Source organism: Drosophila obscura, unplaced genomic scaffold (genome assembly GCF_018151105.1).
Source record: "Drosophila obscura isolate BZ-5 IFL unplaced genomic scaffold, ASM1815110v1 contig_199, whole genome shotgun sequence".
Classification (NCBI taxonomy): Eukaryota; Metazoa; Arthropoda; class Insecta; order Diptera; family Drosophilidae; genus Drosophila; species Drosophila obscura.
Genome location: NW_024542788.1, coordinates 247,166 through 319,254, shown reverse-complemented (window position 1 = coordinate 319,254; position 72,089 = coordinate 247,166). Strand labels below are relative to the sequence as shown.

Here is a 72,089-nt window from a genome sequence, read left to right as displayed (position 1 = left end):
CTTTGCGTAATTCTGAAATGGCGGAGATTGCCTGCGACTGAGTGTGAGCACCAGCCAGCACGTCGTCCACGTACATGTAGCTCTCTAGGATTTCGCTTGCCATTGGCAACTGGGGACGCACCTCATGTGCGAGTTGCTTAATGACGCGAAGGGCAAGGTACGGTGCGCAATTGATTCCGAAGGTGACAGTGGCAAGCTCATAGTCACACACGTCCCCGTTACGGTCGCGAAAGAGTATTCGCTTATAGGGCGTGTGTTGGGAGGACACTTGGATCTGGCGGTACATCTTGCTGATGTCGGCATTGAAGACATAGCGGAAGACTCGCCACCTCAGGATTTGCATGGTCAAGTCAGACTGAAGGACTGGCCCAGAATGCAATGTGTCGTTGAGGCTTTTCCCGTTGGAAGACGGGCTGGAGGCGTTGAAGACCACGCGCAGTTTGGTTGTGGTGCTGCCGGGTTTAAACACGGCGTGATGTGGAAGGTAGTAATGGCCGGAGTCATGACTGGGTGTAACCGCTGTCATGTGGTCTAGCACTAAATATTCCTGGATAACGGTGTCGTACTGCTCTTTGAGCTGCAGATTCCGCTGCAGACGCTGCTCATTTCTAAGGAACTGGGCCTGTGCCGCGCATCTGGGATGGCCTAGATCGTCATTTTCTGGACATTTGAAAGGGAGAGTAACAATGTATCTCCCATCGGGGGCTCGTTTAGTGGTCTGGAGGAAGTTTTCCTCGCACACAGAATCTGACTCACTCGTCGGTCTCCCCGGAAGGTCCTCCACCTCCCAGAATTTGGTGAGAAGCTTCTCGAGTCGGACGTCCGAATCTAACGAGAGCTTCGTGGTGAAGGCGGAAACCGTCCGAGTCGAGTCAGCTGATACCGGACCGGATAGGACCCATCCGAAGATGGTCTCTTGTCCTAGCAGCAAGCCGCAAATGTCAGACCGGAAAAAGCACATCAATCTGCGAGATTCGGTGGAAGGAGGGGTCTGCCAGCGGGACGTTTGGAAGCTTGTCCAAGAAGTGCTGCGGTATCGGGTATGAGGGAAGGTTACCTGCTAATTGAGGCAGAACATATGCAATGGTCTCGATTTTGAGGCCAGGCCTGCAGGCGGCCCCGATCATGAAGTGACAGCGCCTTTGCGCCTTAGCCGCTACGGTTTGGTTTAAACCTGCGACTTGAGCCTGTATGGCTTCGAACGGTGGCTTAATAATGTTAAAGAGACGTTCAGTGATGAACGTCGCCTCGGAGCCTGAGTCAATCAGTGCGCGGGCACGGAAATTGGTCCCCAGGTGACAAATATTAATGAGTGCCGTGCCCAGAAGAACGGTACTTGTGCTGGAGGCGAAATAGCTCTGTACGTTGGGCTGAGGTTCGGATGAGCTGGGGGCTTGGGCGGATGTCGAAGCCGCCACGCTGGATGAAGGAGCGGCACGATGCAGAAGCGTGTGATGCCTGGCCCCACAAGTGGAACAATTGTGGCTGCTGGAGCAGTCGCGAAGCAGATGACCTCTTGCGAAGCAATTTAGGCACAGCTGCTTTTTCTTAATGCAGTTGGAACGTGCATCAGCGGACATGTTGAGGAGAGCCAACCATGCGGACTTGAAACCGTCATTAGTGAGGGGGGATTTCTCAACGATGGCCTTCGGATCGCCCCGGGTCTTCTCAGTGAGGTAGTACAGCCTCTCTACCGGAGACAATAGGATTGTTGATCACGACCGCAGTGAACAGATCCCGGAATGTGGGCCAGCGGACGTAGTCCCCTGAGAATACCTCAATGTTGACGGGAGGCAGTCGACAGCCGCTCTGTTGGACTGGCTGTGAAGAAGGAAGAACTTTGGATGTGGCCAGTTGAGCATTGAGGTCACTGAGGCACTGCTCAAATACCCCATAGCATTCGCCGTATGTTTCACGGATGTCCGCTTGGACTTCTGGATCCTCGTCAGTCATCACCGCGGAGCAGGCCTTGTACTCGGCCTCGATGTCCGTCCACATGCTTAGGATTTGGCCTCGACGGACCTCGGACAGAGAGGCAGATGGGGCAGCGGTGATGCGCTCTGCCAGGTGCGACAGTCGGCCAATAGCGGCGATCAATTTGGTCCGAGCGACTGAGGTGGCGGATTGAGCCATTGTGATGCAGTGGTGAGAGCTGACGGGGCTACTGATGAAGGAGCCTTTCGGATCTTGTTTGGTCACAGCTGGAACCTTAAGAGTGACAGGAGACGGAAATAGAACCGATTTGGTCCTTGCCGCAGGGCTGTTACTAGCTCCTCTCGGAGTGAGGGGTGCCTTGATTATCTGTGTCGGTGTAGTTCCGGAGGCGGACGATGTTCGTAAACGGCTTGAAGAGGACACAGGCAAAAGCTTGCTGCTGTCCTTGTGACCTGTTGGCACATTACGAACTCACACACGCACAGAAAATCGGATTTGGAAGTCTTGGAGGGCCAGAAGACTGCTCTGAGTAGAATTCAAACAGAAAGACGCCAGGAAACAAATATAACCCACTTATGGAAGGCTGTCAGGAAAAAGGCCTCGAGCTTGTTGGAAAACAATAGTCGGGTCGACTCGGATTGTTTGAGCTCACCGTGAAGTGAAATTTCTCAAACAATGAGTGACTTATATTGCGCGGAGCCGAGGAGAGGAACGGTCACACTGATTTTGGCAATATTTTGCAAATACTGTTAGTGCGGGCTCCTCCGTTTACCTTCTTCACTCAGTCTTGAGCAGAAAAAATCCCAAAAAGATGACGAAAAGGTTTAAATTATAAATTATGGATGGTTCAATTTATTTCTTGTAGTGTCCTTGTGTTTGTTTGGAAATAGAAAACGAGAGTAAGGCTGTTTTTTTATTTATTTATTTGGATGAACGCCAGACTCGGTTACGATACCGATATTTTTAGATTGCGCCAAAACAATTGACAATTGGCTATGTAAAGGGTCAAATAAGTACGTAAAATGCGCCCTGCCTTGGCTGCGGATAATTTATTGCGTATTTGGAGATACTAATCGTTAGTGTGGCGGCCAAAACGCATGGCTGGAACGCGTAAATTGTTCGGAATCGCAGAATTTGTATATCAAAACGTGACACTATGCGCGGAGTATATTCGGTAGTATGGAGTGCCTTATTTTTATGCGGGGTGTAGTATTTTTATGTATGTGCGTTATGTTTATATGTATGTATATAGTTGGCATATAAATATATTTCCGCCAACTATGGAAATGAATTTATATGTAGATGGATGAAATTAAGACACTTTATTTATATTCTCCTTGCACTTATTGTATCAAATGCACTTGCGGAATGTGCGTATGTATGGATGCATGTAGTTGGAACTTGAATATTTGCAGATCAGCTGCGGAGTTGTTTTTGTGAGCTGGAATGCACTTGCTGAATATTTTTCTTTTTAATTATTTTCACAATTAATGCACAGACAAAAAACTACCGTAGCACTGGTAGTTGGAGTTGGAGGAACGGAGGACGGCAGGAATCGCCGATAATATGGCGGTGTCGAAAAGAAAGAAGCGACACGGACAACGGATGGCACAGAATGAAGAAATAAGTACATATATAAGAATATATATATGTACCTATATCGCGGAACTCGGACAGAGGAATTAGGAACACAAACCGCGAATGGAGGCGATTTGGGGCAAAAGAAGTCGTACTTATCTTGGGATCCTCTAGTGGTGAAGACGATGCCGTGCTCGAATGCTGGATATCTCCTGGTTGGGGAAGGTGAAGGTATCCGGCTCGAAGGACCAATGTTTGAGCGAAGAGGCGTCTCGAAGTCCCACAGATGAATTCCAAGATAAAAACAGTGCAAGTCCAAGTTCTTCAGTAAATGGTTTATTCAGTATATATATGATCGCGTGCAAATAAACCGGCCGTTTTGCTTGGGGTGAAGAAGCGAACTATTACATCTTATTTGCTGCCGAAAGCTCTCGGCAGCGAGAGCGGGAGCGTAAGCGTGGTGAGTCTGCCCGCGAGAGCGCGTCGCCGGGGGGAAAAATGCTCTTAAGTATGAGGGCGAGAGCGAGGGCGACCGCTTGTGTAGCTGGAACGCTAACAGCGATGTGTGGCTAGAATGCCCACAGAGCGGCTGCCCCGCCAGCGCCGTCCTCACTCTAAACATTCTCCCCCCCCCCCCCAGGATTGCAAAGATTTTTTTAAGTCTGCGTGCACGCACTAGACACGATGTGCTTTGAGCCACTGGAAGGCCGTCTGCGCGGGCGAGGAACCCAGGTTGGATGACCCTCGGATACAGATCCGCACCCAAGACGAGCGAGATGGTCGTCGGCTTATGGAATGCTCATTGGCCAGCTTCAGGTCGTCGAAACGAGCACGGACGGTGTCGCTCAGTGAACGTACGGCGTACGGGGCTCGATCTTGAAGAGTGCCTCCACTTGGAAGTCTACCGTTTTAGCCCGGGTCATGGCGGTACACACCTTCTCATCCCCGATGCAGGTGGTGGGCAACTTGAACGGCTCGGAGTCTCTTCTCACCGCTTAAGCGGATAAATTTCCGGCAGTTCCTTAGTGAATGGACTCCTGGGCACACTCGGCATTGGAAGGAGGTATTACCTCGTCAACTAATTGAGCAGTGAGATCTTGGAATTACTTAGGAGATACGGATAACTAAGCTGGATATAAGCATACAAAAGGACGGAGTCTTATGGATCGCAGCCTACGAGAGAGTAGGTGGAATGGACCTCCGATTTCATAGGCAGCAGAACCACCTTCGTGATCGGCCTCTTGATAAGGCCGCGTGCCGTGATTAGGTCTACCACACGGACCTTATCATCGGCTCCAGGTTACGCGTTCTGTACACGGCTGAGACGCCATTCCTGAGAGGGGCTGTTCTCCTCCTTGATCACCACGAGGTCTCCAACCTCGAGGTCTCTTGTCGGATGCTGCCATTTGTTACGCTTGTGCAACTCTCGCAGTTACTCTGTCTTCCAGCGCGAACAGAATTGCTGGTTGAGAGCCTTGAGATGTTGCCAGCAGTTTAAGATGGAGAAGGAGCTCGCTTTTATTTCTGGCTCTGCCACGGATAGTAGCGGACCATCAATCAGGAAATGGCCTGTGCTCAAAGCCAACGGATCCGTTGGATCCTCAGACATAGGAGAGATTGGTCGCGAGTTAAGACATGCCTCAATTTTTGAAAGTAAGGTCGAAAGTAACTCCTCTAATGTGTATTTGGACGTTGTGAGGTCCTATTTCAGGCTGAGGTATGCATCAGTCTGTCCAGGGTCCGCTACAAGAAAATTTGTAGTTTGTAGGTGACTTCAGGTGTCGGGCTGGCTTGAAAAATGCAGTAGGCAAGCGAGAAATGATGATGCGAGAGTTTTGTTTTTGTTGGTTCTTGGTTTTATTCAATATTTTTCCATTCACTAAATTCTTTGACGTTGCTACTCTGGCTTGTAGTTGTATGGTGCGCTGGTGGACTGCGTAGGGCAGTGTCTTGGGTGTGTGACTGAGGGACTGCACTGAATTCCAAGATAGAAACAGTGCAAGTCAAAGTTCTTCAGTATATGGTTTATTCAGTATGTATATGATCGCGTGCAAATAAACCGGCCGTTTTGCTTGGGGTGAAGAAGCGAACTATTACATCTTATTTACGCTCAAGCTGCCGAGAGCTGTCGGCAGTGAGAGCGGGAGCGTAAGCGTGGTGAGTCTGCCCGCGAGAGTATGAGGGCGAGAGCGAGGGCGACCGCTTGTGTAGCTGGAACGCTAACAGCGATGTGTGGCTGGAATGCCCACAGAGCGGCTGCCCCGCCAGCGCCGTCCTCACTCTAAACATTCTCCCCCCCCAGGATTGCAAAGATTTTTTTAAGTCTGCGTGCACGCACTAGACACGATCCATCCAAACGTGCTTTGAGCCACGGGAAGGCCGTCTGCGCGGGCGAGGAACCCAGGTTGGATGACCCTCGGATACAGATCCGCACCCAAGACGAGCGAGATGGTCGTCGGCTTATGGAATGCTCATTGGCCAGCTTCAGGTCGTCGAAACGAGCACGGACGGTGTCGCTCAGTGAACGTACGGCGTACGGACGCGCAGACGGGGCTCGATCTTGAAGAGTGCCTCCACTTGGAAGTCTACCATTTTAGGCCGGGTCATGGCGGTACACACCTTCTCATCCCCGATGCAGGTGGTGGGCAACTTGAACGGCTCGGAGTCTCTTCTCACCGCTTAAGCGGATAAATTTCCGGCAGTTCCTTAGTGAATGGACTCCTGGGCACACTCGGCATTGGAAGGAGGTATTACCTCGTCAACTAATTGAGCAGTGAGATCTTGGAATTACTTAGGAGATACGGATAACTAAGCTGGATATAAGCATACAAAAGGACGGAGTCTTATGGATCGCAGCCTACGAGAGAGTAGGTGGAATGGACCTCCGATTTCATAGGCAGCAGAACCACCTTCGTGATCGGCCTCTTGATAAGGCCGCGTGCCGTGATTAGGTCTACCACACGGACCTTATCATCGGCTCCAGGTTACGCGTTCTGTACACGGCTGAGACGCCATTCCTGAGAGGGGCTGTTCTCCTCCTTGATCACCACGAGGTCTCCAACCTCGAGGTCACTTGTCGGATGCTGCCATTTGTTACGCTTGTGCAACTCTCGCAGTTACTCTGTCTTCCAGCGCGAACAGAATTGCTGGTTGAGAGCCTTGAGATGTTGCCAGCAGTTTAAGATGGAGGAGGAGCTCGCTTTTATTTCTGGCTCTGCCACGGATAGAAGCGGACCACCAATCAGGAAATGGCCTGTGCTCAAAGCCAACGGATCCGTTGGATCCTCAGACATAGGAGAGATTGGTCGCGAGTTAAGACATGCCTCAATTTTTGAAAGTAAGGTCGAAAGTAACTCCTCTAATGTGTATTTGAACGTTGTGAGGTCCTATTTCAGGCTGAGGTATGCATCAGTCTGTCCAGGGTCCGCTACAAGAAAATTTGTAGTTTGTAGGTGACTTCAGGTGTCGGGCTGGCTTGAAAAATGCAGTAGGCAAGCGAGAAATGATGATGCGAGAGTTTTGTTTTTGTTGGTTCTTGGTTTTATTCAATATTTTTCCATTCACTAAATTCTTTGACGTTGCTACTCTGGCTTGTAGTTGTATGGTGCGCTGGTGGACTGCGTAGGGCAGTGTCTTGGGTGATGAGGGACTGCACTGAATTCCAAGATAGAAACAGTGCAAGTCAAAGTTCTTCAGTATATGGTTTATTCAGTATGTATATGATCGCGTGAAAATAAACCGGCCGTTTTGCTTGGGGTGAAGAAGCGAACTATTACATCTTATTTGCGCTCAAGCTGCCGAGAGCTGTCGGCAGTGAGAGCGGGAGCGTAAGCGTGGTGAGTCTGCCCGCGAGAGCGCGTCGCCGGGGGGAAAAATGCTCTTAAGTATGAGGGCGAGAGCGAGGGCGACCGCTTGTGTAGCTGGAACGCTAACAGCGATGTGTGGCTGGAACGCCCACAGAGCGGTTGCCCCTCCAGCGCCATCCTCACTCTGAACAAGATGTATAGTCAAATTTGTCCTGAATTTTAATGCGTCTACAGTTGTTTTTAGGCTATTTGGTAATTGGTTCCATAGACGAACAGTGTAAGTGAAAAAGTGTCTGTAAAAGCTAGCTAGTCTATGTTTAAGACATACTATATTATTTGTTCTCCGTGATGCAGTAAACCCTAGTATGTCTGATAGATATGGTGGTTCTTTCTTGGTTATACTTTTATGTAAAAATATTAATAAATATACCAAAAATTCTGCCCGCATGAGTGGTTATATGCTCCCTCCTTCTTATATTAAACACATATCTTGGTATACTATTGAATACGACGTTCGGTTTTTTGGTTACAACTAATATTACAGTTTGCAAAGAGCTCTATGCCTTAAAAAAGTGTTGGTATCAATAGTGTTTTAACAACTAAGAGACGAATATTTTCTGGAAGGTAACGTTGTGTCATGTTTAAAATTCTAAGCAAACCATATGTTCTACCTACGACCTTTATGATGTGATCATTTCATGTAAGCATGCTATTAAAAACCAGGCCCAGATTATTTGCTGTTGTTGTGTATGTAATGGTATAATGATTTATTTTTATTTGGCGTAGGTTAGTAAATTCGACTTTCTTCTTTGAGATTCCTAGGAATTTAGATTTAGTTGGGTTTATTCCTAGTCCGTTATTGTTTGCCCAACTGTTTATGTTTATTAGTTCCCTATTGGTTATTATTGCACACTCATTTATGTTATTTAAGGGACGGCATACATACATTTGGACGTCATCAGCATATAAATAGATTTCACACTCAGACAGTACATTGGGAAGGTCAATTATATAAACAGTAAACAATAATGGTCCAAGGATAGATCCTTGAGGAACTCCTCTCGTAGGGGACAGAGATGACGAGTACCCAAATTTCATGACTACAGATTGTAATCGATTTGTCAAGTATGAATGAATTAGTTCGGTTGCGGAGTCCTTCGTCCCTAATCCACAGGACTACGTCGGCTCCGCTTGAAATCAAGCGGAGTATGAGAGCAGCAGATGCTGCCTTACAGTGGTGGAGATTGATCTGCAGAAGTCTTATAGACATCGTTATCATCAATCTCCACCACTTTCGTGTCGGCGTCCGAGTCGTCGGTGACACACACGTCCTCGCGACACATTGCCTCAAAGTCCCTCATGAGGGTCGAGTCTATGAGGTAACCATCCTGTTCCGGCCCCAGCTCGTCATCGGGTGCTTTGATCTCCGAGCCAACATCCTGCTAGACTGGCTTGTCGACAGGACGGGCCTCAGCCGCTGCGTCCGACTTATACAGCTTGAAGACAAAATTCAGCTCACTCTTAGCGGCCTCAATCGGGGCCAGCGACTCTTTGTTGAGGATGACCACCACGTGGTTTGTGGGGCCCTGTGTCGTCTCGACTTTCACCACCTTCCAGTCTTCGGTGGGAAGGTGTGGGTTGCATCGCTGCAACATCTTGAGGATGCGCTCCGGCTCCTTCATTGAGACGGGCACCCAAATTTTGGCCCTCGGTCTACTGGGCACTTCGCTCCAGTCTACCGCGACGAGCTTCACCCCTGGGTAGACCTCTCCGACTTGCGCTACCGCTGCTTTATATAGCTGTACGGAGCGCTCGTCTTCGCAGGCCAGGAATTTGCTAGTTATTTAGCTTGTATGTGAAATAGTTGGCCTATCAAAAGTGTGTGTAAGCTAACACTCCCCGCCAGCTATAGAGTAACGGTGCAATTCTTAGTCGTAAGAATGCTGACCCAGCGCTGGTATGGTGGGGCAGCATCATGTAACTATGTTTCTTAAACATCCGCCCAACCAACTCCCTCGCCTCAGAGAAATAAAAATAAATCTACACAGGCTGTAGGGAATGCCCTCGCCCAAAACGTCGCGCCCCAGTCCCCTCTACACATCTGAAGGCAGCGCTCAACCGGTAAACCAAAATAAAATTTTAAATATAACAGCAATTCGTACCATAAGGAAAAAAATGTAAGTGAATTGTTAGTGGTCTTTTTTCTATGTCAGTACTAAATAAGTGCATATAAATAAATTGCTTTCATAATTTCTGGTCCTAAACAAGAAAAGTAAATCCCGAATAATTTGACACCTTTCGTCCCTCGCGATTTGTGAAAGGAAAAGCTAGGTCAGAGATTCCATGTGTCGGTATTGCTCAAACAAGTTCGTACCACATGAGTGTTCCTAAGCTCCCTTATAGATGGCCTCCATATACAGACTATGAACAGGTGGCTACCGCAGGTAGCACCACAGAACATGGACCCAGAAATGTTAGCACAGGCCCTTGACGCTGCTTTAGCAAGGCAAGCGGAGAAATTTTGAGCTGAAATTCAGTGGGTACGGTTTGCCCAAGCAGACCTGTCTACAGCACTTCAGACAGAAATACGGCAATTACGAGAGGAACTCAACCGGTCGAGCTCAGACTCATCGGTGCCAAAAGTGGAGGTGTACAAGAAAGTACAGGTCATTCCCGGGGTCGCATGCGATCAGTCATTGGACATGGTCAAGTCACTCCCAAAGTTCGACGGCAAAGAAGTAGATTATGCCGGGTGGCGCCAGGCAACCCTGTCCGCCTGTGAACTTTTCGAGCCATACGAAGGTAGTAGCAAGCACTTCCTGGCAACATGCATAATCAGGAACAAAATGAAAGAGGCCGCACACAACGTGTTGTCATCCTTCAACACAGTCCTTAATTTTAAGGCAATAATAAACAAGTTAGACAGATCTTATTCAGATAAAACGCGGGTGGGAGTAATCCAGCAAAAGCTGCTGACCATGCGGCAGGGGAACCTGTCGCTGACAGATTATTACGATGAGCTGGAAAAGCAGCTCTCCCTTATAACCAATAAGAACATAATGAGCTACTCTACAGACGCAGCGGATACGCTAAACCAAAGGGTCAGCGCAGACGCCTTGGAAGTGTTCATATCCGACAAGTCCGAAGGATCTGCCGACCGCTCTGGCCCTAGCCCAATCGGCAGAATCCAGCGAAGATCGCAGCATTTTGACTGCGAACTACGCTAGGGCCATGGAGTAGAAGTCCTTCCGAACAAACGAGCGCAAGTAGCAAGCGCCACTACAAGGTAAGGCAAAACAGGCCTCAGGTACCCAACTCGTACAATAGCCCTCACTATGCTAAGAGCCATGGCAACACCTAGCAGGGCAACTCTTATCAACAACCGAAAGCTCAAGGCCAGGCCCCTGAGCCAATGGAGGTAGACCCTTCATCCTCTAAATTTAGAAGACCCGCGGCTCCCCAAAAGCCATTTGGAGCGGGCATGCGCGACAATAGCTTTGGGAAAAAACCAAACGCGTCGGAGCGCATGTCGGGAAACTGGCGGCAGAGGGTGAACCACATTGCCACCGCGAGCAACCGGTCCTCGGCGTCTTACAACGAAGCGGCCACTGAGGCAGTCGCTGAAATAGAAGCCGACGCCGAACTTGAATACGAGAGCGATTCAATAAATTTTGTAGGGGAAATTCCCTGCTGCCATTCATTTAGCGAAGAATAGCGGAGGTTAATATTAAGTTTCTCATCGACACGGGTGCGCAAAAAATTGCATCAAGCCATTCGAGTGGCTTCCTAGTGTCACCCCCGTCGAATCACCGTTCCCCGTTCACTAAATTAACGGATCCAACAACATAACACAAAAATGTCCCCTGTCGATATTCGGCAAGATTACCCCGTTCTTTCTCTTATGGCATCATTGGTATCATTGGCTCTTGGATGCTCTCGAACTCGGTGGCCAACATTGTGAGCTGTGCTAAGCTTTGTTGTTCGTGTCACCGCACGTACATCTGGTATGCTGGCAGGGCGTTATCGTAGATCCTGTTCAGTTCCTTGGCTGCGTCGTACCTGGCGTGGTGCATTAGTAGCCGTATCTCGATGAGGTACTCCTTGAACAATTCTCCTACCGCTTGCTTGGGGCCCGGATTGGCTCCTTGTTCACGGGGGCCCGAGGCGTTAGGGGGGACCGCGGACGGCGCAGGCGGGGCCACCATGGAAGAGGCGCCCACCCACGTCCGGAGGGGGGGGGGCCAGGGCGGGGGGGGCGACTGGGGGGCGGGTAGGGGGGGGGAGGGGGGGCCCGGGGGGTTCGGGCCCGGGGGGGGCGGGGCCGCGCCGCGGCGCCGCCCCGGCCCGGTCCAGCGACTAGTGCGACGAATCTCTTTCGTCGTTCCTCGACTGTTCCGTCGTTTCCGAATCCAAATTCCTCGGCCAGGACTTCCAGCTCATCCCGCCGGAGTTTGTAGATCCAGCCGGTGGTGACTCCTGGATTGGTATGGAGTCCCTCCGTGCAAAATAATCGTCGGGTTGACCGGCTCCGTGGGCTTCCATGGTGTGTTTCTGCGGTTAGTAGCACTGACTTACGGGTTGTTTGTGGTACTTTTGTACTGTAGCACTTTTGCTTGCGACCGGATTTTGTGCTGCACGGGTATTGATCCTTGCTAGCCTAGTTTCTTTCAGTGGCCGTGGGTCTTTACTCCACAACGGTCCGTATTAAGGTGTTACTCTCCTTAAAGTCATCAAAAGATCCCTGCTCGGGCGGCACTTGTGAGGTCCTAAGGAATGTGCCGAAAAGAAACTGCACACTTTATTTTTCGTATAACTTCTTTCGTTTTTATCCGATTCCAATTTGTATTTCGTTATATATTAGAGAATAACATTAGAATTTAATTTCGTAAAAAAAAATTAAAGAAATGTTCAGCCTCTTATTTTTAATCGGATTTTGTGCTTAACTCCACTCATCAGGTTCTGCACACACTCTTTGGTAACCATGCGGGTTGCCACATCCAGTTTTTTTTCATATCTTCCATATTTTCGGAGAGACTACCATTCTTCTTTAAATTGCGCTTGACAATGGCCCAATACCGCTCAATTGGCCGAAGCTCTGGGCAATTTGGTGGGTTCTCCTCTTTTGTTACAAAATTGATATCTTTTGAGTCAAGCAACGCCAGAGTTGAACGGGCGTAGTGCGCTGACGCTAGATCTGGCCAAAATATTCTAGACACATTGTGTTTTCGATAAAAAGGTATCAGGCGTTTTTTTAAGCACTCCGTCATATAAACATCAGCGTTTATTGTCCCTTTTGTGAAAAAAGAGCTTTTTCTTAAGCCACAGGTGCAAAATTTATCAACAGCACTTTCTCGCCAAATTTATCAACTTGAATTTTCGACACCGAGTCGTCAACAGTCCCACCTTTCGCTTTTGTATAAAATTGAGGGCCGGGTAACGTTTTTGAGTCCGATGATCCTATTGGGCTTTGAGGTGGCTCAGAGGGGGCCTAGCTGAGGCCACCGGACGGGTCGCAGGTTGCGGATAGCGAACGGCCTACCCTAGTGGGTAGGTCAGCTGCGAATAAGCGGGCATCTTAAAGAGTATCAACTAAGTTGGCTCTGAGGGAGAGTACCGAAATAAGCAGTCCCGGACAGCCAGCAGTTCGCGACGCAGCAACACTGACGATGCGCTTGTGGTGCCGCCTCTCATTAAGTAGCTCACACAATCCCATCCCTACACAACACCTACCCACATCCCAGCCCCAACACTCACCTCACACCGGGCCGGACTAAGGTGTCACTCGACCCGTGCCAAGAGTCAGCCTGGCTGGGGGCCCGGTATAAAAACTAGCCCAGTCGTGAACGGAGAGCTCAGGGACTTGGCAGCCCCCTGTTCTAATTATGCCTTACCCGGGTAACGCAGAGCTCTGCCGGGGTGGAACGGGAACGGTCCCCTTCTCTGCAGCTCGTGGGAATTATATGGACAAATTCAATAATATAAACAACAACAAAAACAAAAACGAGAGAGGCACTCCCCAAATGCCTACAGGGAGCAATCCCAAGCGAGAGAAGGCAACGGCCCAAAGGCCTGGCCAAATCCGCTCAGAAGCAGGAAAGACCTGCACGCTGAAGCACGCGGGTATGAATCCGGGTGGGTCCCATCCCAAACCTGGGATGGGTGGAAAGACAACACCCAAAACTGATACCATGGTAGGGCAGCTAAGCAATATTGCGGCTGCTCAACCTTCTGGTGAAGTGGCGGGTGATGGCTTACCATCAACCAGCGTCCAAACCAAAAAATTCAGTTATGCCGAAAAGAGGAGTGCTGGGCACATACTCCGTCGGCAGAACGCAAGCCAGGAAGTCAGTCCAACAGCAGACTGGCTGAAGAAAGTGGAATGGGCCTCGGTGGTGTTGCCCAACTTCAGTGTGGAGCCACAGAAGGTGGCCGCCCAACCGAAGAGGCAGCGCTCTCAAGAGACGCCCGGACCTGTCGCGAAGCGATCCAGGGTTATACCGAATGTATCCTTCGCGCAGATTGCCAAGGAGAGGACGCTGATAGGCGTTCTCGATAAAGGCAGCGCGCAGGGGAAAATACCCAGAAGCCAGTGGAAGTGGGTGGAAGCGGCACTGGCCGACCGCTGCTTCGAGCTTCTAGAGAAGGATCCCGGGCCACCCCCAGTCTGCAAAGACATGGGATGGTTCCAGGGGAGCATCAAAGTGGTAGCCTGAGAGGATGAGCGCTCCGTAAAGCTATACAAAGCTGCGGTGGCGCAAATCGGTGAGGTCTACGCCAGGGCGAAGCTCGTCGCTGTGGACTGGAGCGAGGTGCCCAGTAGACCAAGGGCCCGTATATGGGTACCGGCCACTTTCAAGGAGACCGAGCGGATCCTCACGATGTTGCAGAGATGCAACCCCACACTGCCAACCTCAGATTGGAGGGTGGTCAAAGTGGAGGCATCAAAGGGCCCCACAAATCAGGCGGTGGTTGTGCTGAACAAGGAATCGCTAGCCCCGATAGAGGCAGCCAGGGGAGAGCTTAACTTGGGGTTCAGCTCGGTGACCATGAAGGTCTATAAGTCGGATGCAGCGACCGAGGCGCGTTCTGTCAACAACCCAGTTGAGCAGGACGTTGCCTTGGAGATCGAGGCACCCGAAGTAGACCCGGAGCCGGAGCCGGCCCTGGAGAGCTACTCCTCGGAGACGGAGCTGATGCTCGATTTTGAGGCGTTGTGTCGGGACGAGATACTTGACGACTCTGACGCCGACATAACAGTGGTGGAGAACGATTCTAATGAAGTCTCTGAGGCTTCTGCAGATAAATCTCCACCACTGTAAAGCAGCATCCGCTGCCCTGATACTCCGCTTAGTCGCAAGCGGAGGGGACATAGTCCTAATCCAAGAGCCCTGGGTGGTAGGAGGCAGGGTCTGTGGATTAGCGACGAAGGACTACAAGCTGATTGTAGCCCAAACTGAAGGTAAAATTAGAACCTGCATACTAGCAAGAAAGCACTTAAATATCTTTCTGCTCCACAATTTTAGCAATGGCGACAATACGGCGGCTAGCCTAGAGCTACAAGGTCCACGCCTGAACCTGGTGTCGTCCTACATGGCTCACGAGGAAAGCGATCCTCCCAGTGACCTCGTTCGCAAGATTGCCAGCGACAGCGAGAGGTCGGATACAAGCCTACTAATAGGCTGCGATGCCAACGCTCATCACACCCAATGGGGGAGCTCGGATACAAATGTAAGGGGTGAGTCACTTTTCAGCTTCATCCTGAACTCCAACCTAATTATCGGTAATCGGGGTAATGACCCCACTTTTATCATAAAAAACCGTCAAGAGGTTATTGACCTCACTCTATTGTCTCACAAACTGTCAGACATAATGGAAAGTTGGAGAGTCCTAGAGGACCACTCCTTCTCCGACCACAGGTACATCGAGACAATCCTATCGCTCGAAAGCACCATACCCACTAGCTATATTAATCCAAGGAAAGCCAACTGGGATATGTATAGTGCAAAAATGGAGGAATTACTCCCCCCCCCCTAGCCCCAAAATGCCCGGACACACAAGACGATCTTAATCGTCTTGTGGACAATTTCACGAAAGCTTGCAACAAGGCCTTCATGGCAGCTTGCCCCCCAACCAAACCAAGAGGGAAAAAGAAACCCCCCTGGTGGTCTAAACATATAGATACCCTCCGGAAAGACTGCAGGACTCTCTTTAACAGAGCCAAAAGCAGCAGCGAGGAAGCGCATTGGGAAAATTACAAAAGTTAGCTAACCCTATACAAAAAAGAAACAAGGACAGCAAAAAGGGCCTCTTGGCACAAATTTTGCTCCGAAATTGAGTACACGTCAGAAGCCGCAAGGCTACGCAAGATCCGCAACATTCCCATCGGTGGGATACCTCAAGAGAACGGATGGTACGTGGACTAACTCTAGTGAGGACTCCCTACACATTCTACTCGATACTCATTTTCCTGGGTGTACGATCATCGAGCCGGCAGACACCCCAAGTGAAGGCCCGGAAACCTCGATGGGGCACATCCTCACAAAACGGAATATTAGCTGGGCAGTAAACAGCTTTAAATCCTACAAATCGCCTGGCCCGGACCAAGTCATTCCGGCTCAGTTGCAAAAAGCCGGGGACATGGCCATCAACTGGCTGCAAAGTATCTTCAGGAAGATACTGACAGTGGGAAAAATCCCCCGTGCTTGGCTAAAGGCTAAAATAGTCTTTATCCCCAAAGCAGGGAAACCCTCACACACAACCCCAAAAGACTTCAGACCAATAAGTCTATCGTCCTTTCTTCTCAAAACCTTTGAGAGACTAGTCGGGCTGCAGCTGAGGACAACTATAAATCCTCAGTGGCTGTCAGGCGCTCAACATGCCTACCGAAAAGGAAAATCCACGGAAACGGCACTCCATGAAGTAATCTCGGCGGTAGAGAAATCTCTACAAGTCAACGAATACTCCTTAATCGCTTTCCTAGACATTGAGGGAGCTTTTAACAACGTCATACCAGGAGCCATCACAGAGGCCCTGACTGACCTGGGAGTGGATCGTCACTTGATGATGCTCATAGATCAATTGCTCACATGCAGGACAGTGACATCATCAATGGGATCGTCCACTCAGTCTAGGTATGTCAACAGAGGCACCCCGCAAGGTGGTGTCCTGTCTCCCCTTCTATGGAACAAAGCAGTCAATAAGATACTGTGTGACCTGGAAGGGGGGGGGGGGCTGCAAGGTGGTAGCATACGAGGACGACGTTGCCATTATTTTCTCGGGAAAATTCCCTCAAACACTCTGCGATCTAATGACCGCAAAGCTCGCGCGACTCTCAGAATGGACAGAGTCGCGTGGACTGGGAATCAATCCCTCTAAAACGGAACTTGTATTGTTTACAACCAAATACAAAATCCCGTCCCTCAACCCCCCAATACTAAACGGATGTAGGCTCTCCTTCAGCGACAGTGCCAGTTACTTAGGGTTGGTAATTGACAAAAAACTTAGCTGGAACCTGAGCATCAAAGACAGAGTGAAGAAGGCTACGATAGCCCTCTACACTTGCAAGAAAGCCATTGGGCTAAAATGGGGCATGAACCCAAGAATAGTCCAATGGATTTACCTGGCAATAGTTAGACCAATACTACTTTACGGAGTCGCAGTGTGGTGGCCTGCCCTATCGAAGGGGACCATCACTAAACAACTGGGCAAGGTGCAGCGCACTGCAGCCCTATGCATCAGTGGAGCTCTAAGCACAACACCAACGGATGCGCTAAATGCTATCCTATGCCTACAGAGCCTTGACCTTGCAGGTAAGGAGCAGGCAGAAATAGCAGCAATCCCTCTTAGAGACTCTGACCAATGGGTGTCACATCACACCGGTCATGCGTCCATCCTAAATGGAAACAAAATCGTCCCCACAAAAACGGACTACTGCGTTCCGAGGGAGTATACAGATACCCCCTTCGAAACAATCATCCCTCACAGAAACATCTGGCTTGAGGGACCACCTGGTCCAAAGGGAGCCATTCGAATCTTTACTGATGGCTCAAAGCTGGACAACAAGGTCGGAGGAGGAATCTACTCCGAACAGCTGAACATAAGACAGTCCTTCAGGCTCCCGGATCACTGCAGTGTCTTCCAAGCGGAAGTCATAGCGATCAAGGAGGCTCTGAGCTGTCTTCAGGAAATAGCCCCTGCGGCAACTCATATAAATATCTACAGTGACAGCCAAGCTGCGATCAAGTCGCTGAATGCGATAACAACAAGCTCGGCCACCGTGGCAAACTGTCGCAAATCTCTTCATGAGATGGCTTATCAGTTCGTCATCAGCCTAATATGGGTCCCGGGCCATCAGGACATTGAAGACAACTGCATAGCGGACGAGCTGGCCAGAGCTGGCACAACAATCCCCCTTCTCCATGATAAGGAGGATATTCGTATGCCAATGGCCACCTGCAAGCTCAAAATAAAAGAACATTTTAAGCGATTAATAAATGACAGATGGCAAACCGTGTCACTATGTCGCATAACTCGGCAAACATGGCCTAACATTATTAGGAAGCGCACCGATGAGCTCTGCAAACTCAGTAGGAGTAGGTGCAGCTCAGTCATACGCTCCCTCACGGGACACTGGCTAATAGGCACACATGCAAGCAGGCTGGGCGCCCCATATAACGACTTCTGTCGAAGCTGTAGAGATGAGGACGAGGAGGAGACTGTGGAACACCTGTTCTGCTCCTGTCCGGCTCTCAGTAGAAGGAGACTGCAATACTTGGGCGCTCCTTTTCTAATTAACATTTCGGACATGTCTACAATCAGTCCCAGACGGATCGCAGGCTTCATAAGGGCATCCGGATGGGATAATGGATAACATAGGGTCTCACGAGGGAGAAGGGAACGTAATATGCGGTATCACAACGGGCCGAAACCGGCCTAGGTGTGTCGGGTCTCTGACAATCCCGACAGCCGCTTCAACCTAACCTAACCTAACGTTTTTGAGTCCAATTTGACATATGTTTCGTCGTCCATAACAATGCATTCCACTGCATCAGTGAGCAAGCGATCATAAAGCTTTCGCACTCTCGTTTTGCCGACTTCTACTTGTCGCAGACTCTTTTTCGGAACTTTTTGTTTTTTGTATGTCTTTAAGTTATGCCGTTGCTTTATTCTTTGTACCATACTCATACTAGTTCGGGCTTTTTTTGCCAATTGTCGAACGGACATCGTTCTGTCTTTGTGGATTAAGGCCAATACTTTGTTATCAACATTTTTATCACTTGCACCTTTTTTCCTTCCAGTTTTTGGCAAGTCTTTTAAAGAACATGTCTCTCCAAACTTTATTATAATGTTTTTTACACTATTAGTACTGACTTTGTAGCGTTTAGCCAATTGTCTGTACGACACACCTTTTTCAATGCAGTAATTGTGCACAATTTTTTTGCGAACTTGTTCTTCAATTCGGGGCATTGTTGAAAGTGAGGGGCGAATAGTGAAAAGAGAACATGTAAGCAATGCAGAATTCATCGAGCTTTCTAACGGTGCATCGCATGGCATGATCGAAAGCTCGCACTGCGAGAAATTGACGATTGAAAGTATGCAGTTTCTTTTTGGCACATTCCTTATTTCAGGCTGAGGTATGCATCAGTCTGTCCAGGGTCCGCTACAAGAAAATTTTGTAGATCGCAGGTGACTTCAGGTGTCGGGCTGGCTTGAAATGCAGTAGGCAAGGGATAAATGATGACGCGAGAGTTTGGTTTTGGTTGTTCTTGCTTTATTCAGTACTTTTCATTCACTTAGTTATTTACGTTGCTGCTCTTGCTTTTGGCTGTGTGGTGCGCTGGTGGACTGCGGAGTGTGGTTTTTTGCGTTTGTGACTGCCTAGTGTAGTGTCTCTTTTGTTTTCGGTCTGGTGTACTGCCTAGTGCAGTGTCTTGGGTGTGTGACTGAGGGACTGCCTAGTGCAGTTTCTTGTATTCTGGCTAATGGACTGCCTAGTGCTGTGTCTTGTGTTCGGGCTGATGGACTGCCCCCTCTTTCGGCCGATCTTGGCCCTTTTATGCAGCTGGCGATCGCAACTGTGACCCGGAAATAATTGCTTATTGCTAACTTTTGATTATTGGGTAACAATAATTGTGGGGCGTGGTAAGTGGGTCGACGCTGGGTGCATCGTTGACAATTGCTTAGTGGGTCAGTGTGTTTTGATGAGAGTGTTTAGCTGAGGCTGCATCGCAGTAGGTGCGGCCTGCAGTTGGGAATTAGGTTTTAGCTACCACCGCATCGCGAAGACGATATCTGAATTTGGGTCGATGTTTCGAGGCCGAGTGGTTGCGAAATATCGCCAAGAAGTGGGTGACCGAGAATTTCGTGCTGTTTTTTTTTCGGTGATTGCGAAATAATGCCGAATGGGTAGAGTTGTTGATCGAGAGTTCTTAATTTTAGTAATTGCGTGCGTTGCTTAAGACTATTTTATTTTCCGGATGTGCTGACGCACCGCTATTTGTGGAGAAGCGTGGTTCGTTGGCTCTGTGTATATCAGTTTGATTATTGTTGCCGACTAGCGTGGATGCGCTGACACTCCGCAATTTGTGACGAGCCATGGCTAGAACCAAGGACGCACTGTCGCGACAGAACATTTGCGCGCTAGAAAGCAGAGCACCGTGGTCAGACGTGGCGACGATTCAAAGTGAAGTGTCAGTGACATACACAATAGAATCATCAGATAAGCCAATCAATTGCTTCAGAAACCAGATCATTCTGGAAGAGGCACGTTTCCCTCTGAAACAGATTTTTGTACTCTTTGTGGAAAAAAAAGCACCACGTAATACATAACCAAGACAAAAACTCTCTAGCTGAGATTGTCAAGTCCGTGGTGAACCCACTAGTCGTAAACGCAATCCATTGCGACTTACCAACCTTAGCATGCGTCCAGTATGAGATGTAAGAGCCTTTCCGTTGACAAGATTCTGGCATTGCAAGAATCTTGTCGCCGACGTGTTCGATGAGAACGAAAAAAAAGAGATCAGCACAGCAGCACAATCTGGCCCATAGGGCGGCCCAGGAAAACGTAAAACAGGTTATAACCGATTCTTATTTTCCCACGATGTCTTTTTTAGAGGAGGATACCAAATGTATCACCTGTATCCAGACTCTGCTAAGGGCAGGCGGACCGAATTGCCCGTGCCCTAATGCAAGCGAGAGAAAGATAGCTCAAGAGAGCGATAGCGAAGACGAAAGAAAGAAGAAAGCTAGATGCATATATAAACCGCAATTCGTGTTTATATATGCGACGAAATTCGCAATCACGCAAGCAATAACATCCCCCACCAATGCAGACCTAAAAATTCCGCTATTGCAGATAATGAATGTGTTCCCGAATGCAAAACAGATTTATTGCGACAGCGAACCATCGCTTAATTCTGAGATGATCAGATCGCTTTTGCTAAATAACTTTGGGGTCTACATCACGAACGCGCCCCCACTTCACAGTACCTCTAGAAGACAAGTAGAGAGGTTCCGCAGTACGTTGGTAGAAATTGCCAGTTGCCTTAAAATGGCTAAGGGCTTCGGCGACAATCTCGACCTATTTTTGCAGGTAATGGTAGAATACAACAAATCAATACATTCAGTCACGAACAAAAGACCTGTAGATTTTTTTCAAGCTGCTGCAGAAGACGCTCACAAAGAGATAAAAAATAGGGTCCATAAAGCTCAGATTGTCCAAAACAATCGAATAAACCAAACCAGACACAACAGAACCTGTATAGCCTTTTCACACTGACGACCATCCACCATCCATCTGGGATGTCCCTAATTTGCACGTTTCTTTGCGGTATTTTCTCGGTAATTGTGAAATGCAACCATAAATATTTGACATTCGCAACAACAAAAACGGAATTCACTACGAAAATGTAAACAATGACAGAGAGGAAAATGGTAAAAAAAACAACAACAAAACATCTGATATGTCAGAATTGTCTCAGGCACAAAAACTCGGTTTGTGGACTATCCTCTGGGAATTCTTTTATGAATGCTCTGCAAAACTCATGCAGGATATTGAACCCGCTTTTGGATGACAGCCATCCGACTGTTCTGTACTCAGAAAAAGAGCCCAAAGTATACAATGCTATGGCTATACAAAACTTTCCTTAAAAAACGCCTCTTGTTTTCGGGTACATCTTTCTCCCAAAATGTCCAAACCACTTCTCAGAAAACATAGAATATATATTTGTATTTAAAACATTGATTGGATTTAGTAGAAGCAGTCACAAATTACCACGCTTCAGTATTTTTAAAACATATATATATTCCAATAAATTCTCGCCAATGTTAGCCGCATTATCATCATCCATGTCCAGCAACATGATTACATAGCTGCAAGAATATTTTTTGCTGCTGAATCACATTCACAACCATTGCAATATTATTAATATTAATTTAAATTATAAAAGTAAACAAATTTTCCGCCGCACCAAATTGTGTGCATCAGCTGTTTTTCATGGATGGTGAATGGTCTCAGTGTGAATCGGTGTTGCACATCTTTCAAAAATCCCACCGTTCCTCCGGGATGGGCCCAGTGTGTAGAGAGCATTAGGGAAGTAGGAAAAGTGTTAGTGAAGTCTAACAGACGCCTCGGAAACATGTTGACCCCGCTATATGTGTAAGAAGCTGTGGAGGCGGACTTGGTGACAATAGTCCTGATTAGAGGGAGGGTGGTCCATTAGGACTACTTAAGATAAGTTCCCCAGTTAGGTCAAGAAAATGGTGGTGGTCCTTATCATTCCTTATTGTTTCTGTATATTTTATATTCATCCTTTATACGCAGGCTTTTCTGGGTACTTCATACGCTAAAAATAGTCGCTGCCCGCGTCACCGACTATTCACACTCCCAATACATTCCTATTACAGACGGGTCGCTATTAGCTTGGGAAAAATTGAACTACATTAGACACACAGCAAACCTATCAGAATATGGCCGCATTGCCGACGAAACCATTAAATGACAGACCTTTTCCCGTGATCTCACATGAGACAGCTGCTGGAAGTTGACTCCAGCCACGTCAAGGATATGCTGGCAGATATTGGTATTCACCATAGTTTGGCGAGGAGTTTAGACTTCCTAGGGACGGCCCTCAAGGTAGTGGCCGGCACGCCAGACGCCTCCGACTTGGAAAATTTTAAGGTTACTGAAGCACAGCTGGTCCATTCGAATAATAGACAGATAATAGTAAAAGCAAAAGTTAAGAACCAGAACGACACCCTCACGAGTACAGTCAACAAGATCCTTAGCACAGAAAGGAAGGCCATTTTTACGGACGCCCATTTTTACGAAACACTATTAGCCTGAAATATAATTCTTATTACTGAGTTATGGAACTTAATGCTCACAATCACCTTGGCAAAAGCCAACTTGGTTAGCCTTTCTATTCTATAGAATCCATTCTCACTAACTAATTCACAGGGGTTACAGTTTCAAACCTATTAGAAGTATCCATCATTAGGGTTTTGCAATCAAGTTATATTATCCATTTTATTATAGGGTATCCTAGAGTAAGTTTAGCCTGTAAGAAGGTTATGATATACCCGGTTGAGCACAACGGTACCGTACTACAGCTAACGGAGAACATCGTAGCCGAGTGCGAAAGCCAGGTGTGGGCCGTTACGTTCTGCACCTCCACTACCACTACCAACTTCTGCAGGAAGGAGTTGGGTGGTTCCTGTGCGCAGGGGCTACACTCTGGTGGCACGGCGCATTGCCGCTCTCAACCCCGCCACGATCAATTGTGATCCCCACACGTTGGTTAAGACCTCGAGAACGCAGCTGGTCGCCTTCAATGACTTTGCCACCAACAACGGCTCCCGGTTCCTGAATCGCGAAAACACCAAACGTCGGGTACACGGCATCGCTTCGGTGCCCGCCATGCATATCACAGGGCCTACACCACCAGCTCAGTGAGGACAATCTGAACTATATTACAGAGGTCGAGCGAACCACAACGGGCAAGGTAAATCATATAATCGCCTTTGGTCTAGGAATGGCCCTGTGCAGAGTCATCGGTAGTATCTTCTACATCAGATCAATACTCAAGAAGAGGAGGGATTTGGACCAGGTCAACGCGCTGATAGAGAATTTGAGAGGGTCGAGGGCGACCACTCTTAAAGAGAGGGAGTAGCAAACACTCCCCGCCAGCTAAAGAGTATCGGCGCAATTCTTACTCGTAAGAATGCTGACCCAGCGCTGGTATGGAAGGAGCAGCATCAGGTTACTATGTTGCTTAAACATCCGCCCGACCAACAGCGTCCGCACGAGGCGCTGACACAGCAGAGTTGAGTATTGCTGCTCGAGCAGCGCTGCCTAAGCTGAAGGGGCTATATTCATAACTTCATATTTGTACTTTTAGATTTTATCTGATTCTCAACCGCGCCAGTCGTGCCGGTAATAAACACTTAAAACAAATCCCATTCTGTTACTGCCATCGGCTGATGCCTCAGTTAATATTGTGGGATAACATCTAATAATTTGTATATATACTTTAAAATTCTTCCTGAAGTGAATGGTGCAAGATGTAGGCAAAAACTGTCCGCAAAACCAAAAAGAGAGATGAAAATTATTCTGTTTTGTCTTGCAACAATATTTGCCGCTACCAACACAATCACTTCATCATCAGAGCGCATTTTTTCCCTTTTTTAATTTTATCAGAATTTTACAGTTGCCCATGTTTACACAACACTGCTGATTCATCAACCCTCTTTTAGCTATGTTCCACACCCTCACGGAATAACTAGCAAATTCCTTGCCGCCATTTTCCGCGGTGCTGGAGACAGCCCTTTACAAGACACAGCTCATTCAAGCACGACTTAGGTGCATGGTCATCCTGTCTTAGTTATATTCCACACACAAACGAAATAGCTAGAAAATTCCTAGCAGGAATTTTTCCGCAGTGCTGGAGACAGGATTGCTTAACATATATTCCAGAGTGGTGTATCAAGATTCTCTCAGTCTCAGAATCTGTGGAATTCGTTCAAATTGCTGGATACACGCAACGAAAACATAAACGAAAAATTGCTGGCACATTTTTTTTTATAAAAAGTTTGATTCAAATTGTTATATTTTGTTTTGCTGGATACCAAGCTTAAAACTAAAACTGTGATATTTTACGTTCATCAACTGATTTTTCAGGGATGCTGGATGGTGAAAAAATTACAAATAATATACATTATTTAACTGAATATGAATATAATTCAGCAGCAAAATATTTTCTTGAAAAAGCTATGTAATCATGTTGCTGGACATGTATGATGATATTGCGGCTAACATTGGCGAGAATTTATTAGAATATATATATGTTTTAAAAACACTGAAGCGTGGTCATTTGTGACTGCTTCTACTAAATCCAATCAATGTTTTATATACAAATATATATGCTGTGTTTTTAAAAGTGGTTCCCCGAAAAAAAAAAACGAGGCGATTTTAAGGATGTAGCATTGTATGCGTTTTCGGCTCTTTTTCTGAATACCGAACGGAACGCTTTTCGGTGTGTCAGCCAAAACCTTGGGCAATAGTTTTACAGAGCATTCATAAACAAATTCACAGAGCACAGTCCACAAACTATCTCACTTCCGAGTTTTTGTGACTGAGACAATTCTGATATGTTTGGTTATTGTTTTTTCCCCATTTTCCTGTCAGCCATTATTTACATTTTCGCAGTAAATTTCACTTTTCCGTTAAGGTTGCATTTAAAAATGATCGAATAAAAACGCACAGAAACATGCGGATAAGGTACATCCCAGCCTGGGTGTTGGGAAACTCAGAAATTTTAGGAACGGCAAAAGCTTAATGCCCTCTGCACACTGAGCCCATCCCGAGGGAATGGTGGGAATTTTTGAAATATGTGAAACACCTATTCACATTGACTCCATGCACCATCCACCATCCATGAGAAAACAGCTGATGCTCACAATTACGTGAGGTGAAAAATTTGTTCACATCTATAATTTAAATGAATATAAATAACATTGCAATGGTTGTAAATGTGATTCAGCAGCAAAACATATTCTTGCACAAGCTAATCATGTTGCTGGACATGGATGATGATAATGCGGCTAACATTGACGAGGAGAATTTATTGGAGTGGATATCTGTTTTGATAACACTGAAGCGTGGTCATTTCAGAATGCTTCTTTTAAATACAATCAATGTTTAAATAAAATTACATATTCTATGTTTTCTGAGAAGCGGTTTGGAACATTTTGGGAGAAAAATGTACCCGAAAACAACGAGGCATTTTCTAAGGAAAGTTTTCTATATGTCTAGCACTGTATACTTTGGGCTCTTTTTCTGAGTACAGAAGAGTCAGAAGGCTGTCAGCCAAAACAAGTGCAATATCCTGCATGAGTTTTGCAGAGCATTCATAAAAAAATTCCCAGAGGATTCCCGAATTGTGTGCCTGAGACAATTCTGACATATCAGATGTTATCTTGTTTTTGTTTTTTTATATTTTCCTGTCTGTCATTGTTTACATTTTCGTAGTGAATTCCGATTTTTTGTTGTGAATGTCAAATATTAATGGTTGCATTTGACAATTATCGAAAAAATACCGCACAGAAACGTGCGAATTAGGAACATCCCAGATGGATGGTGGAATAACTGGGAAATTTTCGGAACGGCAAAACCTTACGGACCGTCCCGGAAATGGATGGCGGATGGTGGATGGTCCCCAGTGTGAAAAGGCTATAGTTCAAATAATTTCGGGAAAAAAATTATAAATTTATCACATCAAAACCACTACTGACGTAAAACGACTTCTAAACAAGAAAACGAATCTAAACTGCAAATAGAAAATGTATGTTACTATTTTAGGAATAAAAAATTATTTAACACTATTAAGAGATCAAATTGGCTTGTAACGCTTTAAAACAATAGTAATAATAATTATAATAAGCCTAATTTTTTGCTACTCAACTCAAATTTGTATCTGAAGCTATTAGTCAGAGCAACAAAAATGTACATTATGTTGATAACAGGTGTCACAGACTGATATCAGAACGTCGGAATGAAACCTTTTCTAAACGTTACTGGCTCTTATCTGCGCGAAAACCGTGTTTCAAACATATTTAATATATATGTGTTGCATCTTAGATGTCTCGATATTATTTTCCCCGCTCCTTCTGCAGTCGTCACACGTCAAAGGAAGCTATCGAATAAATTAATGTCATTTTTATCAACGTTGTCAACCAAGAACGAATTTTAAAAAATTTGATGACATCAATGAAAAAACTAAAAATAACTATTTAAGCTAAAAGCGCCAAAGTGGAAACTGGAGTATGAAACTGTGGTTTGCGATTATTTAAAAGCATTTTATGCTTCGTTTTCGGTGTTCCAAATATTGTTTTTTTTTATCGTACATCTGAATGTTACTCTAGCTTAAAACTTGATATACATACAAACGCTCTGTTGCAGGGTTGTGAAAACGTATTGATTTTATTAATAGAAGGAAGGTATATAAAGTATTGAAGTGCAATGACTAGTATGACCGATCAACGTGGAACTAGAGTATATGTCGGTAATTTAACTGATAAAGTAAAAAAGGATGACCTTGAAGGAGAATTTACCAAGTATGGCAAGCTTAATTCTGTTTGGATTGCGTTCAATCCGCCTGGATTCGCATTTGTGGAGTTTGAACATCGGGATGATGCCGAAAAAGCATGTGATATTCTAAACGGTTCAGAGCTCTTAGGCTCCCAATTGCGTGTGGAAATATCAAAGGGGCGGCCACGCCAAAGTAGGCGTGGTGGATCCAGTGAACGTGGTCGTCGTGGCGATTTCGGCAGGCACAGCATAAACAGTAGCAACGGTGGATTTAGACAAGTACGTGGTTCGAGTGGTTCCAGTAGCCGACATGCTGAGCGTGGATATAGCTCTGGTCGCTCTGGTGCTAACTACAGCGGAAGAGATAGCGGTAGTAACGGCTTTAGTCGTCGTGATGTTTATGGTGGAGGTCGCGATGGCGGCCGCTACAGTAGTGGCACCAGCACGAGCTATGGACGAAGCGGTGGACAAGGAGGATGCCGTTTCAGATCTCGTTCCCCAGTGGGAAATCACCGATTCTAAAAATATCAGAAAACGCAAATACTATTCGCATGATAGTACTATGCGTAAATATTATTAAAATTTTAAGTAATACTGGAAATATTTAAAAATTTAGCCTATGATCGTTTTCGATCAGTCCCTTTAAAAATGTGTAGCTTTGATAATCGTTCAATTATTTAATTTATGATATTAAATGAACATGCGTTGATTAGGATCTAAAGATTACATTTGCAAGCACTTAATACTTAAGATAACGTAGAAAACTATTAAGAAACAATATATTAAGCCATACCTTAAATACAGACTACCCTAAATCGAAATATAGAAATACGATATTGTAATAAAATGGGATGCGTCGAAATCTTTAATATATATAAAAGGTCTTCAAGAAAATCTAATCGTCAGTCTACGGAAATGTTTTTTATCTAAGCGAATAAAGTTTTCTTCAGAAGAAACATCTGTTGAGACACTTTCGAACACATGCATACATTCAATTGTTTCATATTGCGTTTGTGTGTGTACAGGCAGACATGAAGCCGTGAGTTTTTGTATCTTGTTTCTTGCTTCTTCTGTACAGTATGTACATATATACGGTAGCGCATCATCACAGGACCTTCCTGGTTTATCTGAGAAACGACATCAAATCAATTGATTGTAAACGAAATGCGGTGAGCTCAGACTCCGTTAAGAACTCAGCTTAAGAGTATTTACATCAGTAAGAGACGTCCGTTTTCCTGCACAGTCAGATGTATCTTGTGTATCAGATGTGTCATCAGCAAAGCCCCAAAGGTCGTTGTCAGCTAATTACACAAGGAAATAAAATACATTTTTTTTGCCCAGCATCAAACAGTCTTTCCGATAGCGTTGTGCATAAAAATTGTTTGGGTTTTTTTTCTCTGAAGGCGAAACCAAGCCATTTGCACGGGACAAATTTGGAAGTGGTTTTCGCGGCGATCAATTCAAACTCAGATTTCAACGAAAGTTGGGACAATATAGTGATGCAAACTAATTTCGAAAGGAGATGTGTAATTAAATCAAATAATGTTGTTGGAGCCGACAATGCAGCCCAGCATGCTAAACTAAGTTTGGCTGGTCAATTTTAAAATGCAAGCTTATGGTGTGTGGATAGCAAAGCAAAGCGTTCGTGTGCGTAAAAACAAAATTTGCTTAAGACAAAGAATTTCTTTAGCATCCCACCAGATCACATTGCGATCTAAATACTGTAGGCATAATTTAGCCTTTTTGCTTTTTGCCTCTTGCTTCCTTTTTTGAGTCTTGCCTTTACCCTCTTCACCTCTTGCCACCTGTCTTTTGCGGTTCAACAAACTTTTAATTTGTTGGGAGGATCAAATAATGTTTCGTTAGCGGAAATCATTGGCCGAAAAGAATCAATCTACAAAAAAAAATCAGGTCGCTGGAGCGAACGGTATAGGCTGTGGGTTGTTGCTTCCAAAAACAGCCCTACACAAATACATATGTATGTATATAGATTACTTTTCATGTTGTACATTGATGTCTCTTTGAAAGGATTATAATTTTACGCAAATATGATTCGTATTTTTGTTTTAAATAAAACCATATTCGGCCTCATTAACTTTTTTAATTAAAATAAAAAAGTCAATCAGGCAGGCTCCGGTTATCACATTCACTGTGTTTTATTTTTCAGCAAAAAGTCATACTTTTCATTTCAAGGCGCTCTGGAACCCACTTTTGTGAATTGTTTACTCTTTGTACTTTTAAGCGCCAAATTTACTGCTGTTATACCCAGACTGGCTCCGGTTTTCACTTTCACAAAACTTATGTGATTTACTTTTCAAAACGAAACGTCAGGCGCTTTCGCACTCGTAAAACACAGGACTTTTCCGTTTTTCGAAACGGCAACAAATTCCTCGCCGAAATGAAAAGTAAGAGAGTGGAGAGAATGTAGAATCATGCGATATTGTTCTAAAGCAGCGATGCCCAGGCCCATTGCCCTGCGAACCCTTTTGTTTTTGTAATTGCTCTCAGCATAGGAAACCAATTGTATGCATACACAGTTTGTGCTGTGTACCAGCATACCGGTCATATGATTCACTTCAATACCCATTGATGTTCTGTAGTGGAGAGGATGGCTTTCACTTAAATATAAAGATGGTCAATAAAACGACAGCTTTGAGTTGTAGTTACTTCTTTTTTATACCCGTACTCCAAAAAGAGTTAAGAGGTATATTAGATTTGTGGTAAAAGTGGATGTGTGCAACGCAGAGAAGGAAACGTTTCCGACTCCATAAAGTATATATTGTTGAGGCACTGGTGTTGAATATTTCGAAGCAATAAAGGGGAGAAAAATTTATATAGCATTCCCATTTATTATGTGAGTTTAATAATAATAATAAGAGAGAGCTTTAGAAAACTTTGTGTTCTTGCTTCGCTGGTTTATCCTCAATTGTCTCTCTGTTTTAGAGTTGCCGAATGGTGGTGCTTATGCATGGTGGCGTTTCCGTATGCGCTTACGTGGCTGTTATGGTTTAAATTTCAGAACTACTCTTTTAAGTTTAAATTTCGTCGGCAACATTCCCCGGCATGTAAATAGGATTCCCCAACGCTTTTCCTTGTGCCTTCCAACGTTCACTAATATGGGGCCGAAATAATCGACACCCGTATATGTAAATGGTCTTTCGAAACAAGCCAGTCTGGCAGCTGGTACAGGTGCCATTTGGGGTACCTTTGGTGTCGAATTGGCGATTTTGCATTTTTATACCCGTACTCAAAAAATCGTTAAGGGGTATATTAGATTTGTGGTAAAAGTGGATGTGTGTAACGCAGAGAAGGAAACGTTTCCGACCCCATAAAGTAGGGGAGAGTGCCCTGTTGTGGACCAGGTACTAGTTGTGACCCACCCCCCAAAAACTTGGACAGCAAGCAGATGCTTCTGATCTGAGTATTGGGAGTCATATTCGGTAACAATACGCAGTTTTTGTGCTAATATCGAAACAAATAGCTGCTTTGGTCTAGGTGCTGTGAGCATAATAATAAAAAATGGCGAAAAAAAAAACTTCAAAGTAAATTTTATTATTTTTCAAGTGCGAAAAAATGTATGTAAATTTTGTCCAAAAATTATAGTATTTCGCTTTCCTTGTAGTGTGGTCATTGTAGTTTGTGAATTGTTTTCGTTTTTAACCAAAATATATGCACAACATTTTTTTTTGGTTTTTTGGAAAAATTGTCTGTTTTGCCCGGTTATGACACACGCCAAGATTCCTGTTGTAGACATCTTGTATTTTGTATTTAATGCGTGTATTTGGTTACGAAGCTGCATAATATTGTTGTTTAATGTAATGTAGTACAAATAAATAACATTTAGACCACTGTACATTAGTTTGAGCTTTGAGCTTGATATCGAATTTAGACGATGCAGCGGCTGCATGGCAGCATGTGTACGTGTGACGTATACGATCTCATTTCACGCGTACAATGCTGCACAGAATATCAAACTGATTTAGATATTTGCGCTGGGTCATGAGCTTTTAGCTATTTCTCTCTCACTCTGCCCTCTGTGTGAGTAAAACTGCATGCGAAATGCTGCAGCGTGTAAACAAAGCGTGCAGCCTCACAGACATAAGAGCTTCTCATGCAGTCATTGCATCGTCTAGAAGCACCTTATGATGCTGCCAAAGCTTTTAAGCGCAGATCATAATTATCTAGCACCCCGTACTATGTATTAGAGTGGGATAGGTCTATTCTCATTAACCGTTAATTTAGGATTACATTAGAATAAGATTGCATTCTCTTCTCTCTCATGTAAAGCTTAAAAAAATGTAAACAAAATCGGTCTAGTGGTTAAATCAAGATCAGTTCAGAGCAACCTTACGAATGTGACACATATAAAAAAGAAATGGATTTTACTGCACTGTTGAAAGCCATTTAGTGTTGCTTGTCGGACAAGCAATTTGTGAGAGCTACTGCTAAAGAATATGGCATTTCTCGCAGCACCCTGGATCGCTATATAAAGAGAGTTAAAGGTCAGTTTGACGACATCTCAGCAGTGGTAGACAGTGTTTTATTGGAATTCCTCCGTAGTTGCAGCCAACGTACACCATCAAACATGGTAAGTTTATTGTTTGTCTTTTTCACATTTAGCGCATAATAATTTAATTTATCTTAATTATTTTTGTAAAGGTTTTCGCAATGGCTCGTGAAAAGGAACTTGTGCAATATATTTTGAATTGCGCTAACCATTATTATGGCCTAAGCATCAATGAGCTTAAAAAATTGGCTTATCAATTCGCTAAGAAACTCGATGTCGACTACCCAGAAAATTGGGATATAAATCAGATGGCGGGTAGTCGTTGGTATAAGAATTTCATTCGCCAGCACTCCGAACTCGTCTTGCGCTCTCCGGAACAGACTTCTATAAACCTAACTATATGTTATGTTATATGTTATGTCATAACTAACTATAAAGCCTTGTGCAGCGCTATCATTAGGAGCATCTTTAACGAGCTGCCTGTCACTTTTAAAAGATGTTGGTCCACTGCAATCGGCTACACCAAAAAAGCCTTCGAATCGTGGAAGAAAGCCAATGAAAAGCTCCGTGATTACCTCACCGCACTGTATTGCTTCCTTGAGGAAGCAGGCATCTATTTCTGCCCAGAAAAAGCGTGGACGGAAGGCATCATTAGGCAAACCAGCAGCTAAGCGAAGCAAGGCTCTTTCGGAAGATGATGAGGATTTTTGCATCATCTGTCTGCACCTCCTGCCAAAAAAGTTGACCGCCGCAAACTCCATCGAATGCAATGAATGTAGTCGTCTGGTGCATTTAAAGTGCGCTAATATGCGTGCCAGCTACTTCACATGCAAACACTGCGACTCTGACTACGATGATTCATGTTAAAAAGTATCATCCTTCTTTCTCTTTAAGCCAGTAGGCTCTTAAAATAAATAAACCTCCAATTTCTCGTTATTTGTAATGATTTTCTTTCATATTTTTCAATTTTAAGCGGATTTTTCAGGGTGGTCCACAACTAGGACTATATTTTTTTTTCTCGAAAAAAGATTACTTCACTAAATTCTTGATAAAATTTTTCCGAATTAAGGAATCAATTTAGTTCTTCACTGATAGTTAGCTAATGCCTCTAGCTTTAAATTGGTACACATATGTTTGTATAATATGCAATTGGTCAAAAGTTATGAGGCAAAAACCTAACTATGTCCACAACCGGGCTAGCGCAATTCAAAATATATTGCACAAGTTCCTTTTCACGAGCCATTGCGAAAACCTTGACAAAAATAAGTAAGATAAATTAAATTATTATGCGCTAAATGTGAAAAAGACAAACAATAAACTTACCATGTTTGATGGTGTACGTTGGCTGCAACTACGGAGGAATTCCAATAAAACACTGTCTACCACTAATGAGATGTCGTCAAACTGACCTTTAACTCTCTTTATATAGCGATCCAGGGTGCTGCGAGAAATGCCATATTCTTTAGCAGTAGCTCTCACAAATTGCTTGTCCGACAAGCAACACTAAATGGCTTTCAACAGTGCAGTAAAATCCATTTCTTTTTTATATGTGTCACATTCGTAAGGTTGCTCTGAACTGATCTTGATTTAACCACTAGACCGACTTTGTTTACATTTTTATACCCGTACTCAAAAAAGAGTTAAGGGGTATATTAGATTTGTGGTAAAAGTGGATGTGTGTAACGCAGAGAAGGTAACGTTTCCGACCCCATAAAGTATATATATTCTTGATCAGCATCAATAGCCGAGTCGATATAGACTGCCGAATCTGAATCAGATCGGATCATAATTATAGCCAGAATTAAGAAATTAATTTTCAGTCGCTTCCCTTGCCCCACCTCCCGCAAACGACAACGCAACTCATTTTCCTTCTCGCTCGCACACTCTGCCGCGTTCAGTGCGCGAGCAACCCCTAGCGGAGGAGATGTAGAATCTAAATGGTACATGTATAATCTACATGTTAGATGTATAATATACATAGTATACGTAGATGTAGATAACAGATGTAGCAAAAAGTCATATGCCCAAAAATGTAAATACTGACTGAGTACGGGTATAAGTAGAGTCGCGTCTTTAGAAGCGACTCACACGTTCCTTCTCGTTGACATTCCTTACGCACAGTTTTGTACAATGCTCGTAGACGTGGTATATAAAATGTGCTTCGAATTAGCTTGATAGTTGACTCGTGGAGCATGTGGTGAGATTTTTCGTGGTAGTACTTTGCAACTAAAAAGGCGACTCTGCACTCTTTTGGCAATACGATGGCGTTTTCTTTTGCGTCTACGTAAACGTTCAGAGCATTTAATGGGCTTGACTTATCCACAGCTGAATGGTGTTTAAGGGCGCTGATTTCCGTACAATACGCCTTTGACTGCGACTGTTTAAATCAGAGATGGGCACGCCGTGGCTCTTTCAGCTCCCGCGGCTCTTTCCAAAATGTTTTTCGGGAGGCGCTAGCAAGTCGGCTCAGACGGTCGTCGCTCGCGTTCAGCGATCCGTGAATTTTTACAAAAACAATTTCACGGAAATTTGGCGTCAAAGAGACGGCAAAAATGCTTCGAAGGCGCGATCTGGAGAGTGCAACAACACATCATGTGTCTTGGGCTACGCACATGAAAATCAGAGCAACAACAAAGTGAATACCACTTTGCTCGCCCATTCTGTCTGGCTCATGACTGCGAAGCGTCGCGACGGGGGTTGTTTTTTTTGTTTTTCTGTCTGACTCTTTCCGTTAGTTTTCGTGCCCATCACTGGTTTAAATAGCCACGACTTTGCTGCATGTCTGATCTCAGGACTTAGGAATTTTGGCAGTGATTTTCTGGCGCATTTTTTTTTGATGTTAAATTACTTTTAACCGTGATAAGTTGAAAGATTTATTTGGCCTCCACGTCTGACACGGGTTAACGCCACCTCCTGATTGTTTTCTTGAAAGACTTGAATCAGGGCCGGCGTTAGAGGTTATGACGCCCGGGGCAAACATGGGAAGAGGCGCCCTTTGATAATATTTTTTTTTTTTCTGAAATGAACAAGTTAAGGGAATTTGTCTGTCTGTTTGTGACTGAACCATCCCTGAATATTAAATTGAAGTGTTTAGAATATAAATGAGTTAATTTTTCTTGAGCTAACGAATTTATAAGAGCATTACTTGCAGATTTTTTGTTTGGACATGAGCCCTTGAAAAAATCTGTGTCGGTTGAAATTTTGCTGTTAAAACTACGTACATCTGTGTTCGGTACAATTGCATTCAAAATGTCTTTAAACTCGTCGTAGACTTTGGCGTAGCTGATATTCCGTGCCGCAAAAGAACTGACCAAAAACGAAGACGCCGGAAGACCATAGGCAAAAACCTTAGCCAGCTCCTTTGCTGTAATAAACTTTAGCCTGTATTCAGGTGGAAGTTCGGCAGCTAGATTGTAAATTATATTTACCGGGGTGGACTTTATTAGGCCTAGTGCTCGCCTAAGATGAAAATTGATATGAACTTTGATTAAGAAATGTTTCCAAATGAGGAACATGAAAATTCTAATTTGGAGCGTACAAAGGCTTTGTAAAAATTTAAAGATTTGCTTGGACTCACTCCGAAGTGATATCCACTGAGAATTTGTAAAAAAATGTTATTCTTATTTGATTTTGAAATTATTTTATCAATGTGAAGCACTGAGAAGTTATTGACATCATTTATAGAATGAAAATCTGATGTATAGATATTAAAAAGTATTGGGCTAAGGCAGCTACCTTGACACACACCCTTGTGAACAGTTTTTTCCTGTTTGCCGCATTTTAAAACCCTTTTCTCCAAAAAGCTAACTATAAACCTATAACTAACTATAACTCCAAATCTATTAGGTTCCGACACAGCAGAGGTATGTTGACTGCGTCAAATGCCTTGCTTATATCCAAACCTTTGAAAGCCTTTGGCTTTGAGATTGGCAACATTATTTATTACATTTATGCAGTGTGCAGTGGAGTGTTTTTTTCTAAAGGCATAAGATCTGTTGGGCAGAAGATTGTGCCTATTTATAAAAGATTCCATACGAATCTTTATCATACCCTCCAAGCTTTTAAATAAAACGCTTAGGAGGCAGATAGGTCTGTTGTTTGAGACTATGGAGGCGTCTAAATTGTTTTTTGGTGCAGGAATAACCTTTATTTTTCGCCAACTATTCGGAATAATACCACTGAAGAAAATTTCGCTAACAGCGATGTGTGGCTGGAATGCCCACAGAGCGCTTGCCCCGCCAGCGCCGTCCTCACTCTGAACATTCTCCTCCCCTCTTGCAGGATTGCAAAGATTTTACGTCTGCGTGCACGCACCAGACACAATCCATCCATTCACAATCCATTTTGAAGACGGCCTCCACTTTGAACTCTCCTGTCTTCGCCCGGATCATGGCGGTGCACACCTTCTCGTCCCCGATGCAGGTGTTGGGCAACTTCAGCTCCCTGGCCACCTCGGCGTCGATGCAGCTGACCGGCGTGCAGGGATCAATTAGTGCACTCATCACCTTAGTGGCTTGCTGCACTGCGAGGACCACCATTGCCGTCGGGAGGACGTTGATGCTCCGGTGCTGGAGCAAGGAGTTTGCTGTCGGGACTGTATTTCCGACGACAGGGCGGCTGACCGGAAGACGAGGGCGTGGTTTGGCGCGGGAAGACGGAGGTGACGTCGACGGTGCCGAAGAGGAGCCAGCAGGGCGCCGAGTCCCGGGGAGGTGGAGCAGCGTGTGGTTGCGGGAGCACACCTTACACAGGTCTCCACTGCGGCAGTCCTTGCCGGAGTGCTCGTGAGCCAGGCAGTTTGAACAATATGTAGTAGGAGGACGGCTCAGAGTCTCTTCTCGACGCTCAAACGGATGAATTTCCGGCAGTTCCCCAGTGGGTGGACTCCTGGACACACTCGACATTGGAAGGAGGTCGTACCTCGTGCCCGTGGACGATCCGACCTGCGGCTGGATCGGGACCGTGAGGAAGTTTGAGGGGTCATGTTTGGATTCCGGAAAAATACTAGGATGAAAGAAAGGAGTCAAGGAAGCATTAGTAAAGAGCTGGCACGGGTTGTCAACTAATCGAGCAGTGAGATCTTGGAATTACTAAAGAGATACGGAGAACTAAGCGGGACTTAAGCATAAAAAAAAGGACGGAGTCTTATGGATCGGAGTCTACGCGAGAGTAGGTGGAATGGACCTCCGATGCCATAGGCAGCAGAACCACCTTCGTGATCGGTCTCTTGATAAGGCCGCGGGCCGTGAGCAGGTCTACCACACGGACGTTATCATCGGCTTCAGGATACGCGTTCTGCACACGGCCGAGACGCCATTCCTGAGTGGGGATGTTCTCCTCCTTGATCACCACGAGGTCTCCAATCTCGAGGTCTCTTGTCGGATGCTGCCATTTGTTACGCTTGTGCAACTCTCGCAGGTACTCTGTCTTCCAGTGCGAACAGAATTGCTGGTTGAGAGCCTTGAGATGTTGCCAGCGGTTTAGGATGGAGGAGGCGCTCGCTTGTATTTCTGGCTCTGCCACGGATAATAGCGGACCACCAATCAGGAAATGGCCTGGGCTCAAAGCCAACGGATCCGTTGGATCCTCAGACATAGAAGAGATTGGTCGCGAGTTAAGACATGCCTCAATTTTCGAAAGTAAGGTCACGAACTCCTCTAATGTGTATTTAGACGTACAAATCGACCGTTGGAACAGAGCCTTGCAGCTCTCACACCTGCTTCCCACAAGCCCCCCATATGTGGGGCTCCGGGAGGGATAAACCGCCACGATAGCCTCTGCTGGCCGTACACCGCAGAAGTCCGAGTGCGAATGGCCTCGAGAAGATCCACAGCCAGAGAGCGGGATGCGCCGACAAAATTCCTGCCGTTGTCGGATTGAACTTCGTGAGGACAACCTCGTCTCGCGACGAAACGAGCGAAGGCGGCTAGGAAGGTATCGGTGGATAAGTCGGACGTGGCCTCTAAGTGGATGGCCTTCGTGGAAAAGTAGGCGAACACGCACATATACCCCTTTGAGATGCGACATGCGCGACCTGTGAAACTGTTAACGTCGAAGGGGCCGTCGAAGTCGACTCCGGTGTATGTGAACGGCCAGGAGAATGTGACTCGTGAGGCAGGGAGGTCGCCCATTAGTTGGGTTTGGAGTCGCTTACGATGGAGGACGCAAACGTTACATGAATGGATCACTGCCCTCACCTCGTGACGTAGTCGAGGGATCCAGTATGTTGCCCGGATAAGGCGGATGACCAGCTGGTTTCCACCATGTAGCGATATATGATGGGTGAATCGAACCAGCAGGCGAACCAGGAGACATGCGGGTGGCAACAGGATTGGATGCCGCTCGTTGTAGGACATGGACGCCGAGGTTTGGACTCGGCCACATGCCCGCATGACTCCGTCCTGGTCAAGGAACGGATTAAGATTCTGAAAACTTGTAGTAGGGAGTGGCTGCTTGTTTAGCAGGCACCGATGCTCCCAAGCATAATGGAAGCTTTGGGTTGTCAGTGTGATCGCTTGGAGAGCGGCAGCGACCTCCTTTCCATTCAGCTCCTCGGAGACATGGGTCGTCCGCCCTTTAACTCGCTGGGTGAACAGGCGAACACGCGCAGAGCGCGCCCGAGTTCGGAGAAACGGCTGAGGATATCGGAGGCGCTGCTGGTTTCATGGTGCACCTTGACGGCTCGCTTCTCCAGGTCAGTCTTCAAGGAGTGAGTCCCGCGGACATGGCCACTCCGATTTTGGACCACGCAACCAAGCAGGGCCATGCCACCACATATCACTTCCGACCAGGTCAGTGGGTCCTAGCCCTCGACTGGCCAGGTCGGCCGGATTGTCCTCGGATCGGACGTGGCTCCATCGCTCGCTCGGCCAACATCGAGTGATTTTGGCTACTCGATTGCCCACGAAAGTGGTTCAATCGCAAACAGGTCTGTTCAGCCAGGCCAATACAATCGTGGAATCGGTCCAGAAGGACACCTGTTTGGTGTCTAGTGGCAGTTGAGGATGGCCTCGGAAAGCTCTGTCAGAAGGACGGCTTCGCACAGTTCGAGTCCAGGCAAGGAAACCGTTTTCACGGGAGCCACGCGGGTTTTTGCTGTGAGAAGGGCACAGACAATGCCCTGCGGTCGCTCAACTCGGATGTAAATCGCTGCCCCATAGGCACGTTGAGACGCGTCGCAGAAGCCATGTATCTGCACCTTGGCCATTGGACACACGTGCAACCACCGCGGAATGCGGACATCCTGAATGGCCGGAAAACTATTCAGGAACGTCTCCCAGGTTTGAGATAGATCACTTCCTGCATGAAAATTTTGGCTTGGATGACAAAGGGGGCAAGCCATCCCGCTGGATTGAACAGCTGCGCAATCTGCGATAGCACATTGCGCTTCGTACAGGACTCCCGATGAAGTACTTCGGGAGGAGCAGAGAAGAATTCATCGGCACTGGCTTGCCATCGGATCCCCAATGTCTTAGCGATGCTACACAGCGATGCTGTGGACGCACCTCATGTGCGAGTTGCTTAATGACGCGAAGGGCAAGGTACGGTGCGCAATTGATTCCGAAGGTGACAGTGGCAAGCTCATAGTTACACACGTCCCCGTTACGGTCGCGAAAGAGTATTCGCTTATAGGGCGTGTGTTGGGAGGACACTTGGATCTGGCGGTACATCTTGCTGATGTCGGCATTGAAGACATAGCGGAAGACTCGCCACCTCAGGATTTGCATGGTCAAGTCAGACTGAAGGACTGGCCCAGAATGCAATGTGTCGTTGAGGCTTTTCCCGTTGGAGGACGGGCTGGAGGCGTTGAAGACCACGCGCAGTTTGGTTGTGGTGCTGCCGGGTTTAAACACGGCGTGATGTGGAAGGTAGTAATGGCCGGAGTCATGACTGGGTGTAACCGCTGTCATGTGGTCTAGCACTAAATATTCCTGGATAACGGTGTCGTACTGCTCTTTGAGCTGCAGATTCCGCTGCAGACGCTGCTCATTTCTAAGGAACTGGGCCTGTGCCGCGCATCTGGGATGGCCTAGATCGTCATTTTCTGGACATTTGAAAGGGAGAGTAACAATGTATCTCCCATCGGGGGCTCGTTTAGTGGTCTGGAGGAAGTTTTCCTCGCACACAGAATCTGACTCACTCGTCGGTATGCATCAAATGCGGTGGACAGGGGCACAAGGCAGCCGAGTGCAGCAAGGAGCCATCGTGCTTTATCTGCTCAGCAGCTGGGATGAAGGAGACAAGGCATCAGGCAGGCTGTAGGAGCTGCCCAGCCGCAAGCAGCGGGGTCAAGAACGCCAGATCCTCATGCAGTTGATTCAACTAAATTTGAATCACTGCAGAGCGGCGCAGGATCTCCTGGCGCAGACGGTGCGTGAGCTGGGCTCGGAGGTGGCAATCCTCAGCGAACCCTACAAGGTGGGGAGCAGCAGCGTGTGGGCCACGACAGCACGGGCAAAGCTTCCCTGTGGCTCTGCGGGGTGAATGCCCCACAGATGCGCGACGCCAAGTCAGCAGAAGGATTCGTCCGGCGAACGTTGGTGGTACGTGGCTGTACAGCTGCTACCTGGCACCCAGTCTCTCGCTGGAGAGCTTCAGCAGGATCCTGGACGATCTGTGCAGCGACCTGAGAGGACGGAGCAACGTCGTGGTCGGGGGCGACTTCAATGCCTGGGCCCAGGAAGGGGTCCCCCCGTACCAATGCCAGAGGTCGCACGGTGCTAGAGGCTTTCGCCACGCTGGACATCGTCCTGCTAAACGAAGGGTCCCGGCAAACCTTCAGCAGGGCAGGCACGGGGTCAGTCATTGACATCACATCGCCAGCAGCGCGCTGGCACGCCACGCTCGTTGGAAGGTCAGCGAGGTCTACACCGCCAGCGACCACGAGGCAATCCAGTGCTCGGTGGGCGTGCCTGGGCGAGGGGCAGAACCTCCCCCCCAAAGGAAGGCGTACCGGCAGGACACGCTGAGGCCGCAGATCTTCGCAGACGCACTGGGGAGCTTCTCGGCGACAGAAGCGGATGGAGCCAATGAGAGGGCCAACAAACTGGCCTCCGCATTGGAGGGCGCATGCGACCAAAGCATGCTCCCGAGGCGGACATTCCGGTCGCACCAAGTGCCGGTGTTCTGGTGGAGCGAGGAGATCGCTGAACTTCGCAGAACATGCCTCCGCGCCAGAAGGCTTCTGCAACGGGCTAGGGGCACTTCGCGCCTGGACAGCTGCAGCGAGCGCTACAAGGCGGCAAGAAAGGAGCTGAAGACAGCCATCAGGAGCAGCAAGAGGGAATGCTTCCTCAAGCTGTGCGATGCAGTTGAAGAAGATCCTGGGCGTACCAGATGGTGGTGAAGAGGATCAACGCGGGAGGCAAAGCCCAAACTGATCCCGAGGAGCTGGAGGGGATAGTTAGCGCCCTGTTTTCCCAAGGGCAACGGGTCGTGACGCTCTCCACGGTTGGAGTTAAGACGAGGCGAGATATCCGAGGTCACGGAAGACGAGGTACGGCGTGCGGGCACACGCTAAAAGCCCAAGAAGGCACCGGGCCCAGATGCGATCCCCAACAGGGCGCTAAAGCTGGCGCTAGCGCTGCTCCCACGGAGGTTGCTGGCCTGTTTAACCAGTGCCTACAGGAGGGCACGTTCCCGAGAGGTGGAAGAGGCAGCGGCTCTACTTCTGGCCAAGCCGGGCAAGCCGCCAGGAGAGGCCTCCTCCTACAGGCCCATCTGTCTGCTGGACACCATCGGGAAGGTCTTCGAGAAGGTGGTTGCAACGAGGCTGAGTGCAGCCATCGAAGCGGCTGGCGGTCTCTCCCGGGGCCCAATACGGCTTCAGGAAGGGGAAGTCAACGCTGGACGCCATCTCAAGGTGGAGAAACGGCAAAGGAGGCATGCGCGGGAACCAGGTGGAGAGGTGGAAGCAAGTCCTACTGTCTGGTGGTGACGCTGGATGTAGGAACGCCTTCAACTCTGCCGTGGGCCGAACGCTGGAGGCCCTCAAAGCTTCAACATCCCGGGGTCACTGAGGACATAGCTTACAGCTATTTCAGCGCCAGGATCTCACGATGGACACGAGTCTGGGTTCCAGAGCGAAGCTCGAATGTGCCAGGGCTCCGTTTTGGGACCCCTGCTCTGGAACGCCATGTACGATGGAGTTTTGAGGTTGCCGATGCCGGCCAGCACAAGCTTGGTAGGCTTCGCGGACGTGTCGCGATAGTGGTGGTCACAAAGGACCTTGCCGCCGTGGAAAACCTCGCCAACGAGGCTATCCAAGCCGTGGAATCGTGGCTAGCGGTAGCAGGCCTCGAGCTGGCGGGCCCACAAGACGGAGGCTGTGCCCATACCGAGCCGGAAAGCGGTGGAACTGCCATCGTGCAAGGGGAGGGACCACGATCACCTCCCAAGGATTAAATACCTGGGCCCTTCACAACGAGGCTATCCTTCAAGGAGCACCTGGATACATCAACAAGAAGGCCAGCGGAACCGAGGACGCTCTCGAGGTTGCGGCGCCCAAACAGAGGCCCGAAAAAGGCAGACGAGGTACGCCGCGCTAAGGGTCACGGGCAAAGGCCGGCACGCGTGAAAAGCTATATGCGGGGGCTGGAGGCCACGTATCGGCTATGCGCCATCAGGATCGCATGCGCGTTCCGGACCGGAAATTTACGACGCCCTGCAGGACGACGAAGCAGGAATCAGCAAGGCAGAGCTGAAGGCTGCCGCTAGAAGGAGCAGCATGGAGAAATGGCAGGGGGGTGGAAAGCCCAAAAGGGCGCTGGACCACTCCCACCACACCTCCCTGGGTCGGAAGAGGAAGCAGGCAGACCACTACCTAACCCAGGGCTGAGCGGGCATGGCTGCTTCCGTAGCTACCTCAAGGCTTTGGCACGATACGGAGGACTGGTGCCCGGAGTGCGGCTCTGGCACTGGAGAGGCGCTCAGCACGTCCTCTTCGAGGGCCGCCGGTTCGCATACGAGCGACAGGAGCTTGAAGCCATTGCAGGGTCTGCGATACGTGCAACAGCCTGGTGCCGCTGATGCTGGGCGGGATCTGGGAGCTGCGCGCTGTGCCGCGAGCGTTATGAAAACGCTCAGGGCCATGGAGAGAAGGCGGAAGGAGCAAACGGAGTAGGTGTCTCCGCGCGGGCGAAGCAATCCTTGCGGCAGTACCGCTAGTCGCACAACCCCTACCCCATCTGTCCCCCAACTGTTCGTATCACATTGTATTGTTCTTAGGTATAAGCACTATTGAAGCCATTAAATGAATACAAAAAAAAAAAACTCGTCGGTATCCCCGGAAGGTCCTCCACCTCCCAGAATTTGGTGAGAAGCTTCTCGAGTCGGACGTCCGAATCTAACGAGAGCTTCGTGGAAGGCGGAAACCGTCCGAGTCGAGTCAGCTGATACCGGACCGGATAGGACCCATCCGAAGATGGTCTCTTGTCCTAGCAGCAAGCCGCAAATGTCAGACCGGAAAAAGCACATCAATCTGCGAGATTCGGTGGAAGGAGGGGTCTGCCAGTGGGAGGTTTGGAAGCTTGTCCAAGAAGTGCTGCGGTATCGGGTATGAAGGAAGGTTACCTGCTAATTGAGGCAGAACATATGCAATGGTCTCGATTTTGAGGGCCCCGATCATGAAGTGACAGCGCCTTTGCGCCTTAGCCGCTACGGTTTGGTTTAAACCTGCGACTTGAGCCTGTATGGCTTCGAACGGTGGCTTAATAATGTTAAAGAGACGTTCAGTGATGAACGTCGCCTCGGAGCCTGAATCAATCAGTGTGCGGGCACGGAAATTGGTCCCCAGGTGACAAATATTAATGAGTGCCGTTCCCAGAAGAACGGTACTTGTGCTGGAGGCGAAATAGCTCTGTACGTTGGGCTGAGGTTCGGATGAGCTGGGGGCTTAGGCGGATGTCAAAGCCGCCACGCTGGATGAAGGAGCGGCACGATGCGTGTGATGCCTGGCCCCACAAGTGGAACAATTGTGGCTGCTGGAGCAGTCGCGAAGCAGATGACCTCTTGCGAAGCAATTTAGGCACAGCTGCTTTTTCTTAATGCAGTTGGAACGTGCATCAGCGGACATGTTGAGAAAGCAGGGACAAACTCAAATCGGGTGATTCTCTTTGGAGCAGAGGTCACACGTTCGCTTCTTCGGACTCACTTGGGTATTGAAAGAGTGAACCTTGTTTGGCGTCGGACTGCCTTGCGAACGGAATGGATTGGAGTGGTTTCGAGAGGTGGGTGGATTTTGGACGCCTTTGGAGGGTGGCGGATTCGTAGCCCCTTGTGAGGTGGAAGGGTCGCTCCCAATAGCCTCGAGCGTCAGATAGCGCTGAGTGAGGAAGGAGTCGATTTCCTTCCAGGGCGGCACCTCTTTTTTGTCCGTTACGGACGCTTCCCACAACGCCCGGCTCAACTTCGGCAATTTGGAAGCGCAGATGGTGACCAGCAGACTATCCCAGTTATCCGTGCAGACGTTGGAGACTGCTTCCGCATTTAGGACTCCTTGCATCGTACTTTGAAGATCCTTCAAGGCATGACTGCACTCGGAAGGTACGCGGGGAAAAAAGAGGAGGATGTTAATTTCGTTGGTCACCAGAAGTTGATTATTTTCATATCCGCTGCGGAGAGCCAACCATGCGGACTCGAAACCGTCATTGGTGAGGTGGGATTTTATACGATGGCCTTCGGGTCACCCCGGGTCTTCTCGGTGAGGTAGTACAGCTTCTCTACCGGAGACAATCTAGGATTGTTGATCACGACCGCAGTGAACAGATCCCGGAATGTGGGCCAGCGGACGTAGTCCCCTGAGAATACCTCAATGTTGACGGGAGGAAGTCGACAGCCGCTCTGTTGGACTGGCTGTGAAGAAGGAAGAACTTTGGATGTGGCCAGTTGAGCATTGAGGTCACTGAGGCACTGCTCAAATACCCCATAGCATTCGCCGTATGTTTCACGGATGTCCGCTTGGACTTCTGGATCCTCGTCAGTCATCACCGCGGAGCAGGCCTTGTACTCGGCCTCGACGTCCGTCCACATGCTTAGGATTTGGCCTCGACGGACCTCGGACAGAGAGGCGGATGGGGCGGCGGTGATGCGCTCTGCCAGGTGCGACAGTCGGCCAATAGCGGCGATCAATTTGGTCCGAGCGACTGAGGTGGCGGATTGAGCCATTGTGATGCAGTGGCGAGAGCTGACGGGGCTGCTGACGAAGGAGCCCTTCGGATCTTGTTTGGTCACAGCTGGAACCTTAAGAGTGACAGGAGACGGGAAAAGAACCGATTTGGTCATTGCCGCAGGGCTGCTACTGGCTGCTCTCGGAATGAGGAGTGCCGTGATTCTCTGAGTCGGCGTAGTTCCGGAGGCGGACGAGGTACGTAGCCGGTTATAAGAGGTCACAGGCAAAAGCTGGTTGCCGTCCTTGTGACCTTTTGGCATATTCCGAACTCACACACGCACAGAAAATCGGATTTGGAAGTCTTGGAGGGACAGAAGACTGAACTGAGTGGAATTCCAACAGAACGACACCAGGAAACAAATATAACCCACTTATGGAAGGCTGTCAGGAAAAAGGCCTCGAGCTTGCTGGAAAACAATAGTCGGGTCGACTCGGATTTTTGGAGATCACCGTGAAGTGATATTGCGCTGAGCCTAGGAGAGGACCGGTCACACTGATTTGGGCAATATTTTGCAAATACTGTTAGTGCGGGCTCCTCCGTTTACCTCTTTGACGCAGTCGTGATCAGAACTGGGTTATTTGCGGATGGACGGCGGACGGAATGGCATTTATATCCTCGATAGTTGATTGGAATGGACGATAGTTTGCTCTTTATGTCTTTTTGGATCGATAAAGTGCAGATAAACCTAGTCGCCGTAAGCGTTACCGGAAGCTACAGTCAAGAATATGACTGCGGAGTGGGCGCTGGAGAACTATCGGGCGAAATACCGAAGAAAAAAAGAAAAAATCGGAAAACGGATGACGAAACGGTTTAAATTAGAAATCGTGGATCGTTCAATTTATTTCTTGTAGTGTCGGTGTGTTTGTTTGGAAATTGTCTTTTTATTTTTTATTAATTTATTCGGAGAGTGGACGATGTTGGAGTTGGGGTAGCGATCGTGAAAAGTGGCTGGAGTGCACGAATTGTACAAAACCGCGAATTTTATATTAAAATTGGCACTTGCGCGGAGTATGTATGTAGTGTATGGAGTACGGTATTTTTCTACGGCGGTGGTATTTTTATTGTATGGAATTATGTTATGTATATAGTTGGCAATATATTGCGGCCAACTATGGCAATAAATGTATGAATGTATGGAAGTAAACATATGTTGTGAGGTCCTATTTCAGGCTGCATCAGTCTGTCCAGGGTCCGCTACAAGAAAATTTGTAGTTTGTTGGTGACTTCAGGTGTCGCGCTGGCTTGAAAAATGCTGTAGGCAAGCGAGAAATGATGAAGCGAGAGTTTTTATTTTCTAGTTTCTTGGTTTTATTCAGTATTCTTTTTCATTCAATTTAATTCTTTTACGTTGCTACTCTGACTCGTAGTTGAATGGTGCGCTGGTGGACTGCGTAGTGCAGTGTCTTGGGTGTGTGACTGAGGGACTGCGTAGTGCAGTGTCTTGGGTGTGTGACTGAGGGACTGCGTAGTGCAGTGTCTTGGGTGTGTGACTGAGGGACTGCGTAGTGCAGTGTCTTGTTTTCGGGCTGATGGACTGCCTGCTCTTTCGGCCGATCTTGGCCCTTTTATGCAGCTGGCGATCTGAGACCCGGAAATAATTGCTTATTGCTAACTTTGATTATTGGTGACAATAATTGTGGGGCGTGGTAAGTGGGTCGAAGCTGGGTGCTTCGTTGACAATTGCTTAGTGGATCAGTGTGTTTTTGCTGAGAGTGTTTAGCTGAGGCTGCATCGCAGTAGGTGCGGGCTGCAGTTGGGAAAGGTGATATCTGAATTTGGGTCAATGTTTCGAGGCCGAGTGGTTGCGAAATATCGCCAAGAAGTGGGTGACCGAGAATTTCGTGCTGTGGTTTTCGCTGATCGAGAGTTCTTAATTTTAGTAATTCCGTGCGTTGCTTAAGACTATTTTATTTCCCGGAGGTGCTGACACACCGCTATTTGTGGAGAACCGTGGTTAGAGCCATTGTTCGTTAGCTCTGGGTATATCAGTTAGATTATTGTCTCCCGCCAGCGTGGATGCGCTGACCCTCCGCCGTTTGTGACGAGCCATGGCTAGAACCATGGTTCGTTACAATGTGTGGTTATAAGTATGGAAATAAAACACTTAATTTTAATTGCAGTTGCACTCGGAATGTGCCAGTGTATATTTTTATTGGGGTGGGTCGTGCATGGAATGTACTTGTAGAGACACGGATGCAGATGTGTGTGTATGTACGCAAGCCGCTCTCAAGGGCTGGAATGTGCGTACATACATATGTTCGGAATGCACTTGGTTTGAATTAATTTTTATTTGGTTAATATGTCCGCAAATCATGGACAGACACAAGGAATCGAAAGAAGCTACCGTAGCACTGGTAGTTGGAGGTGAATGACGGGAGAACGGCCGGAATCGCCGATAATATGGCGGTGTCGAAAAAGGAAGAGACACGGATAGCGGATGGCACAGAATGAAGAAATAAGTACATATATAAGAATATATATATATAAGAATATATATATGTACTTATGTCGCAGAACTCGGACTTTTCGGAATTTTGGAACACAAATCGCGAATGGAAGGGATTTGTGGCACACGAAAATCGTACTTATCTTGGGATCCTGGTGGTGAAGGCGATGCCGTGCTCGAAGGCTGGATATGGTTGGGGAAGGCGAAGTAAATCCGGCTCGAAGGACCAATGTTTGAGCGAAGAGGCGATGCGAAGTCGCACGATTTGATTGATGATTTCCCACAGATAAATACAAGAGGCAGCTAGTTCCAATTTCTTCAAAGTGTACAGGTTTATTCGTAGGGTAAATTCGTATATATATATAGTCGCGTGCAACAGCCAGCCGTTTTGCTTAGGGTGGAAAAGCGAATTAAATGAATTAAATGATCGGTGGCACTCAAGCTGCCGAGGGCTGTCGGCGGCGAGAGCGGGAGCGTGGGCGACCGCTTGTGTAGCTGGAACACTAACAGCGATGTGTGGCTGGAATGCCCACAGAGCGGTTGCCCCGCCAGCGCCGTCCTCACTCTGAACTGCTTTAATATATTCAAATGCGTCCGTAAAGAATTTAGTTTTGTAATATTTTTGTCTCTTAGCATTTCTTAATCTAAAAAATCTTTCACTCGCCTCGTCTCAGTATTTTTTAGGAATATAATTTGTATTTACAGATAATTTTATGGTATTATTTGATATTATTTTTTTGGTTGAATTATTTAGGTTTTCTAATGTGCTAATTTTAATCTTAGAGAAATCCTCGATTACTCTTTTGTGTACAATTTTATTGCTAGGTTTGATAGAGTAGTTCGAAATATCAATAACTATAGGGAAATGGTTGCTGTTTGAAATTTTAGAGTTTTTAGATTAGATTTTAGATTAATTTACCAGTGTAATGTCTAGTGCTGAAGAATAATTTGGATTGGGTGAACAAGTTGGAGAGCCATTATTTATGCAAAAAAAAACTGAATTCAATAAAGCTCTCTTCAAATAATTACCTCTAGCATTCTGTATGATGTTTCCCCATATGGACGATTTGGCTTTAAGGTCCTTCATTCCCCCTATAAAAGTCAGGCCATTTAACGAAGCTGCTTTAGTAAATATATTCTTACATCCTGATTCAAAAGTTTGTAGATCGATGTTTGGGGCACAATACACACTAAAAATATTTATGTTTTGGGAGAGATTTTCTGTACTTAGACCTATGACTTCAAGACTTGTATTGCATTTCAAAATTTTAAATTGTATATTTTTCTTTATATAAATTCCAACACCTCCGTAACCATCCTACCCCTCTTTACAGATAAAGTTGAAATTTAATAAACTACACATGGCATTGGTTTTAATCCAAATTTCAGATATTATGGCAATATCAATGTTATGGTTAATCAAGAAAATTTCTAGTAGATGCTTATTATTATTTGTAGTAAGACTTTGAATGTTGTATTGTAGTATTTTCATTTGAGATAGTTAGAATCAATGTAAATAAAAAAAAAGAACTAAAGAAAATAATAGATATATAAAGGGAGAAACAAAAAATTAATCAAATTAAGAGTCTTGAAATTAATAAATATTAGTTATACATTTTACTTAAATCAATTTTACAGTTTGTTTGCAAAATTGTTGCATTTAGTTCCTCTAGGAATTTTCTAGTATCTATATTCATATTATTGTTGTTTGTATCTGTAAGAAAATGGGAGATGTCTAGAGAAAGCTTGTTAAGGCTTTTTTTTTCAGCTGTGTTAAGAGCCGTCTCATGTTGTATATTATTTCTGGATGTTCAGGGAGTGAATCGTTCACTTGGAACATATTCATGCTCTCTTAAACATTCTGCCAAGCTTTTATTGTGTTTTGTGCATTTAGACTTTCCGTATTTTTATATTTGTTGTTTTTAACAATTTTGTTAAAGGGTTTAAAAGAATGTACAGTTTCTGCCGTGGAAGGCCGGCGAAAATCCTCCAGCTGAACCCTCCCCGAGGGTGCCGGCTGGGCAATGGGCACTGCATTATCCCGGATCGGGTAATGCACTGTCGCTTGCTCTGTCCGAGGTAATGCAGTGTCTAGCCAAGGCCAGGTCCAGGTCCTCCCGACCAAAATTGGGGGAACTGAACCATGGCCATGGCTGGAGGTGCCTGGCGGGTAGGCATAAAACGCTAGGGGTGGTTCCCCCGATAAACATCAGCTACGTATGGACCTTCGGGCCTAGTATGGAGCGGACAGACGGTCCAACACGGGTTGGGATGTCAACCCAAACGTCGATGGAAAGCGTGAATGCTACCAACGGCGGGCACGGGGAGGAGCAATCCTCTCTGCGTGTCACACCGCGGACACGGCGGGAGCAGGTCATGTCAGTTGTAATGCTACTGCCACAGAACAGACTCACTCCAAGCTACTCAGACCTTGAGAGCGTGCTCTCCGTCAGCAAGACGGAGGAAGACAGCCTTCTCCGCTCACATGAACGTGGTTCCACCTCCCTGCGTAGGAAAGGGCCGAAGCGTTCCAGGGAGGGGCAATACGAGGCAGCGCTCAAGATCCAAAGCTGGCTCCAAGGCAGAAAGGACATCTTCCAAGAAGTGAAGTCCCAGCCAGCCTGGGTTGAGCAGAAGGTAGAGGAGGGCTGTTTACACTTTGCGCAGATGCCGCAATTGAAAGCGACGAAGGGCGAATTTGCCAACAAGGTGGAGGAGACTCCCGCCACCAAAAGGCAACGCTCGACCGAGAGCCCCATTAAGGACACTCCGGCGAGCAAGAGGCAACGCGGGCCAAAGGGGCACGACCTCCAGCCAAAACGGCAAAGAAGCCTTAGCCCAAGGCGAAGGTCAATGAGGTGACCAAACGACACCTGAACGTGGCACTCATTTACCGGAGCGACGAGAATGGCAAGATGACGTTGGCGCGGTGGAAGATGGTGCACGCGCAGCTCGTCGAATCGCTGTTCGGAAGAATGGTGGAGGACCCAACGGACCCCATGCCCACGTTTGATGGTGCTGGGTGCCTGAACGGGGTCAAAATACTGAAATGTATGGACGACCCCAAACTCAAGTGGCTGACGCAAACGGTCTGCCAACTGGAGGCGTTGTGGGAGGTGGTGGACAAGAAGATAATCCCGTCCATACCAAGGGCGAAGATACTCTTCCGCATCGCAATCCAAGGGGACCGTGCGCTGAGGCTGCTACAGCGGCTGAACCCAGACGTGCTAACTGCGAACTGGAAGATCCTGCACATTGGGAGCCCACTACCCCAGGAGGGGGGACAAAGTGCGATGCTCCAAATCAGCAAGGAGGTAGAGGACCTGCTGTACCCCAGATTCGATAAGATGGCGTGAGGCATGGGTAGTGAATACCTTCGCCTCAAAAAGCGCCACCCCGACGACAATGCTGTGGCCGGACTAAAGTCCTCCAATTATAACCTTTTCCACTCACCATCGGTAAGCAGGAACAGAATCGCCGTACTCGTACGAAAGGGCATCCATGCTTACCTTTTGTCTCACTACAGCACTGACGACCTGACTGCGGTGATGCTAGAAAGCGAGGAAAAGCACATTATGGTAGCTTCCTGCTATAAGGCACACGATAGGCCAGCTCCACCGGAAGAGCTAAGGAGTCTGGTGGCCGAAGCCAGCCTGAAAGACCGGCAACTTCTGGTTGGTACGGACGCCAATGCCCACCATAGCGTGTGGGGAAGCCCCGACATCAATGACAGAGGTGAGTCACTTCTAGACTTCATACTATCAACTAACCTAGATGTAGCAAACGTAGGGGAGGAACACACCTTCGTAGGTCCCACCTCGTCTAACGTACTAGATCTAACACTCGTAACGGGAAAGAGTTCTTTGGTATCTGGCTGGAGAGTCCTTGAAAGACCATCCTTCTCAGACCACAAGTACATTCAATTCAAGTGCGAATTTAAACACTCTCCAAAGATAACTGTTTATAGAAACCCCCGGAACACAAACTGGGAAAAGTTTAAAAAAACAGTTACTTCGAAGCTCGCGACTCGCCCGGGCACAGTGAAATCCCCGGAAGACATAGAAACGTCCCTAGAGACCCTGTCCAAGGAACTACTGGATGCGTACCACGCATCATGCCCACCCTCGAGAACGAAAAAGAGGACCAAAGCACTCTGGTGGAACCGGGACTTATCGCTTCAAAGAAACAACCTCAAAGAATTCTTCAAAATCGCCAAACAGGCGAACGAGGAGATAATCAATGAGGAATACAAAACCCTACTCAGGGAGTACAAGGAGGAAATACGTAGGGCACAAAGAAACTCGTGGAGGAACTTCTGCTCCAATATCGAGAAAGTCCCAGAAACGGCTAGACTTCGGAAGCTGCTATCAAAGTAACCTACCATACAGAGTCAGCTGAAGCGAGAAGATGGACAGTGGACTGAGGGCAGTGAAGAAGCCCTAACAGCACTAATGGAAGCTCACTTCCCAGGATGCACCGAGGTTGCTGACGCTACAACGCATCAGGACCTAGTAACTGAGGAAGACAGGTCCCCCAACAGGTCTCATATCGTCTAAGAAAATCCACTGGGCTATAGACTCCTTTGCGGGTACAAAAGCACCTGGACTAGACGGTATATTCCCAGCCATGCTACAGGTGACCAACGACGTGATCACCCCATGGCTCTCTGCAATATACTCAGCTTGCCTGAGCACAGGCTATATCCCTATCCAATGGAGGACCTCGGGGATTGTCTTCCTTCCAAAGGCAGGAAAGTGCAGCCATATGAGCCCCAAGGATTATAGACCGATAAGCCTCACCTCCTTTCTACTCAAAACACTAGAAAAGCTGCTGGATCTACACATCAGGAATGATGTAGGAAGACTGATGTCAACCAACCAGCATGCCTACACCAAAGGGAAATAGGTAGAGACGGCACTGCACTCGCTAGTAGCCACCATCGAGAGAGCCCTCCATAATAAAAAGTATGCTCTAGGAGTGTTCGTAGACATATCCGGAGCATTCAGCAACGTCACTACGAACGCTATTATGGACCGCCTTGAAGCGACCAACACACATCCTGCAATCAACCTCTGGATAAAGAACCTTCTAAGTTGCAGACGGAAGTGGGGCACCGCTTCCATGGTGAGGGGGGCGCATAGAGGCACACCACAAGGTGGGGTCCTGTCGCCCCTCCTGTGGAACCTGGTGGTCGACGACTTAATAAAGAGATTCGAGAGGAGAGCCCCAAAAATAACAGCCTATGCAGATGACATAAGCATAATTATTACGGGAGTATGTCCATCGACCCTCAGCTCCATAATGGCATCAACACTCAGGGAGATATGTGAGTGGGCAGGAAAAGTAGGACTCAGTATCAACGCGGACAAGACGGATCTCATCCTCTTTACCAAGACATGCAAGGTACCGGCATGGATCCCTCCGAAAATTGATAAAACCAGGCTGACCCCGAAAGCACAAGTCAAATACCTCGGCATAGTACTGGATAGCAAGCTGGCATGGAGGCCCAATGTAGTGGAAGGGGTGAAGAAGGCCACCATTGCGCTATACGTATCCAAGAAGATGCTTAGCAGCACTTGGGGCCTGTCACCGGCACAGTTCAATTGGCCGAGACATGACCAGTATATCTGACTACATGATCCCCCAAACTGGCCTGGATGTAAAAACAACCTCATATATGGGACCCGACGATTGGAAAGGGGTCGGGACCAGACTCAACACCTCAACATCTACACTGACGGCTCCAAGATGGAAGGAGGAGTAGGAGCAGGCATATACTGTACAGACCCTGAGATAAGGCTGTCCTATAAGCTACCGGACCAATGCAGCATATTCCAGGCGGAAGTCTTCGCCATACGGAAAGCGGCAGAGGCTGCTCAGTCTATGGATCGTCCACACGACGTGATCAACCTGTTCGTAGACAGCCAGGCGGCGATAAGATCCATGCAGTCGTCGGCGGTCAGTTCCAGAAATGTCTTGGCAAGCAGGGAGGCACTAGATACCCTAAGCACGACAAAGTCAGTGCGGATCTACTGGGTTCCCAGCCACCAAGGCATCGATGGCAACGAGATGGCGGTCGGTCTGGCTAAGGACGGCGTCGGGCTGGCAAACGACAGAACTGAGAACGTGCCTGTCTCCCTTAGAACGCTCCAAAGCGATTTAGAGAAACGGGCCGACACACAGGCAAGAAGCAAGTGGAGCAGAACCACCACCTGCAGAACCTCAAAAACCATGTGCAAGGAGCGCAATAGGAAACTCAGCCACTACATACTGCACCTCCCACGGAAGGACTGCAGAGTGTTGGTGGGAATACTCACAGGTCACTGTCTGGCCGCGGAACATGCTGTCAAACTAGGCATCACCAACAGTGGCAACTGCAGGAAATGCGAGGAATCCGGGGCAACTGAAACCCTGGAACATCTCATCTGCAACTGCCCGGCTCTCTCAAGGGCTAGGAGAATATACCTGGGCGCCCCGGTACTGGCATCACTGGAAGATGCCTCCAAGAGGACGCCAGGGGAACTGCTAGCCTTTGCCAAAAACACTTCGATCCTCAAGGACTTCAAAACTTCATAAATATACTCGAAAGGTTCATACTCCCTCATCTGGACAACTAAGGGCCATATTGGCCTATGCGTGGCCCCGTGAGGGCCGTCTGGGTTAACCTAACCTAACCTTTCTGCCGTGGAAAACATGTGGTTTTGCAACAGTATATTTTCATTTGTCGATTTTTGCCAAAAAGGTTGCGGAAAAGAATCGTGATCAAAAATATCAACTGATTCCGTCTTGCCAAACAGCGCCGGATATCTAGTTTTGACCTCCAATCTAGATAAATTTTCCACCGTCATACATTTTTTTATAGCATACGCTCGCTTTCTAGCAGGACAAAAAACAGATGTAGCTACATGATTTTCTTTGCAATTTGCAGAGATCACATCAGTACAGATAGCTTCTAATGAATGCGAATGCTCTGCTTGTTTGCAATGTTGAGCAAAATGTCCAAACCTATAGCATCTATAACATTGACTAAAGGGAACATAATGTATCACTGGTACTTTTGTATAAAGAAATGCAACTTCTGAAGGAATTTGTGCAACTTTAAACAAGAGTTTAAGTCTTGAAGTTGTAACAAATAAATCTTTGTTATTCTTATCTCTTGTTTTAATTCTAATCAATTTCTCAAAAGGAACCGGAGAGTCGATGTATTCAGCTAATAATTTGTCAGAAATGGATGTTGGTATATTAAAAATTAGACCCGTTTTAAAAACGAAATGATTAAAAATTTTAGGTTCATAACCATGATTCTTTAAATTAATCATCACAAAATTGATTGGCACTCATTGAGTTTTTAAATTCAATTTTACATCTGCCAAAGCCTATCTTTGACACAGTCAGAACACAGTCAACTTTCAGTTTCATTAATATACAACTAAGATCATTGGGGTTAATGGGAAATCTTTTTGATTCACTTTCTTTGCCAGTAATTTTGTCTAAATACACTATGTAGGGTCCCTTGTATTTGTCATCGTAAAATATATTCACTTTTTTTTCTTGAGCTACTTTTGTTTTCTTTTCCATACTCGTTTTTGTTCCAGAAATTTCTGACATTTCTGTCGCCATATTTTTTTCTTCACACCTAACCTTAAATTTTTTTGTTACTTGTTCAACATAATTATTTTTTCCAGATTCCTGTTTTGATCCAATCGTATCGGCCTCAGTAACCTCCATTTCTTCATATTCGCTACTGAAGTCACTGTGATCATCAGATTTTCCTCTTTTAGAAGTTAATCTTGCTTTTTTAGCTTCTGAATATTTTGAATCCGTGGTCAGGAGTTTCTCCTTGGCCATGGAGGCCATCTTGTGTTTTTGTTTGTAACTAATGTTATATTTGTTGGTTTTTATCACTTTAACAAAAAAATATTTGCCAAAAATAAATTTATTCTATATTCAGAAACAGAAAATATATTTGACTTGTTTTTTTGACGTTTAATTTTTATTTTTGTTTGTATTTCCGCACCAGACTGTTCACCTTTAAGGTTTGATTCCGACTGTCTGGCGCATTTTGCTTTCAGCTTTTGGATGTATAGGATGAAGGTAGCTACGGCTCTATATAGACGTCTTCAGTCCGAAAAGTAATCCACTGCAAAATCAAAATGCTTTAGTTTCGTTATTATGAAAACATGCTTACGTAATTCGGATTGGTCGTTATTTTGACATCTTGCTGTGGCCATTTATCTTCCGATTGTCTAAGGAATTGTGGGCCTTGGATCCACCTGGATGCATCGGGAGTTTTGAAGAATTTTGTAGCTGAGTCTGCAACGTTTTCCTTCGTAGGAATCCAGCGCCACTGTTTACGGCTGGTGTTATCTATGATCTCACCAACTCTATGCATAACAAAGGATTGAAATTTTCGAGGGTCCATAGTTAACCATTGAAGAACGGTTTTAGAGTCGGACCAGTATGTGCTTGAATTGATTCTAAGTCCTCGAGTGTTCATGGTTCTTTTTGCTAGTCCCACGCCAAAAGCTCCATGCGTGGTATTGAGACGGGTTTCAATGGTGTGACTTTACATTTGGCTGCAACTAATACCGTGTCGATGTCCTCTCCTCTCTTTATGCGAAGGTAGGTGACTGCGGCATAGGCGTCTTCACTAGCGTCTACGAATGTATGCAAGTCACTCTGGTCTGCATTTGGCAGCAGGTATGAGTAGTAGCGAGGGAATTCCAGTTCTCCAGCTTGAAGAAGTACGCTTTTCCATTGTGTCCAAAAAATAAGGAGTGTATTTGGAATCTCTGCGTTCCATGTTATACCAGCTCGCCAGAGTTTTTGGAGACCATCTTCAGACCAATAGTGTAGCATGATAGCAAGCCCAGTTGGTCGAATACGGACATCAATACTTGTAAGGCTTCGCGTTTTGTTGGAGCTGTTTCACCATTCAAAACGTCTCTTTTCAATCTTGCAAATCTAAAAATATACATAACGAGAAGGAACGTGTGAGTCGCTTCTTGGGACGCGACTCTACTTATACCCGTACTCAGTCAGTATATACATTTTTGAGCATATGATTTTTTAGAATTTTAGAATAAAAAAAAAATGTTAAATTTTACATTTTTTTGCTACATCTGTTATCTACATCTACATCTGGCGAAATTTTGAAATATACTTGTAGCAGTGTGATATCACATGAGTCTGGAAAACGAATTTGGTTTCTCTAGCTCTTATAGTCTCTGAGATCCAGGCGCTCATCGAGACGGACAGACGGACGGACGGACAGACCGACGGACAGACGGACATAGCTATATCGACACGGCTATTGATGCTGATCAAGAATATGTATACTTTATGTGGTCGGAAACATTTCCTTCTTTGCGTTGCACACATCCACTTTTACCACAAATCTAATATACCCCTTAACTCTTTATTGAGTACGGGTATAAAAACGTCTCTGGAGGGTTCCCAGTACATACCAAGCACCTTTTCGGGCCCCCCTAATTCTTTTGGGTGTTGGTAATCCAATTGTCGTTCTCCAAAGTATTGAAGTACAGGGGTCGAGTTGGAGCTCCAGTTTCTTATGGTGAATCCTCTCTTGGTATGGATGTCTCGGATTGTGGATGCAACTGCAATTGCTTCATCGTCGTCTTCGTAGCTGTCAATGCGATCGTCTACGTAGTGCGCTTTTGTAATGAACTCGTATGCTCGTGGATTTAGATTTTTGAATTCCTGTGCGTTTTTGTCGCGGACATGGTGAGAAATGCAAGGGGCGCAGCTAATTCCAAATGTCATTGAGCGCATGACGAATATTTTTGGAGTCTGATTATCCTTGTGGAACCATAAAAATCGTTGCGCATGCGTGTCGCTATCTTGAATGTTAATCTGATGAAACATTTCGGCAATGTCTGCACACACGGCTATTCTGCCGACTCTGAATGCCATTAGGACATCGATTAACGGAATAAGATAGTCAGGTCCGTTTAAAATAAAATCATTAAGTGATTTTCCATGGCTCTTGGCTGCTGCATCCCAGACTAGCCTTATTTTACTTGGTTTATTCGGATTTAAAGCAATAAAGATCGGTAAATACCATACGCGATCCATCTGCTTAGCTGCGTCTTTGGGCTCAAGTTCAAAAGCGTACCCTTTTGATATCAGATTATCAATTTGGACCTGTATTTTTTCGAACAGGTCTGGGTCTTTTCTGATTTTAGCTCGTAGACATTCAAGGCGCTTCATAGCGGCGGAGTAGCTTTCCGGCAGAATGGCTTCCTTATCTCGCCAAAGCAGGCCGGCTTGATAATGGCCGTTTACCTTTTTACAAGTATCCTCGCGAATACGCATAGCCTTTTTGTCATCTTCAGAGTGGAGCTGCCGTGGTGTGCTTGGATCTACGTTAAAATCTCCTTAACCGCTTTGTCGATTTCACTCCAATTACAGCTACAATGATGCAAGGAAATATGTCTGTTTGTATTAATTGTTCCTTGGATGCTCCATCCTAGTGTACACTTCGATGCGATGGGTGCATTTCCAAAGTCCAGTTATTGGCACCAATTAGCAGCATTGGTTGTGCGTTGGAGTACGATTTTATTGGCAATCCTTGGAGGTGGGAATATTCGTTGCACAGTTTGATGACATCGACGCTTTGTTTTGGTAGCGCGAGATTTTTGACTGAACGTACATTATTGAGCCATAGCATTTTGTGGCTTCCCGGTTCTGATATTTTAATGTGAGCTCTAGCGGATATATTCTCCATTCGAATGGTTTCGCTGGTCCATTGCAGGCAAAGAGGATCCGGAGTCGAGGAAACCTGAAGAATTCCCATAATGCTGTCATCAATAAGTGTGACGGATGAGCCTTCATCCAAAAAGGCGTAGGTGTCAAACTTAAATCCGTTTCCGTGTAGTGTGACGTTAAAAATTCGGAAGTATTGTTCTTTTATACTGCTTTCCTTAAGGTGGGCACTGACGAGTTCGCGAAGCAGTAAGGGGTTGTCCAGATGTGAGTTTAATTTGCAGGACTCCATAGTTGCACACGCGTTCCGTACTGCCATTGCAAAGTCTATAAGAGATTGCAATTTGTCTTTGTGTACGTTGATTTTTCTAATTTTATCAATCAAACGGTCAAGGATTTTTTCCGGTCGCCCAAAGAAGGTTTTTAGGGTATCGATCACTTCTTGGACTAATGCTGGCAGCAGCAGCTTATCGCGCACCAACTCAAAAGCTTTGCCCTTAAGACACTTCTGAAGCCGGAGCATTGCCGTTAAAGGTGGGTAGATCCGGTGGTAGCACTTTTCTTGCGGCTAACTGGGAGGCACTTGGTCCAATTGGTGGGAATGAAATAGCCTGTGTTCCCTGCTCCTGTGCAAGCACCATGTATTTCTTCTCTATGTACCTTTTTTCAGCTTCGCGTGTCTCTTCCAGCATTGCCAACATCAAGGAATTTGAGCTAGTATGTGTGTGTGTTTGCTCGGTCAGCTTGTGCAGATTTATTTCTGGAGGTGGCTTTGAAATATTGCAATTGACTTGGTCTACTTGCACGGTGTTCCAGGGATTGATGTTTTCCGGAACTTGGGGCCGTCTGCCACCTTTGCTGGTTGAAGCTTGATCACTTGCTGGGGCCTTGCATGCGGTGCATGTCCATTCCAACTGCAAACACAAACAGCAATGGTGCTGTTTACACCAACACAGTCAAAGTGGTGCCAAATCTTGCATTTGTTGCATTGCACCCAGTTTTGGATGCTTTCTACAGATGCCACAGACCGTATCATCTCGTTCTATAGGCATGTTTATATACACATATGTTATTGACTTGTGCAATTTAACTTGATTTTGCTGTGTGTTCCCACGTTGCTTGTATTCGGAGCGATCTACTACAGCAAGGTTCTTACACATACATGGCTTTTACACTTGTGTGTGTGTATTTTTGTTTGTTTTCATAGATACGCCATGGTGGGTGAGAATCTTTAAAAGACGTGACCGGCCCGTACCAGTCACCTAACTGGACTACCCCTTCGGGGCTTCCCAGCTAAACTCACCACACACAGCTACGCACCTCATTCCCCGAGGGATCACCGCAAAGTATTACTTTGCGGGAATGGGCTGCCTACTTTAGGCACTCTCCGCCAAGCGTCGCTCCCTTTCGCATCTTCTCAAATCGCTCTGGATGTCTCTAAGGGTGTCGCAGACGCGCTTCCAATTCTCCTCGGACTCCGTCATGTAGGCCATCAGCTCCTCTGGTGGTGGGACGAACCATGTTCTTGAGCGGTACCTCGTGCAGTGGTGATGACATTCTCCGGATCCTCGCTCTCATGCGGGCACTCGGGACATTCAGGGGTGTCATCGTGTTTAAACCTGTGCAGGTACTTCCAGTAGCCTCCGTGGCCCGTCAGGAATAGGGTCAGGTGATAACTCACCTCTCCGATTCGCCGCCCTATCCATGGCTCGATGTCTGGAACAATCCTGTGGGTCCATCTTCCATTAGTGGCTGTGTTCCTCCTTGCCTGCCATGTTGCTATCGACGCCAGTCTTGCCGATGCTCGGATGGTCTCTGCCATTCTTCCTAACTCCGAGCGCTCTGCGTATAGCTGCGTCATCAGCATACAACAGGATCGAGGCCACTACTCTTGACAGGAGTAGTCGCCGGCCTGCCTTTGGACCCCCAATGTTGGGGAGAATCCTCGACAGGGCTGCCTGCATCCTGGAGGCTTTCTGGCTGACGTACTCGAGGTTGGCACGGTAGCTCAATCGGTTGTCCAGCATCACGCCAAGATACCTTATTGAGTCCTGCGACTTCATAGTCGCACTTCCCACCTGGAAAGACGCATACTCCACCTTTTTCCTACTCGTGATGAGAACGGCCTCTGTTTTATGGCCGGCCAGGTCCAGTCCTGCACCCTCCATCCATCTAGATACGATCCGGACTGCCCCTCACGTCGTCGCCTCTATCGCCTGGAGCTCCTTGGCCACCTCGACCAGTGCTAAGTCGTCGACAAAGCCAATCAGCTGGCATCCTTGCGGAAGCTAGATTCTCACGACGTCATCGACGTCAGTGGATCTCCGGCTGTCACCTTGTAGAGCTTCGGTCCTTCCTCCTTATCCGGAGCAGGTAGGTGGGGATTCCCATTCTTCCGAGGGTCTCCTTGATCCGGGTCCAGTTCGCTGAGTTGAACGCATTACGGATGTCCAGGGTCACAACCGCGCAGTACTCCTTCATGCCAAATCTCCATCGGATGCCCTCGATCGCCTTATATGCGATGTCGGTGACCGCTCTGATGGCGTCGACCGTGGATCTGGCCTTCCGGAATCCATACTGGGATTCTGACAGAGCATCCTTCTCTTCGATCACTGCTAGTAGTCTAGAGTACAAGATCCTCTCCAAGACTTTACCGACGGTATCCAGCAGGCATATTGGGCGGTATCCTGACGGTTCCTCCAGGGGCTTGTTTCCTTTAGACAAAAGGATTAGGCGCTGCACCTTCCACTGCTTGGGAAAAACTCCTTCCCTTAGGCATATGTTGTAGGTTGCTCCAAGCTTTAAGGCCTTGTTGGGGATCCCGTCTGGTCCTGGGGCCTTCTTGTCTCCGACTCTCCGGATGGCTGTCGTCACCTCCTCTGCGGAAATCGGCTGCCACAGTTCGTGGTCTTGGCGGTGTGGGTGTGGGTGGGTGTGGGTGCTGTGGAAAAAGTGCCTTCACGATTCTACGAAGTAGCATCGGGCACGTTACTTCCGGCGTTTCCTGGATTCTGATCTTCTTGGTGACGACCTTGTATGCCGTCCCCCAAGGGTTTATATCCGCCTCCTCGCATATCTGCTTAAAGCAGGACGACTTGCTGCTCTTTATTGCTCGCTTAAGGACTCGCTTGGCTGCACGGAGATCGTCTCCCAACGTGTCGAACTCTGGGAGAACCCCGCGCTCCCTGGTAGCATCTCCTCGACCATAGGCATGCTTTCCTGAGCTGGCCGATCTCTTCGTTCCACCAGTAGCAGGGTGCTCCTCGTCTGCTCGGCTTCCTTCGCGGCATTGCAGCGTCGTACGCCTCCTCTAGGCGTATTGCAAGTTGCAGATGCAGGCTATCTGCCGTTTCCCCCATTGGGCTCCAGTTGGCGTCGCGAAGACACTCCTTGAACGTTTCCACGTCCAAGTGGTTGTCCTTCCATCTGGGCCCGGTCGTCTTCGCACGCTGTCTCCTTCGACTTTCTTCGCAGTCAAAATGGATCGCCTGGTGGTCGCTAAACGTGAACTCCTCGCTTACTCTCCATGTAGATTTCCTACAGATTAAAACTGCTCATGAACGTCAGATCTATAATAGACCGACGTCCCGCCTTGAAGTACGTTAGCTTCCTTCTGTCATTTGCAAGCAGCACATCCAAGGACGCAAACTCCTCCAGCAGACACGTGCCTTTGGCGTTGGTCTCTCTGCTACCCCACTCCACTGACCACGCATTAAAGTCGCCCGCTATCACTAGGGGCGCTCTGCCGCGCGAGTCTTCTGCTATGTCTGATAGCATCCTCTGGAAGCGAGTTTGGTCCCAGCTCGGCGGAGCATAGCAGCTATAGAAGGCGATCCCTCTCAACTTCGCTCTGACGAAACCGTCGTTGACAGCGCATATCTCCCGTGGGGGGTTTTTTACAGACTAGATGGCTGCCTTCCCGCATCTGCTGTTCGTCCAGCCGCTTCCCGGTATCGTCCTGAATGGCTCGCATATAAGTACGACGCCCGTCTTCCGCTCTCTAACTGCTTGTCTTAGGAGAGACTGTGCTCCGCGGGCGCTTCGTTCCCCGTTTCGATGTGTGCGTCGTTTCCGACTGCTACGCCTGGCGTGGTCTGTGTTTCCACTGATGCCTTGGTTCTCTTCGTCCGAGGTGTTGGCGCACCTGCAGTCTGCTTCCTCTTTGGCTCCGGAGCCGTTCTAAAGAACGGGGAGGTCTGAGAAGACTGGTGGGATTGGCTCCTTCGTCATGTAGCTGGATGGCTACCAGCTCATACAGCACCCGTATGCTCTCGATCGAGTCCTGCATAGGGTGGTGTATCGAGCGCCTCTTCCCATCGTCGAGCATCTTCACAAGCTATGTGATTTGTCTTCCGAAATCGCGCAATGCTGTGCTGCTCTCCGAGTCCTGGCGTCGCACCGGGTCCGTGCGTGCTGCACGCGTCAGTCCGTTCGCCAGTCGGGGTCATTGCCATTTTGTTGATTTTTGTAAAGCCATCTACCTTCTCTTTCATAGTTTGGTGTTTTCGTACTCATTTGGTTGGGTCCCAACTCATAAGCCGTTGTCCTTGTCCGTTGTAATGTCGCGTTTTTATCCCATGGTTGTCTATGCAAGCAGGAAGGCCATGCGAGGGTTGACTCTCGCCCTTATGGGGTCGAGAGTTCAGAGCCGGATACGCGCTAGTCAGGAGTGACTTAACTGAGCCTGTACGTCCAACTTAATGGCGACGAAACAAGGAGCGTGCTTAGAGACTTGCCAATTTTTCACGGGACGGGGGCAGAAGCAGCATTAGCCTAACAGCCATTTCGGCAGGATTTCACTCCGCGTACTAAGGTGCTAGAATACTGACTTCCGTCAGCCCAGGGGTCGTCAGGTATGAAAAAGGGGGTTCCGATCCTAAGACTTTACTGGTCTCCGTCTTAGTCGCCTTCTCGTATTAGCTAGGTACTGTGCAGACCTATCCCAGGGGAACCTGGCATGTGCAGGCGTTTACGAGCTACTTTAGTGCTCTGGAGAGGAATCGACCTGTCCATTACCAAGTTAATGGAATTCAGGGTTCCGCTTACTACAAAGCACCTATCCGAGCATAACATCCCCGTGTCTTCTTAGTCGCCTCATAAGACAAGCTATGACGTGCTGTGGTGGTATTCTATTTCCCGCTCACCACTCGGGTGTGTGTGATTGTGTATGCGAGCGTCTTATGTATTTCGCAATTTTTTAAAATCCAAGCGTGGTTCACGATTATGTTTGTTGTTTGTGCGTAATTAAAAGTTTTTTAAAGAAATTTTGAGGCACTGGTGTTGAATATTTCGAAGCAATAAAGGGTAGACAAATTTATATAGCATTCCAATTAATTATGTGAGTTTAATAATAAGAGAGAGCTTTAAAAAACTTTGTGTTCTTGCTTCGCTGGTTTATCCTCAATTGTCTCTCTGTTTTAGAGTTGCCGAATGGTGGTGCTTATGCATGGTGGCGTTGCCATATGCGCCTACGTGGCTGTTATGGTTTAAATTTCAGAACTACTCTTTTAAGTTTAAATTTCGTCGGCAACAATAAATATTCTTGATCAGCATCAATAGCCGAGTCGTTATAGCCATGTCCGTCTTGATGAGCGCCTAGATCTCAGAGACTATAAGAGCTAGAGAAACCAAATTTGGTTTCCAGATTTATGTGAAGTGTATTTTTAAATTTCGCCCCGCCCCCTTCCGCCCCCACAAAGGACGAAAATCTGTGGCAGGCACAATTTTAAAGATACGATACAACTAAAAACGCAGTATCGTAGATAACCAATAACCATATCTACCAGATTGTCGAATCTGAATCAGATCGGATCATATTTATAGCCAAAATGAAGAAATTAATTTTCAGTTGCTTTCCCCGACTACTTCAGCTAGAGACCTGCTACTCGTAGAAGATGTAGAATCTAAATGATACATATATAATCTACATGTTAGATGAAGAATATACATTGTAGATGTAGGTAACAGATGTAGCCAACAAATTTTAAAAACTTAAAAATTTTTTTAAATTTTGAAATGAAAAAAAATTTTGTTTTTTTAAAATGAAAATAAAAATTTTTTATTTTAAAATTCTACAAAATCATGCTCAAAAATGTATATGCTGACTGAGTACGGGTATAAGTAGAGTCGCGTCCCCAGAAGCGTTTCCTTTTCGTTTCATTCTACAACTAAGTTGGATAAATTCATATTTCAGGAGAAGAAACGAATAGGAATCTCAGCGCAATGAATTTGTATGCGTATCGATTGATGATACGGTAAGAGGTTGACAATCATCTGTTGAAATATCATGGGTTTTTTCAACAGTACTGCGTCTATACGTAAAGGTCGAAACGGAGTAGCTCAATTTCATTCGTTTTAATCAGTCAAAGTTATGGTCAGAAGAGTACATCGACTTGCGTGACGCCATTGTTACTGAAGGAAACGCGGCCAACATAGGTTGTTTGACCATTCTCCAAGCTACTTATGTTGGAAGCCCGCACCACGTGCATGAGTATGCTCAAAATGCGATGACCTACTTGCGGAAATGCGGACGTCCGGATATTCATAACGTTCACTAGCACCCCGAAATGCTCCGAAATTACGAATCTGTTGTCGACAGGACAAACATCAAGCGATCGACATGAGTATTCAAACAAAAGATCAGAGTACTCATGAATTACATTGTTAAGGAAAAGGTTTTTATCGAAATTCGTTGTTGGATGTAATTGATTAAATGAAATAAGCGTGGTTTACCACATATTTTGCTTTGGATTTTCGACAAGATTCGACAAGATCATATTGATTCGATCAATTCTGCCGAAATACCCGATACAGATTCCAGACAACGAACATGATCCATGGGCTTTGCGGAGTCCAAAACCCAGACTTACCGTGTGTAACGAACCATGGTTCCCCATGGTTCGTCACAACTAAGTAAGACCTCTAAATCTCTTTAAATATCTTTAAATGTATAAGCATATAAATAAAAGCCAAGTAAGAATCTCAAATCTCCCTGAAGTTACATTCCTTTCCCACGGTACCGGTGCACACCGATCACCTTACCTGGGACATTGGACCCTTGTTGGGAGGCGACTACCAAGTAAAACCCCCACATGCGCGAGCCAGTCAGCAGTCTCCGACTCTCCTTACCGGGGATATGTGGTATATGGTAACCTTCTGTTACCGATCAGCCCGTCTGCACGCGCAGACTATAATTCGGCCAGAAAGATTTATGTAAGAACCCTTCCCACGGTCTGGAGTAGAAATAAGATATCTATAAGACATTCATGGAAGGCCGGCCGATCTATAAAAAGGCAGTCCACCAGCCATCAGGGAGTCAGTCAAATCACCATCCGCGTCGTAGTGCAAGTAAACATAACATAACCGGGTAGAATAATCATACGGAAGAATACGGAAGAATAAAGAAAACCATTAAAATTAAAAGAACCAAAAAGTGTTGTGATTTCTATTTCAGTTTCTGGCAAAGTTCCTGGTTTCCCGATAAAGTCCTCGTGAATTAGAAATATCTTGTAATTCAGGACTCTAGACAGGCTGATGCATACCTCAGCCTGAAATAGGACATTACAAGTGGCGCCCGAGCAGGGACTTTAAAAGATTTTTCGTGGAAACTTCAAGAAAACCGAAATCAGGGACTTCGTGGATTAAAGACCCACTGCCATCAAAAAGAAAATTGAATCGATAACAAGTCCGCGCACTTACATAATCCGGGCGCGAAAACAAATGCGAAAGTATACGCAGTGCCGATCCTAAAAGTGCCGTTTAACAGTGACTCCTTGCCAAAAATCAACAGAAATCAACATGGAACATCACGACGATGAACAACCAGAGGAGGCATACCCTGCGGGACACTTTTCCAATCCAGGGGTCAGCACCGGCTGGATCCACAAACTCCGTCGTGACGAACTAGAAGTCCTCGCCGAAGAATTCGGATTCGGCAGCGAAGGAACGGTCGATGAACGCCGAAGGAAATTTGCCGCTCTAGTCGCCGGGCCACTCGCGCAAGAAGCCTGGGTCCGCCTAGGAGAGTTCGAGAGGCACTATGCCAAGCCAGCCTCACGCTCTCGCTCCAAGTCACCACTGCCCACTACTCCAGGGTCATCCGACACTCGCCAAATGGATCCTAAGACCGGACTACGAGTCCCCGCAGCCACCGAATACCGCACTCCTGCAGCCCCGTTTCCAAGGCCCCTAGCTACAGAGACCCACCCAGCACCCGTACCGAGGGTCTTGCCAGCGATCGACCGACCCATGGAAGGGCACCACTACAACCACGCTGCACCAATGGCGGAACGCATCCGAAAGTGGGGAATCCAGTTTGACGGCCAAGATGACCCTCTATCATTCATCGAACTGCTCGAAGAACGCGCGCTCTCGTATGGGGTGGACACAAACCATCTGCCGCGGGCCATGGCCGAACTTCTCACAGACCGTGCCAGTCGTTGGTTCCGCACCAGCCGCCTACAAAATTCCTCTTGGGAAAATTTCCGCCAGGAATTCTTAACGTTCTTCTTGCCACCACGGTATTTTGAACAATTGGAAGACCGGATCCGAGCCCGCAAGCAAGTGGCTGGGGAACTGTTCAAAGATTTCCTCATCGAGATACGTCTACTTATGCACCACGCTGGGTACGACACAACCAAGGAGCTAACCAGGATCTACGACAACGCCCTCCCAGCCTACCAGATGTACGTGCGCCGCCACGAACTGCAGGACTTGTCACAGCTAACACTGCTGGCCATAGAGTTTGAGAGTATTCAAGAGCAGACCATCCCGAGCACTCTCGCACCACCACGACACACGCCCAGATACGCACGGCCTACTACAGATCAGAGGAGCGACGATTCCAATCGGACACCATTCCGGAAGCCTCATTGGGACTCGGCAGACTCACCAAGAGACAGCCATCCAACCCAGTGAGTACGGCAAAGCCCGAGGTAGCACATCGCATGATTACGACCCCCATCGCCAACCCACGCGCAGCCTGTCGCCGGTGTGGTGAAGCAGGGCATGCGGCATATGAATGCCAAAATCCCTCGATCCTATTGTGCTGGGAATGTGGCAAGCGCGGCACCCGGACCATCGATTGCTGTCGCCAGAACACGTCGGGAAACGACTCGCGTCCTCGACAGACACGGGATCAGCCTGGAACGACGTCTGCCCCGACCCACGAATAAAAACCCCGCTACACATGAACGAGAACCGGATAGTGGCAATGGTAACCATAGGAGGACAGGCAACGGAAGCCACCGTCGACACAGGGGCATCCCGAAGCTTTATCAGTGCAAACCTCGCCCGACAACTAGACAACAACACCAACCTACAAGATGCATGCGTCCGCATACGCCTGGCCAACGGCTCGGTCAGAGAGATCACCCAGATTCTACTGGCGCACATCAGACTGGATCAAAGAGAAGTTCAAATACCCCTCCTGGTCCTACCAAACATGTTGGATCAAGTTATCGGCGGCATGGACTTCCTATGCGCCATTGAAACAACGATCCAGTGCGGTACCACACTTCTACAATTACGAGATCAGTGCCACACACCACATATCCACACCGTTCCGACCAACAGAGTACAAGGCAACGAACCCCGACACCAGAAACTGAAGCCAACGGCGGCCGTCATACGTCCGCAACCTATCCCAACAAATTCGGCACCCAGCCACGCCAACATGACACCCATACAAACCTCAGCGAACACACGACCACGACCTACCCCAATGAACAAAACGACCCAGATCGCCACGAAGAACACGACACCCAGCCCAGCCCCAGCAGAGGCAAAGCGCCGGCCCACGAACATGAAGCCGAAACCAACAACACGAAACAACAATCAAGCAAACGGGAAAACAAGTCCCACGGTCACTACGGAGCAACCGCGTCCTAGGCCAACCACAGGGGACACATACCCCAAAGAAACTACGAGAATCTCACCCACGAGACAATCACTAACGCACTGGAACCCGGCGCTCGACACAGGAAGCCCAGGTCCAAGTCCAGCAACAGAGCATGTAAGTACCCTCTCCTCCCAGGAGAAAGTGAACATAGAAACACCCTCAGAGACGACAATCAGCCCTGAACCAAGACAACAACATCGACACCGACAACGGAAGCAACAGATCAACAGCCCAGCAACAAGGGAAACAGCCACGCTGACCCCACCCTGGTCGGGGCCCATAATTGAACTGATATCCACAGAGCCCCTCAACGCGGGCCCGGAAACCAGTACGATGGCCCCACGATACACCGACCGCAGCCCTGTCGAACCCACGGCCGACGCCACACCGATCCTCGCCCACACAATGGAGTACCTTCCGCGTACTGACATGATTTTTAGCGTCATGCACCGAGCAATGCCTAGAGCCATGTCCGAGATCTTCGTCGCCCATACAAGTCGTTGTTGTGATACCAGAGGCGTCATCGCGACTCACCTGTTCACGTACGAATCTGGCTGGAATATAACACGAGTACTACACCCGGCGTACCAAAACATCATACCCATGGTCGACACCACACCCATCGTCGCCCACATAAGCGACTACGAACGGAGGATCGAACCGCCCAGCGCCTTCGATACAACCCTCTTACCCGAAGACCCACGCCAACCACTTGACTCCGAAGCCGCCGACCCAACAGAACATGAGCCTGAACCAGTCCCGGAGCCGTGGCCGCCAGATTTAGCCCCGCAGATCCAAGCATTTCTAGATGAGGAGCTACCAAAATTTGATGGCCTCCACGGGACGTCGGACATCGCCAAGCACACTATTGTCATGAGGGATAACCGGCCCATAAAACAGCGGTACTATCCTAAGAACCCAGCAATGATGCGAATAATTGATGAACAAGTGGACCAATTGATTTCGGAAGGCCTCATCGAGCCCTCCCGGAGCCCCCACAGCGCCCCAATCGTACTCGTCCGTAAAAAGAATGGAAAATGGCGCATGTGCGTGGACTACCGGCAACTCAACACGCATTCCATCCCCGACGCATACCCGCTGCCGAGGATCAACTATATTCTGGAACGGTTACAAAACGCGCGGTTCATCACCCCATGGCCGACGGAAGTAGAGAAGCAACAGCTTTCACCGTACCGGGCCGGGGCCTCTACCAATGGAAGGTTATGCCCTTTGGACTGCACTCGGCACCGGCAACATTTCAGCGGGCTCTCGACACCGTGATTGGTACAGACATGGAGCCATTTGCATTCGCGTACCTAGATGACATTGTCATCGTGGGGCGAGATTTCAACGAACATCTACGCAACTTGAAAGTGGTTTTGTCCCGACTCCGGAAAGCGAACCTAAGGATAAATGCGGAAAAATGCGCGTTCTTTCAAACCCAAATCAAGTATCTCGGCCATATGATCAGCAATGAGGGAATCCACACCGACCCCGACAAAATTGCCGCCGTCAAAGAACTCCGGCCGCCCACCAACCTAAAAGAGCTTCGTCAATGCATCGGGATGGCGTCCTGGTACCGAAGATTTGTACCAAACTTCGCGACGGTCGTCCAACCGATGTCTCGCCTACTCAAGAAGGACCAACCATGGGTATGGTCCGAAGCACAACAGGCTGCTTTTGACCAACTGAATACACTTCTCACGACCGCCCCCGTCCTTGCGTGCCCCGATTTCAACGTCAAGTTCTCGCTGCAAACAGATGCGAGCAATCTAGGAGTTGGTGCAGTTCTCACCCAAGAAATCGAAGGCAAAGAACGAGTCATAGCATATGTCAGCCGACGACTGAACCAGGCGGAAGAAAAGTACTCCGCTACCGACAAGGAGTGCCTGGCGGTCATTTGGGAAATTTGAAAACTACGCTGCTACCTGGAAGGGTACCGATTCGATGTAATCACCGATCATCTCGCGCTAAAATGGCTAAATACGCTTGACAGCCCATACGGTAGAGTGGCGAGATGGGCCCTCGAACTTCAGCAATACCAATATGACGTGCATTATCGAGCGGGCAAACAGAACGTAGTTGCAGATGCACTATCCAGGCAGCCATTAGGAGCACTCGCACGGATCGAAGAGAAGACAGCCTGCCCCTGGCTCCAGCACCGGATAAAACAAGTCCAGGACGAGCCTCAGAAATACCCCGACTACACCTGCGCTAACGGGGAACTATATCGACATCTGGGCCATGGCGCCGACGACGACGACCATATAGCATGGAAACTCTGCGTAGCAAAAGATCAACGAGCCAGAATACTTCACGAATGCCACGACCAACCCACAGCCGGCCACCTAGGGGTCAGGAAAACCATCACCCGAATATCCCAACGGTACTATTGGCCAGGCTTCTACCGAGACGTGAGGAAATATGTCCGTGGCTGCGTAAGCTGCCAGAAGTTCAAAGCTCAACAACGCAAGCCGGTGGGCCAGATGCTCACTCGCAAAGCCGAAGAGCCATTCGCTACACTATGCGCTGACTTCGTTGGACCACTACCTCGATCAAAGAAAAGAAACACGATGCTGCTCGTCTTCTTTGACACTTTCACAAAATGGGTCGAATTGGTACCACTCAAAAAGGCCACCACCGCTACCCTGGAACTGGCTTTTCGAAAACGAATCCTGAGCCATTTCGGCATACCCAAACGCTTTGTGTGCGACAACGGCACGCAATTCACAAGTCGATCGTTTCGGTCATTTCTACAGACAGAAGGAGTAGAACTGCAACATACCGCACCGTACTGCCCCCAGGAAAATCCAACGGAAAGGGCAAATCGGACGGTCAAGACCATGATTGCCCAATTCGTAGGGGATCGTCAAAATACCTGGGACGAGCTACTACCGGAAATATCACTCGCAGTAAATTCCAGCGTCTCGGAGACAACGGGATTCAGCCCAGCTTTCCTACTGCATGGAAGAGAGCCCCGTTTACCTGGAGCCCTCTATGACGAAGTCACGGCAGGCACCGGAAGCCCCCAAGAGACCGCTCTCGGCAAGGCAACCAAACTCAGCGAAGTATTCACCATTGTCAGAAATAACATCCAGAGGGCAAGCCAAGAACAAGGAAGGCATTACAACCTCCGCCGCCGGCAATGGCGCCCCACTATTGGATCCCTAGTACTTCTACGACAACACCACCTCTCCTACGCGGCCGACGGATTCGCCGCTAAGCTGGCACCGAAATACGATGGACCCTACCGAGTCAAAGGTTTTGCATCACCGAACATTGTAAAACTACAGCATCCGGGCAGCCGAAAAGCGAAGGTTGCTAACATCAACGACCTGAAGGAATTCCACGAGGAGAGGGATGCCACCGACGAGGCAAATACTACCACTAGCCCCCCGCAATCCCCCTAGCCACGACTTTCTTTTTCATACATTGGCAGCTGACCAGCCAAAGCCAACGAACCTAAAGACGAGAACGCAGCACACGCGCAGCCAAGAACCAAAAACCCGCGGGCTCAGAATATGTAACCAACCCCCACTACAACGGAAGTAACGAACGCTCTCAAATGACGAGTTCAACACCCAAAGAAATGAAAACTCAGCACATGCGCCACCAAAATCCACAGCAAGAGACAAGACAAAGAAAAAGAAATATCAACCTCAGCACACGCGCGGCCAACAGACAGAAAAAGTCGAGGACTCAGCACACGTGACATCGAACGGCGATCACCCCCCGCAGCGAAATACCACCAATAACCTGGAAAAGTGTCGCTCAACCCGCTAAGACGAAACCTGAGCTCTGTTCGAAGAAAAGCGGCTACGTACGGCCGCAACGGCCCTATCAAGAAAGGGAAAACGCTATATATAGCTGAGTTCTCCCGGTACTAAATCAGTTCGCTTCTTAACTCGAGCAAAAGACATATTTACAAGTTACTCACCGTTAATTCAGCGCCCATCGAAATACCCAACCAACACCTACGCCTACCGCAGCCAAAACAGTATGGACACTACATTCATCCTTTTCACCATGATCACGACGGCCCAGGCACTAGTCAAGTTACATGACTATACGAACGCCGACTACATCCCCATAGTGGATGGAGATGCCGTCATCTGGAATAGCTACGGATACCTACGCCACACGACAAACGTAACCTCTTACGAAGAATATGTGGTGCAAACAGAACAGGCCGCCGAACTATTCGCCGTTAATCGAATGACCGAAGTAATTACCACCGACTTAGGCCACATCCGCAACCTAATCTCTACGCTAAAAATCCACCATCGAGACAGGCGGAGCATCAACATCCTAGGGACGGCCCTTAAAGTTATCGCCGGCACCCCCGATTTCAACGACTGGGAGCAGGTTCGCTTTAAACAAGGCCAACTAGTGGAAGCAGAGGCAAACCAGATGGAGATCAACACCAAGATCCAGGACCGC

General features: G+C 47.5%; 4 protein-coding genes across 4 annotated transcripts; 3 read left to right on the top strand and 1 right to left on the bottom strand.

Annotated features, from left to right (window-relative positions):
• Positions 1 to 16,184: 16,184 nt before the first annotated feature.
• On the top strand, positions 16,185 to 18,189 carry LOC121404391 (the record flags this gene model as incomplete). Its single annotated transcript, XM_041593726.1, is given in 2 exon segments — positions 16,185 to 16,541; positions 16,543 to 18,189. Coding segments are annotated over 2 exon segments (2,004 nt in total), but the record flags the coding sequence as incomplete, so codon positions are not given.
• Positions 18,190 to 26,751: 8,562 nt separating this feature from the next.
• Positions 26,752 to 27,888, top strand: LOC111081298 (RNA-binding protein Rsf1). Its single transcript, XM_022377319.2, has one exon. It carries the CDS (start codon positions 26,836 to 26,838, stop codon positions 27,424 to 27,426), a length of 591 nt encoding a protein of 196 aa, XP_022233011.1. The 5' UTR covers positions 26,752 to 26,835; the 3' UTR covers positions 27,427 to 27,888.
• Positions 27,889 to 50,073: 22,185 nt separating this feature from the next.
• LOC121404397 lies at positions 50,074 to 50,591 on the top strand. The gene is made up of 2 exons (XM_041593738.1): positions 50,074 to 50,484; positions 50,553 to 50,591. Exon 1 carries the CDS (start codon positions 50,080 to 50,082, stop codon positions 50,380 to 50,382), a length of 303 nt encoding a protein of 100 aa, XP_041449672.1. The 5' UTR covers positions 50,074 to 50,079; the 3' UTR covers positions 50,383 to 50,484; positions 50,553 to 50,591.
• An 8,905-nt stretch (positions 50,592 to 59,496) lies between these two features.
• Positions 59,497 to 59,919, bottom strand: LOC121404394. Its single transcript, XM_041593735.1, has one exon. It carries the CDS (start codon positions 59,917 to 59,919, stop codon positions 59,497 to 59,499), a length of 423 nt encoding a protein of 140 aa, XP_041449669.1.
• Positions 59,920 to 72,089: the final 12,170 nt, after the last annotated feature.

Coding starts and splice junctions, on each gene's coding strand:
- LOC111081298 (XM_022377319.2), top strand. CDS start 26,836: ATGACTAGTATGACCGATCAACGTGGAACTAGAGTATATGTCGGTAAT.
- LOC121404397 (XM_041593738.1), top strand. CDS start 50,080: ATGGACGACCCCAAACTCAAGTGGCTGACGCAAACGGTCTGCCAACTG.
- LOC121404394 (XM_041593735.1), bottom strand. CDS start 59,919: ATGGAGGGTGCAGGACTGGACCTGGCCGGCCATAAAACAGAGGCCGTT.